We start from the raw sequence: 67,190 nt of genomic DNA on the forward strand, positions 1-67,190 counted from the left end.
CGCGGGGCTGGAAACTGTTCCAAGAGCAGAAGGAGAAGAGAGGCTTATGCTGGTGGGAGACTGTACAGGGTACCAGTTCTCTCCCTAAGACGTTCTCGAAGACGGTTGCCCAGCTTGGTGGCTAGGGAGATCAAGGAATCCAAGCTGTCGATGTCATCCCTTGCCACCAACTCGCCTTCACGATGTCGCTGAGGCCATTCTGGAACACCCCGTGGAATGCCTCATCATTCCACTCCAAGTCGGGCGCTAACGTCCGGAACTCCACAGAATACTTGGCGACACTGTGGGAGCCCTGCTGGTAGGTGAGTAGACGCTTAGCGGCATCTTTACCACGGATGGGGTGGTCAAAGATCTTTCTCATCTCTGTGATAAAGGCGGGGAATGAAGAGCAGATATCCGACTGATTGTCCCAAACAGCAGTAGCCCACGTTAAAGCACTTCCCCGCAACAACCCAATTATATAAGTTTCCTTTGACTTGTTCGTGGAGTACGTGGATGACTGCTGATCGAACACCAAGGAGCATTGCAGAAAAAAGGCCCTGCACTTCGCCAAATCCCCAGCGTTCTGGTTCAGGTATGTGCGGCTCTCTTGGCGGGGGTATGGCTGACACGTAGGGGGTTGCCACTACAGAATGTCTGGACTGGTTTGACAGAGTTCCAGGAGAGGATGGGGTCAGATTAGTGGATACACGGTCCACCGGTCACTGATCTTCGTTATGTTAGTGGACAGGGAACGGAGGTTGTCCACGACATCCCGGAGAAGTTGATCGTGCAGACCCAATAGGGAGCCCTGGCTGGTAAGGGCTTTTTCCAGGGTCTTCGTGTCCGCTGGGTCCATATTGGCCTGTTTGTTCTGTTGCAAGGAGTGACTGAACGAACTCAAGTTCAGGACACAGGCACAAGTATTCAGTTTAGATGCTTACACCTGCATAAACGCCTAACAGCAAGCAGGAGGGATCTTGACACAGAGCCCTGATATGGAGCCTTGACTTAGAGAGACGGAATCTCATAAGTAAACCTTGAAACTGGAGTTAAACTTAGAACAAACGGTTCTAAGTGGTCAGGAAACGTAGTTATCTCACAAGAAGAACGCCAACGAACTGGCGACTAGTGGTTGTGATGCCGAGGTTCTTATACTAGAGTTCAAGATGGAAACCAGGTGTGCTGTCATCAAAGCGAATTAGAAGTACATAATTGGGAAATAAACGGTCGGAACCGAGGCACAATCAACCGAAATTAGGAACAAGGTAGGGAATAAATGATCCAGACCGTGACAGTTCAGATGGGGTGGAGTTTGTTAGGTGTGTTCAGGAAGGTTTCCTGACACAATATGTAGATAAGTATACAAGAGTAGATGCTGTACTGAACTGGTATTAAGAAATTCACCTGGTCAGGTTTCGGAACTCTCAGTGGGAGAGCATTTTGGAAAGGTTTAATTAGAATAAGGGGAAATATGAAACTATCAGGCAGGAATTTGGAAGCATAAATTGGGAACAGATGATCTCAGGGAAATGTACTGCAGATACTTGACAAATGTTCAGGGGATACTTGCATGGTGTTCTGCCTTGGTACGTTCCAATGAAACAGGGGAAGCATGGTATGGTACAGGAACCATGTTGAACATGTTGAACAGGAACTCCGTTCTAAATGGCCTACCCCTTATTCTTAAACTGTGGCCTCTGGTTCTGGACTCTCCCAACATCGGGAACATGTTCCCTGCCTCTAGCGTGTCCAATCACTAAATAATCCTATATGTTTCAATCAGATCCCCTCTCATCCTTCTAAACGCTGTTGAAAATCCAGTCACTAAGAAAAGTCTACAAAAGGATAAAAAAACTAAGAGATCTAGAAAAGTATAATGCTAGCAGGAAGGAGCTTAAGAATGGATTTAGGAGATCCAGAACGTGCCATGAGAAGTCCTTGGTGAGCAGGATTAAAGAAAACCTCAAGGCATTTTACAAGTATGTGAAGAGCAACAGGATAAGATGTGTGAGAATAGGATCAATCAAGTGACAGTGGAAAAGTGTGCATGGAATTGGAGGAGATTGCAGATACTTAATGAGTACTTTATTTCAATAGGCAATAGACAATAGGTGCAGGAGTAGGCCATTCGGCCCTTCGAGCCAGCAGCGCCATCCAATGTGATCATGGCTGATCATCTTCAATCAGTACCCCTTTCCTGCCTTCTCCCCATATCCCTTGACTCTGTTATCTTTAAGAGCTCTATCTAACTCTTTCTTGAAAGCATTCGGAGAATTGGCCTCCACTGCCTTCTGAGGCAGAGCATTCCATTGATCCACAACTCTCTGGGTGAAAAAGTTTTACCTGAACTCCGTTCTAAATGGCCTACCCCTTATTCTTAAACTGTGGCCTCTGGTTCTGGACTCTCCCAACATCGGGAACATGTTCCCTGCCTCTAGCGTGTCCAATCCCTAAATAATCCTATATGTTTCAATCAGATCCCCTCTCATCCTTCTAAAGCCCAGTTGCTCGAATCTGTCAAAATATGATAGTCCCACCATTCCGGGAATCAACCTCGTGAACCTACACTGCACTCCCTCAAAAGCAAGAACGTCCTTCTTCAAATTTGGAGACCAAAACTGAAGATAATACTCCAAGTGTTATCTGACCAGGGCTCTGTACAACTGCAGAAGGTCCTCTTTGCTCCGATACTCAACCCCCCTTGTTATGAAGGCCAACATGCCACGAGCTTTCTTCACTGCCTGCTGTATCTGCATGTTTAATTTCAGTGACTGATGAACAAGGACACTTAGATCTAATTGCACTTCCCCCTTTTCTAACTTGACACCATCAGTATTCACTATGGAAAAGGACCTTGGCGATTATAATGATGACTTACAGCGGATTGAAAAGCTTGAGTATATAGACATGAAGGAAAAGGATGAGCTGGAGCTTTTGGAAAGCATCAAGTTGGATAAGTCTCTGGGACCGGATGAGATGTACCCCAGGCTACTGTGTGAGGTGAGAGAGGAGATTGCTGAGCCTCTAGTAATGATCTTTGCATCATCAGTGGGAACGGGAGAGGTTCCCGAGGATTGGAGGGTTGCAGATGTTGTTCCCTAATTCAAGAAAGGGAGTAGAGATAGCCCAGGAAATTATAGACCAGTAAATCTTAACTCAGTGGTTGGTAAGTTGATAGAAAAGATCCTGAGAGGCAGGATTTATGAATATTTTGAGAGCCATACTATGATTAGGAATAGTCAGCATGGTTTTGTCAAAGGAATGTCGTGCCTTACGAGCCTGATTGAATTTTTTGAGGATGTGACTAAACACATTGATGAAGGTTGAGAAGTAGATGTAGTGTATATGGATTTTAGCAAGGTCTTTGATAGGGTACCTCATGCAAGGCTAATTGAGAAAGTAAGGAGGCATGAAATGCAAGGGGGGGACCTTGCTTTGTGGATTCAGAATCGTCTTGTTCACAGAAGCAAAGATTGGTTGTAAACGGGTCATACTCGGCATGGAGATCGGCGACCAGTGGTGTGCCTCAGGGATTTGTTCTGGAACTCCTTCTCTTCATAAATTTTATAAATGATCTGGATGAGGAAGTGGAGGGATAGGTTAGTAAATTTGCTAATGACACAAAAGTTAGGGTGTTGTGGATAGTGTGGAGGGCTGTCAGAAGTTGCAGCGGGACATCGATAGGATGCAAAGCTGGGCTGAGAAGTGGCAGATATATAGGACCCTGATGAGGCCCCACTTGGAGTTCTGGTCACCTAACTACGGGAAAGATATGGAAACTATAGAAAGGGTGCAGAGGAGATTTACAAGGATGTTGTCTGGTTGGGTAGCATGCCTTATGAGATTAGATTGAGTGAACTCTGCCTTTTCTCCTTGGAGCGGTGGGGGATGAGTGGTGACCTGACAGAGGTGTATAAGATGATGAGAGGCATTCATCGTGTGGATAGTCAGAAGCTTTTTCCCAGGGCTGAAATGGCTGTCACGAGAGGGCCCAGTTTTAAGGTTCTTCGAAGTACTGTACTACGAAAGAGATGTCAGGGGTAAGTTTATTTTTACGCAGAGAGTAGTGAGTGAGTGGAATGGGCTGCCAGCAATGGTGGTGGAGGCGGCTATGATATGGTCTTTTAAGAGACTGTTGGACAGGTACATGGAGCTTAGAAAAATAGAGGGATATAGGTAATTTGTAAGTAAGTACATGTTCGGCACAGCATTGTGGGCCGAAGGGCCTGTATTGTGTTGTAGGATTTCTGTGTTTCTAACCTAACAGAGAAGCGAGTGGATATTGGGCTGCTGGAAAACAATGCCAGAGAGTTAGTAATGGGGGACAAGGAAATGGCGGATGAACTAAATAAGTACTTTACATCAGTCTTCACTGTGGAAGACATTAACAGCATTGTGAAAGTTTCAGGTGCCAGAGGGCATAAAGTGTGTTAAGTACCATAACTAGAGACTAAGGTCTTGGGATCAGAATGGTCTGAAGGCAGGTACGTCACTGGGACGAGATGGTATACACCAGTGTTCTGAAAGAGGTGGTTGAAGAGATTATGAATGCAGCAGTAATGATCTTTCAATTATCATTAGATTCTAAAATGGTTCCGGAATCTGGGAAATTGCAAATGTCACCACTCTCCAAAAAAGGAGAGCGGTAGAAGAAAGGAAATTATAGGCCAGTTAGTCTGACCTCAGTGGTTGAGAAGGTATTGTAGTGGATTGCTAAGGATGTGGTTTCGGGGTACCTGGGGAGGTACATGATAAAATAGCACTTAGCAGCTTCCTCGAGGTAAGAATCTTGGCTGGTATATCTGTTGGGAACATGTGAAGAAATAACAGCCTTAATGAAGGAAGTTTTTCTGATTGACTGCCAGTGACTAGTGTGTTCCACAGGGTCTGTGTTGGGACCGATTCCTTTTACGCCAAATGTGAACGATTTGGATGATAGAATTACCCGTACTAGTTTTGTTGCAAAGATTGCAGACAATACGAAGATAGATGGAGGGGAAGGTAGTTTTGACGAATTAGAGAGGTTACAGAAGGGGATAGAGATTAGGAGAATGGGAAAATGGCACGTGGTATATCGTGTCGGGAAGTGTACAGCCATGTACTTTGGTGGAAGAAATGAAAGTTTTGATTATTTTGTAAATGGAGAGAAAATACAAAATCAAACCTGAGACGCAATGGGACTTGGGAGACCCTGTGTAGGGACTCCTAAAGCTTAAACTGCACGTGGAGTCTGTGGTGAGGAGTGCAATCACGATGTTAGCATTCATTTCAAGAGAACTAGAATTTAAAAGCAAGGATGCAAAGTTGAGACTTTATAAAGCAAGTTCGAGGACTCACATAGAGTATTCCGAGCAGTCTGGATGTCAGTACCTTCAGTTGAACTGTCTTTTTATGTATTTCCCCTTAGCTGTCAGTCTGTGGTTTTGTATTGCCATGTGCTCCTGTCCCCGCTCCGCCCCCTGTATTATTGAGTACTCCGTCTCTCATCTGTTCCTTATTATTATCTGTATTGCTGCCACATTTGTCTCATCGTGTTCCATCTATCATCTGCCACTCTGTTTATTGTTCAGCGTATTTCTGTCCTGTGTTTTCACCTTTTTGCTGCCAGATTGTGCCAGTGAATTTTCCTGAGCCTGTCCAACCTTTGTATCCATACTCTATCCGTCTGAATCTCGACTCAGGCTTTTTCCCGATTCTGTATTTTTTTGGATTTCTCTGGATGTTTTGAACTGTGCCTGAGCTTTGACGCGGATTTTGTTTGCACCTCGGCATTTGTTACTCAACGAATATCACTGTGTGCACAGCACTGGGTCTGCGATTGGATTCCTGTTCCAGCGTTCTGACAGTACAAACCTTCCTCGGCTTTGCTAACTTCCATCGCCGCTTCATCAGAAGTTACAGTACACTGGCTGTACCACTTACCTCATCTGCTGTCAGATTCCTCTGGTCCCCTGTTGTTGAAATAGCATTCTCTGACCTGAAGGAATGTTTCTCTTCTGCCCCCATTCTGATTCAACCCGACACCGACCGGCAGTTCCTTGTGGAGGTGGATGCGTCTGACATTGGCGCAGGAGTTGTGGTCTCTCAGCTCTCGGCCAAGGATGAGAAGGTACACCCCTGCAGCGCCTTCTCTCACCGCCTCACTCACACGGAGTGGAATTACAATGTAGGAAACTGGGAGCTTCTTGCTGTGAAGCTAGCTCTGGGGGACTGGAGGCATTGGCTAGAGGGAGCCAAGGTTCCACTCTTAGTTTGGACTGATGACAAGAATTTGGAATATATCCGTACTGCCAATAGTCTCAACTCCCGTCAAGCTCGTTGGTTCCTGTTTTTCTCAAGATTCAATTTTACTCTGCCCTTCTGCCCCGGTTCCAAGAATGGAAAACCTGATGCCCTCTCCCGAAGATCCCCCCACCACCTCCCGAGACCCCTGAGATCCCCGATTTAATCCTCCCTGCTCACTGTTTCGTGTGTGCAGCGCAATGGGATATTGAATTCATTGTGCAAGCTGCTCAACAGAGCGAGGCAGCCCCTAGTCAATGCCTCACGAACTGTGTTTATGTTCCCGGCTCTGTCCGCTCACAGGTATTGCAGTGGGGTCATTCTTCCCCGTTATCCTGTCACCCTGGAACCAAGCGTACTGAGGCCTTCATCAGTCGGTGGTTCTGCTGGCCCTCCATTGGAGATGACATCCACAACTTCGTCACAGCCTGCTAGGTATGTGCTCGAGGCAGGAACTCTAAATGGTCACCGGGTAGACAGTTACAACTCCTGTCTATCCCCAAGAGACCCTGGTCCCATATTGCCCAGGATTTTGTCACCGGTCTTTCCCCATCAGATGGTAACACCACCATTCTCATGGTAGTTGATCGTTTCTCCAAGTCTGTACACTTCATTCCTTTACCTAAATTCCCTTCTGCCAAAGAAACAGCCAAATTACCAGTACTGTACTGGATGTTTTTAAATTACATGGTTTACCTATAGATGTTGCGTCAGACAGGGGCTCTCAAATCACATCCAGCTTCTGGAGGGCATTCTATAATCTTCAGGATTCCACCAACAGACCAATGGCCAGACCGAGCGGACCAACCAATAGCTAGAGACAGTTTTTCAGCGTCTCGTCTCCCAGAACCCCTCTGTATAGAGTAAGCAGCTATCCTGGGCCGAGTACACGATAAACTCTCATCCGTCCTCATCCATCGGTCTGTCCCCCTTCGAGTGCTGCTTTGGCTAGCAACCTCCACTATTTCCTGCCCAGGAGGAAGAAGTTGGTGTTCCATCTGCCGAGGCATTCATCCGCCGTTGTCAGCGGACGTGGAGGCTCACTCGCTCTGCTCTTCTCCGTGTCTCTGCTAGGATCAAGCGTCAAACTGACCGCCATTGCTCCAAGGCCCCACGTTACCGCCAGGGACAGCGTGTGTGGCTTTCAACCCGAGACCTACCCCTCAAGGTGGATTTGCTTAAGCTCTACCCACGCTTCATCGGCCCATTTCCATTGCTAAAGTCATCAGCCCAGCTGCTATCTCTTTCCACTCCACTCTCCGCCGCATTCATCTCCTCGTGGACACCTTCCTCGTGGACTGGGAGGGCTGCGGTCCTGAGAAGAGCTGCTGGGTCCTCGTCCGTAACATCCTGGACCTCTCTCTCATCAGGGACTTTTATCGCAGCACCCAGCTCTATCTGCCGTGATGCCAGGAGGCGTCCGTAGAGGCGTCAGTACCTCCAGTTGAACTGTCTTTTTGTGTGTTTTCCCCTAGCTGTCAGTCTGTGGTTTTGTATTGCCATGTGCTCCTGTCTCCGCTCCTGCTCTACTCTGGCCCCTGTGTTACTGAGTACTCCGTCTCTCATCTGCTTCTCATTATTACCTGTATTACAGCCACCTGTGTCTCATTGTGCTCCAGCTATCATCAGCCTTTCTGTTTATTGCTCAGTGTATTCCAGTCCTGTGTTTTCATCTGCTTGCTGCCTGATTGTGCCAATGAATTTTCCTGAGCCTTTCCAGCATTCGTATCTGTACTCTGAATCTCGACTCTGCCTGTTTCCCGATTCTGGTTTTTGGATTTCTCTGGATGTTTTGATCTCTGCCTTAAATTTGATGCCGTCTTTGTTTGCACCTTGGGATATGTTACTCAATTAATATCACTGTGTGCACAGTACTGGGTCTGCGATTGGATCCCTGCTCCAGCGTACTGACACTGTGCTCCCTATCTTTGACAGGGTCTGCTGACACTGGGGAGGGTACAAAGGAGGTTCACAAAGATGATTCCAGGTTTGAACGGCTTCTCGTATAAAGAGCGTCTGATGGCTCTGGACCTGTATTCGCTATAACTCAGAAGCAAGACGGGTGACTTAATTGGAAACTGTCGAATGGTAAACGGCCCTAACGGCTGACTATATATTTGCATTAACGAGCAGGTATACCTGCTCAGGTATAACTAATAAAGTGGCCGTTGAACTATGCCTGAATATCGCCTGGACTCTGGGTCTTGACTTACAAGAAGAGAATGTGTAGACGGGAACTTCATTACCTAGAGCGTAGGTAATATCAAAAGAGAGAGATTTAAGAGATATTAAAAGCGGATTCTTCACACAGAGTGCAGTGCACATTTGCCATAAACTACCAGAAATAGTGATTGAGGCGGGCACATTAGCAACATTTAAAAGCCATCTAGATAGGAGTATGACTTACTCGACTGACTTCCCTACGAATTGGCAAAGATTCAGCACAACATCTAAAACTTTGACAACCGTCTATAGTTCAAGTCAAGTCAAGTAAAGATTATTGCCATTTAACTATATACATGTTTTAAACCGTATAATGTATATAGCAACGAGAGACCATTTCTCCGAACCAGGGTGTGAAGCAAAGTAGTACGCATAACACACGGTAAGGTTAAAATCTACAGAAGAAACACACAAAATAAAAAACGAATTAAAGTACATTAATATTAAATCTTGTAAGGTATGGAACAGATTAGCCAGTGACAGTTAGAATGCGGTGCGCCAGGGAGGTTAGAAGCCTTATGGCTGCGGGGAAGAACCTGTTTCTCATCCTGACCGTTCTTGTTTCTCATGCATTGTAGTCTCCCACCTGATGATAGAAAGTCAAAGAGAATGTTGGATGTATGGGTGGGATCCGTAATAATACAAAGGGCCCTGCGTGCCCAATGCTCCTGATAAATGTCCCTGATGGATGGCAGGAGACCCCTATTACCCTCTCAGCTGTTCTCACTGTCCTTTGTATGAACTTTTCGTTCGATGTTCGACTGCTCCCATACCTGATGGAGATGCAATTTTTCAGGACACTGCTAATAGTGCTCCCGTAAAATGGAGTTAAGATCGGGCGGGGGTGGGGATGGCGGTTGCTTTCCTCAATCTTCTTAGGAAGTGGAGGCGCTGCTGACTGGATGTGTGGTGGAGAGTAGATTCACTAGAGTATATTGCATCACAGCCTGGTGTTGAAATACCAAATCCTTTGAACGGAAATCCAACATCAAATAGTGGATACCGTGCAGTCCATCGGGGGTAAAACCCTTCCCCACTATTGAATACATCTACACGAAACGCTGTCGCAGGAAAGCAACATCCGTCATCAGTGACCCCTACCATTCAGGCCATGCTCTCTTCTCGCTGTTGCCATAAAGAAGAATGTCCAAGAATCTCAGAACTCACAGCACCAGGTTCAGGAACAATTAGTACCCCTCAACCATAAGGCTTTTGAAGTAAAGGGGTTAACTTCAGTCAATACTGAAATGTTTCCACAACCTATGGACTCGCTTTCAAGGACTTCAGTTCATGTTGTCGATATCTATCGTTTATTTTTTATTATTATTGAATCTTTATTTTTGTATTTGCACTGTTTGTTGTCTATTGCACACTAGTTGAGCGCCCAGGTGGGTGTGATTCTGTCATGGTTATTATTCTATTATGGAATTATTGAGTATACCCATAAGAAAATGAATCTCAGGGCTATATATGATATTCAATACGTGTAATTTGAAAATACATTTGATATGAACTTTGAAATGCGAGGAGATGAGACCAGCTTGCTGGGTATCATAGTTGGTGTGGAAGAGTTGGGACGAAGGCCTATTTCTGTAAAACACTATGAACCATCTTTCTCGACCATGAATAAGCGATGCCGTAACAATAAAAAACAACGTTGTTTTATTTAATAGCACCAAGCTGCTATTAAATCAGTTGAGTATCAGTCTTGAAATATTATGTTTAGAACTCTGAGCAGGGACTTGAATCAATAACCTCTGACTCTAAGCTGAGAACACTGATTCAGAACGAATTGCATACGGACAATCTGGGCGGCAAACGTAACGCAGGCGTTAGCTTAATGCTGTTACAGCACGAGGAACAAGGGTTCAATTCTGCTGTTATCTTTATGGAATTTGTATGTCCTCCGCTTGGCCACATGCGTTTCCTACCGTCGTTTTTGTTTTTTGCCACATTCAAAAGAGCTACGGATAGGGTTAATGAGTTGTGGACATGGTACAGTGGCGTCGGAAGCGTGGTGGCACTTACAGGCTGCCCAGCACAATCCTCGCTTATTTGACAGAATTGAATATTGAGGCTTTATAAGTCATTGGAGAGACCACACATGGAGTATTGTGGGACGTTTTGGGCTAATTATCTGAGAGTTATCTGTTGGCTTTGGAGAGAACTCAGAGGAGGTTCACAAGAATGATACAGAGAATGAAATAGTTAATGATTAGTAACGTTTGAATGGTCAGGGTCTGTACTCACTGGAGTTTAGAAAAATAAGGGTAAATATCATAGAAACTGACCAAATGTTGAAGGGCCTAGATAGAGTGGACGTGGAGAGGATGCTTTCAATATTGGTGGAGTTTGGCACTCCGAATACAATGCCTTCCCTTTAGAACAGAGTTGAGGAGTAACTTCTCTGTTGGTGAGCCAGAGGTTGGTAAATCCGTGGGATTCATTAACACAGACTGTGGAGACCAAATCATTGAGTATCTTTAAAGTGGAGATTCATAGGTTCCTAACTAGTAAGTTTGTCAAATGTTACGGGGTGAAAGCTGTCCCCATTACCACACACGACTATAACAACCTCTGGGGTCGGGAGAGATAATGACTCAGAAATGATGTAACAGCGGAGTAGACTCGATGGGCCGAATGGCTTAATTCTTTGTCTTATTGTCTTCTGAGCTAAGTTCTTTCACGTTATTACAGCCAGGTGGGTAATGGGGACAAGTCCTACTACCTATTAAATGCTCCCAATGGTATGCGCCTCAAACGGCCGCTAACAACCAGTTCTAGTTCCTGACCTTCACGTTCGCTTAGCTACTGAGCCTGGCGGAATCATTTCTACCGACAGGAGATGGGGCAAAGACGGGTTACTGGCTCCTTAATATCCGTCGCTTTGAGCAGATATGGCTCGTCAGCCATAGTTGACAGTTCATCTAGGAGAAGGAAGACTCTGATAAACCTCCGCTGCGTTGCAGCGATACCCGCTCACGAGAAAGGATTCGGGAATAAACCTCGAAGGAAAAATCTGGAGCTGGATTACCTAAGGCGGTCCTATATTGAGTTCAATGGTGACTGGCAACTCCTCGGACGCTGCTGGTACCAAACTGCATCGGTCTCTGCCATTCCTTCAGGTACGTGGAGAGGGGGGAAACTTGCTACAATGGCAACAGCTTGCTGTCCATATCCTGCTGCTCAGGCTTGCGTATCTACACAGCTAGGACGCAATATCCATGGCCATAACTGACCAATGGTGACCCGCACCTCACTAAATACTGCTACTGCTTCATAGCTCAGAATGGTAATCCAACTGGTCTGATTTGCATAGATTGGATTCCTGAAATCATCCATGCAAACCCTATCTGAACCTTCTCATTGTCTACAGATGCTTTAAAAGATAGCTCGAAACATAGAAAACCTACATCACAATACTGACCCTTCACCCCACAATGCACAGGGGTATCCATAACCCTCTATTTTTCTATGCTCCATGTATTATTCATGAGTCTCTTAAAAGACCCTATTGTATTCACCTCCACCACCGCCGCCGGCAACACAGTCCACGCACTCTCTGCGTAAAAAAACTATCTCTGACATCTCCTCTGTACCTACTTCCAAGCACCGTAAAACTGTACCTTCTTGTGTTAGCCACTTCGGCCGTGGGAAAAAGCCTCCGACTATCCACACGATCAATGCCTTTCATCATCTTATACACCTCTATCAGGTCACATCTCATCCTCCGTCGCTCCAATAATTCAATAACATTCCTACGAGAAATGCATGCAGAACTCCAAGTATAGCTAAATCAATTTTCTACAACACTTAAGGGTGACTACAAATTTTTCAATAGACTCCTGGAGTTATGCAGCACGAAAATAGACCCCTTCAAAATTTATCAATGCTGACCAAATTACATATATACGAGTGGCAATTCTGCCTGCGTTTGTTCAATATCCCTGCAAACCTTCCTATCCACGCATCTGTCCGAAAGTATTTTAACTTTTGTAATTGGACCCGCTGGCAGCATGTTTATAAATCCACCACCCTGCGTGTGAGAAGATTGTCCTCCAGGTTCTCTTAAGTACCCCCATCTCTGCTTTAACCTAGTTTTAGACGAGAAAGACTGTCATCAGTATCAGTGAACGGAGAGTGAAACTGGATAGAAAAATACCCGTTGGCCCAAAATTTCTGTATCCCCTCTTCTTTCGACCAACCTTGCACGAACTGGTGCCGTTTGGACCATGTGGACACGAGCAAACTCGACTCTCCGGTCCGGATTAATGTAAAATATTGCTTCGCTGATTCGTCATTTTTTTTTTTGATGCTCACCTAGAAGTGAGTAGCCGTGAGGCATTTCAGATTACACTGGGGAAGACAGTTTGATTAGACCCAGGATGCTGCCCTTCATTACGGAACCCGGTGATGTAGAGCATACTAGGGATTGTTTTTACTCGCGACTTTCTTCTTTAAAAATTATCCCTCAGTCCCTCGAGGAAGAAATAAGTGGCGCCTCTGAACGTTTACTTTGTCACGAACTATCAGTATATAAAGACGAGGAAAGGAGCGGGGCATAAGCATGAGAATAGCTCCTTTAGGTGACGATGGGTTATCTGCATTGCTGTCTGCTGTTACTGTCTGGCCTTATTCCCGCCGGATTGACGGAGGACCCAAGTTGCAAGCGCTGGGGTGATTTTGGTTTGCTCGGGTTTTCTAAGGAAGCTGATATTGTCCTCGGCGGAGTTTTCAGTGTCCACGTCGACGTGGAAGATCAAATCATTTCCTTTAGAACGCAGCCTAAAGCGGAAAACTGCAAACTGTCAGTATAAGTTTGTGATTATCTTGTTGAGGGGTTTCTGATTTCTGTTGACGCAAAGTTGTGGTGATTCTGGATGAAGCTTTTTTTTTGAGATTATGAATGTTACATTCTAGCAATTAACAAAATATATCATGTAGAATTTATCGTCCTTTTGGTTTGAATCTCGAATTTTAACTCAAATAGGAATGTTCAGAAGGATCATGTGGCCATCAGTAAAGCACAACCACTAGCGAAAATGTATTGAAAAATAGTGTGAAAATTAAATGTGTGAAGTTACCTTAACTAGAGAGAAGGTTCTTGGGAAACTGAAAGGTCTGAAGATAGATAGGTCACCTGGACCAGATGGTGTACATGCCAAGGGGTTGAAAGAGGTGCCTGAAGAGATTGTGGAGACATTAGTAATGATGTCGCGAGAATCAATTGACTATGACATGATTCCGGAAACTGGAAAATGTTTCAAGAAGGGTGAGAGGCAGAAGAAAGGAAACTATAAGCCGTTAATCTGATCTCAGTGGTTGGGAAGTTGTTGCATTCGATTGTTAAGGATGCGGTTTTGGGGTACTTGGTGGCACATAATAGAATAGGCGTGGTTAGCATGGTCTCCTCAAGGGAAAAGATGACCGAAAAAATTGTTGGAATTATTTGAAGGAACTACAAACAGATTAGGCAAATGAAAATCAGTTGATGCGGTAGATTTGACAAGGTGGAATACGTGAAGCTGTTTACGAGCCCATAGTACTACAGGAAAGATTCTAGCATGGATAAAACAGCGTTTGCTTAGCGGGAGGGAAAGAATGGGAATAAAGCAGCCTTTTCCGGTTGACTGTATGTGATAAGTGGTATTTCACAGGGGTCTGTACTGTGACCGATTCTCTTTACTTTATGTGTTAATGATTTGGATGATGGAAGTGAAAGCTTTGTTGCAAAGTTAGCAGATGATATTTAGATAGTTGGAGGGGCAAGTAGTTTTGAGGAAGAAGAGAGGCTACAGGAGGACTTAGATGAGGTGAAAGGGCAAAAACTAGCAAATGGAATACAATGTTAGAAAGTATGGTCATGCACTTTGGTAGAAGAAATGAAAGCAGATAATTTTCTAAACGAGAAGAAAATACAAAAAAAAGGGAGGGACATAGGGAGTTGGGAGTCCTTGTGCAGGATCTCCTAAAGGCCAAATTGCAGAGTGAGTCGGTGATAAGGAAGGCAAATAAGATGTTCGTATTTATTTCAAGAGGACTAGAATATAAAAGCAAGGATGTGATCTTGAGACCTTAAAAACAATGGTTAGGCCTCATTTTGAGTATTGTGAGCCATTTTGGGCCTCTTAACTTAGAAAGGATGTGCTGAAATGGAGATGGTAAAAAGGAGGTTCACAAAAATGATTCCAAGATTGAACGGTTTGTCACATGAAGAACGTTTGATTGCTCTGGGCTTGCATTCTCTAGAATTCAGATGAACGAGGGGTGACCCTATACAAATCTATGGAATCGTGAAAGGTGATGACGGAGAGGATGTGGAGAGATTGTTTCCTATGGTGGAGAGTCTAAGACCTCAGGACAAAGTCTCAGAATAATGAAGCCAGAGAGTGGTGAATCTGTGGAATATTTTGCTACAAGCCACTGTGGTAGCCAGGTATTTATGTTTATTTAAGTTGGAGGTTGATAGATTCTTGATCAGTCAGGGCATGAAGGGATACAGGAAGAAGGCAGGAGATTGGGACGGAGCGAACATTGGATCGGCCATGATGCAATGGCGTGGCACACTAGATGGGCCAAATGGGCTAATTCTTCTCTGATATCCTTTGGTGTTATGGTCTTTTGCAGGCTGATTCGGAAAATCAGGTTGTTCGTGAGTTTAGATCCCAAGAGAGAGAATTCACCCTTCAATTTGAAAAAGAGAAGCTAAAATCAAATGTATCTATATTAAATTCAAATAAATGGAAATGCAGTCCTGAGAGATGCTGGCCAAAGTTGATTAAAAGAGTATAGCAGCAGGATTGACGGTAGAACAGTAATAACTGGAGTTTCTTGGAGCTATTCAGAAGGTGCAAGATAGATATTTCCCAATGAAGAACAAGTACTTTAAGGGCAGGATGAAGTATCCGTGACTGACGAGGGAAGTCAGAGCCAACATAGAGGCAAAAGAGAGGGCGTAATATCCAGCAAAATAGTTATTGGGCAGCTTTCCAAAACCAACAGAAGACAACTGAAAAGATGAAATATGATAAGCTAGCCAGTAAAGTCAAATGAAGAAACCAAAATATTTTTTTAAGATACAAAAGAATAAAAGAGAGGCGAGAGTAGATATTGGACTACTGGAAAATGATACTGTAGAGAAGGCAATGGGGTACAAAAATGGCGGACTAAGTTCATAAGAATTTTGCACCAGTCTTCACTGTGGAAGGCACGAGCAGTACGCTGAAGGTTCGAGAGTGTCAGAGTGCAGAAATGAGCGCGGGTGGTATTACTTGGGAGAAGTCGATTTGGAAATTGAAAGGTCAGAAAGTAGATAAGCCACCTGGACCAGATCGACTACACCCCATGTCCCTGAAAGAGGTAGCTGAAGACATTGTAGAGGCATTAGTAATGATCTTTTAAGACTCAGTAGATTCTGGCGTGACTCGAGAAGACTTGAATATTGTTAATATTACTCCATTTTTTGAGGAGGACGGGAAGCAGAAGTAGGAATTTATAGGCCAGCTTGCCTGAAGTCAATGGCTGAGAAGATGATGGAGTCGGTTGTTTAGGATGAGCTTTCGGGGTACTAGATGCACGTGATAAAATAGGCTAAAATCAGCATGCTTTGTGCAAGGGAAATTCTTGCCTGACTAATCTGATGGAATTCTTTGAAAAAGTAACAAGCAGAATGGACAAAGGTGAATCAGTGATTGTGGTGCACTTGGATTTTCAGAAGCCCTTTCGCAAGGTGCCGCCCATGAGGCTGATGAGCACGATAAGAGCCGATGATATTACAAGAAAGATGCCAGCATGGATAGTGCATCGGTCGATTGGTAGGAGGTAAATGGTGGGAATAAATGGACCCTTTACTGATTTGCTGCCGGTGACCAGTGGTCTTCTGTAGGGGCTGGTATTTTTTTTAGCTGCCAATTCTGTCAATGAATGGCATGACAGAATTAGTGTCTTTGAGGCCACGTTTGCGGAATATACAAAGGGGCATGTAGTGTTGCGGAAACTAGAGGGCTACTGAAGGAATTAGTGATATTAGAAGAATGGGCAAAGAAGTGGCAGATGGAATATAGCGCCAGGAAGCGTATGGTCATGTACTTTGGTAGAATAAATCAAAGTCTAGTCTATTTTTGAAACGGGGAGAAAATTCCAAAATCCGAGCTGCAAAAGGAATTGGGAGCCCTGTTGCCGGATTCCCTAAATGTTACCTTGCAGTTTGAGCCGGTGGTGAGGTAGGCAAATGTGATGTTACCATTGATTTGGAGAGGAGAAGAATGTGAAAACAAGGGCACAATACGGAGGTTTCTATGGCACTGGTGAGTCCTCGGTTGGAGTATCATGAGCAGTTTTGGACCCCTTATCTAAGAAAGGACGTTCTGACACTGGAGAAGAATCAGTAGATGCAGCTCTATAAAACTCTAGTTAGTTCCACACTTGGAGTACTGTGTCCAGTTCTGGTCGCCTCACTATAGGAAGGATGTTGAAGCATTGGAAAGGGTACAGAGGAGATTTACCAGGATGCTGCCTGGTTTAGAGAGAATGGATTATGATCAGAGATTAAGGGAGCTAGGGCTTTACTCTTTGGAGAAAAGGAGGATGAGAGGAGACATGATAGAGGTATACAAGATAGTAAGAGGAATAGACATAGTGGACAGCCAGCGCCTCTTCCCCAGGACACCACTGCTCAGTACAAGAGGACAAGGCTTTAAGGTAAGGGGAGAGAAGTTCAAGGGGGAGATTAGAGGAAGGTTTTTCCACTCAGAGGGTTATATGGGAGGCAGGGTTTGAGGGTCGGCACAACATTGTGGGCCGAAGGGCCTGTAATGTGTTGTACTATTCTATGTTCTATGTTCTAGAGGTTCACTACAATGATTCGGGGAATGAAAGACTTGTCGTTTAAGGAGCATTTAATGGTTCTGGGCCTATCTTCTCTGGAATTTAGAGCAATGAGGGGGATATTATTGAAACAAATCAAACTTTGAAAGGAATAGATAGGTTGGATGTGGCGAGGATGTTTCCGAGAGTGGGAGAATCTAAGACCAAATGGCAAAACTTCAGAATACAGCAACATTCATTTAGAATGGAGATGAGGAAGGTGCTGAATCTGTAGAATTCATTGCTAATGACGGCTGTGGCAGTCTGGTCTTTGTATTTATATAAGGCGGAGTTTGAAAGGTTCTTGATTGCTGAGGGTGTGAAAGGTTAGGTGGAGAAGGCAGGAGAATAGAATTGCGAGGGACAATAAATCAGCCACGATGGAATAGCGAAGTAGATTCGATGCGTCGACCCAATTAAGCTCCTATGTCTTCTGCTCTTATGGTGTCATGTCTGAAAAACTGAAATTTCAGGAAACACTCAACTGGTCAGGCACCATCCATGGGAACAGACACCTTTTGTGTATCAGGACGGATACCATCCTTAGCGACTGGAGGGCGGCTGAATGTCCAACCAGGATAGTAATGGAGACATTCGTTTAGGAGGCTCTTAGATAGGCACAGGAACCGTGCAGATAATTGGTGATGGTGGTGTGGAGGATATGATATTTTATAGGCAGAAGAGAATAGTTTAGAATATATGACTAAACACATTGAGATGTGTCTAAACACGTTGATGAAGGTAGAGCAGTAGCTGCAGTGTATAAGGATTCCAGCAAGGCATTTGATAAGGTACCCCCTTCAAGGCTTATTGAGAAAGTAGGGAGGCATGGGATCCAAGGGGACATTGCTTTGTGGATCCAGAACCGGCTCGCCCACAGAAGGCAAAGAGTGGTTGTAGACGGGTCATATTCTGCATGGAGGTCGGTGACAGGTGGTGTGCCTTAGGGTTCTGTTATGGGACCGTTACTCCTCGTGATTTTTATAAATGACCTAGATGAGGAAGTGGAGGAATGGGTTTGTAAGTATGCCGATGACACAAAGGTTGGAGGTGTTGTGGATAATGTGGAAGGCTATCAGAGGTTACCGCGGCACATTGATATAATGCAAAACTGGGCTGAGAATTGGCAGATGGAGTTCAACCCAGAGAAGTGTGAAGTGGTTCATTTTGGTAGGTCAAATATGATGGCAGAATAGAGTATTAATGGTAAGACTCTTGGCAGTGTGGAGGAACAGAGGGATCTTGGGGTACGAGTCCATAGGACGTTCAAAGCAGCTGCGCAGGTTGACTTTGTGGTTAAAAGGCATATTGTGTATTGGCCTTCATTAATCGTAGAATTGAAATTAGGAGCTGAGAGGTAATGTTGCAGCTATATAGGACCCTGGTCAGACCCCACATGGAGTACTGTGCTCATTTCTGGTCGCCTCACAACGGGAAGGATGTGGAAACCATAGAAAGGGTGCTGAGGAGAGTTACAAGGATGGTGCCTGGATTGGGGAGCATGCCTTATGAGAATAGGTTGAATGATCTCGGCTTTTTCTCATTGGAGCGAAGGAGGAAGAGAGGTGACCTGATAGAGTTGTATAAGATGATGAGAGGCATTGATCCTGTGGAAGTCAGAGGCTTTTTTCCAGGGCTGAAATGGTTGCCACAAGAAGACCCAGGTTTAAGGTGCTGGGGGGTAGCTACAGAGGAGATGTCAGGGGTAAGTTTTTACTCAGAGAGTGGTGAGTGCATGGAATGGGCTGTCAGCAACGGTGGTGGAGGCCGATATGACAGTGTCTTTTAAGAGACTTTTGGATAAGTACATGTAGCTTAGAAAGTAGAGGGCTATGGGTAATTTCTAAAGTAGGGACAAATAACCATATAACAATTACAGCACGGAAACAGGCCACCTTGGCCCTATCAGTACGTGCCAAACGCTTACTCTCACCTAGTCCCACCTACTTGCACTCAGCCCATAACCTTCTGTCCATATACCTATCCAATTTTTTTTAAAATGACAAAATGGAACCTGCCTCTACCACCTCTACTGGAAGCTCGTTCCACACAGTTACCACTCTCTGAGTAAAGAAGTTCTCTCTCGTGTTACACCTAAACTTTGCCACTTAAATCTCAACTCATGTCCTCTTGTTTGAATCTCCCCTACTCTCAATGGAAATAGCCTATCCACGTCAACTCTATCTATCCCCCTCATATTTTTAAATACCTCTATGAAGACACCCCTCAACCTTCTATGAGCCAAAGAATGAAGATCTAACTTGTTCAACCTTTCTCTGTAACTTAGGTGCTGAAACCCAGGTAACATTCTAATAAATCTCCTCTGTACTCTTTCTATCTTGTTGACATCTTTCCTATAATTCGATGACCAGAACTGTACACGATACTCCAAATCTGGCCTCACCAATGCCTTGTACAATTTTAACATTACATCCCAACTCCTATACTCAATGCTCTGATTTATAAAGGCCAGCATACGAAACTCATTATTCACCACCCTATCCACTTGAGATTCTACCTTCAGGGAACTATGCACCATTATTCCTAGATCACTCTGCTCTACTGCATTCCTACCACATTTACCACGTATGTCCTATTTTGATTATTTCTACCAAAATATAGAACCTCGCATTTATCAGCATTAAACTCCGTCTGCCATCTTTCTGCCCAATCTTCGAACTGGCCTAAATCTCTCTGCAAGCTTTGAAGATCTACTTCATTATCCACAACGGCACCTATCGTAGTATCATGTACATATTTACTAATCCAATTTACCACCCTATCATCCAGATCATTAATGTATATGACAAACAACATTGGGCCCAGTACAGATCCCTTAGACACACCACTAGTCACCGGCCTCCAACCTGACAAACAGTTATCCACCACTACTCTCTGGCATCTCCCATCCAGTCACTGTTGAATCCATTTTACTACTTCAATATTAAAATACCTAACGATTGAACCTTCCTAACTAACCTTCCGTGTGGAACCTTGTCAAAGGCCTTACTGAAGTCCATATAGACAACATCCACTGCTTTACCCTCGTCAACCTTCCTAGAAACCTCTTCAAAAAATGCAATATGATTTATTAAACATAACATTCCACGCACAAATCCATGTTGACTGCTCCTAATCAGACCCTGTGTATCCAGATAATTATATAAACCATCTGTAAGAATACATTCCATTAATGTACCCACCACTGCTGTCAAACTTACAGGCCAGTAATTGCTAGGTTTACTCTTAGAACCCTTTTTAAACAATGGAACCACATGAGCAATACGCCAATCCTCCGGCACCATCCACGTTTCTAATGACATTTGAAATATTTCTCTCAGAGTCCCTCCTATTTCTACACTAACTGCCCTCAAGGTCCTACGGAATATCCTGTCAGGACCCGGAGACTTAGCCACTTTTATATTCTTTAAAAGCGCCAGTTCTTCCGCTTCTTTAATCATCATAGTTTCCATAACTACTCGACGTGTTTCCCATACCTTACACAATTCAATATCCTTCTCCTTAGTGAATACCGAAGAAAAGAAATTGTTCAACATCTTCCTCATCTCTTTTGGCTCCGCACATGGCTGTCCACTCTGATTCTCTATGGAACCAATTTTATCCCTCACTATCCTTCTGCTATTAACATAACTGTAGAAAACCTTCGGATTGATTTTCACCTTATTTGCCAAAGCGACCTCATATCTTCTTTTAGGTTTTCTAATTTCTTTCTTAAGATTTTTTTTTACATTCCTTGTACTCATCAAGCACCTCATTTACTCCATGCTGCCTATATTTATAGTAAACTCTCTCTTTTCCCGAACCAATTTTCCAGTATTCCTTGAAAACCATGGCTCTCACAAACTTTTAATCTTTTCTTTCAACGTAACAGGAACATAAAGATTCTGTACCCTCAAAATTTCACCTTTAAATTACCTCAATTTCTCTATTACATCCTTCCCATAAAACAAATTTTCCCAATCCACTAAATCCTATCGCATCTTGTCAAAGTTAGGCTTTCTCCAGTCACAAATCTGAAAGCTGGGTCCAGTCCTATCCTTCTCCATAATCATATTGAAACTAATAGCATTGTGATCACGGGACCCGACATGCTCCCCAACAAATATCTCCGTAACATGACCTATCTCATTCCCTAACAGGAGATCCAACACTGCCCCTTCTCCAGTTGGTACCTGTATGTATTTCTACAAAACAAAAACTACCCTGCACACATTTTACAAACTCCAAACAATCCAGCCCTTTTACAGAATGGGTTTCCCAGTCAATGTGTGGAAAATTAAAATCTCCCACAATCACAACCTTGTGCCTACTGACAATATCTGTTATCTCCTTACAAATTTGCTTCTCCAATTCTCGCTCCCCATTAGGTGGTCTATAATACACCCCTATAAGTGTTACTACACCTTTTCCATTCCTCAATTCCACTCAAATAGCCTCCCTAGACGAGCCCTCTAATCTATCCTGCCAAAGCACTGCTCTAATATTTTCTCTGACAAGCAATGCAACACCTCCCCCTCTTGCCCCTCCGATTCTATCACACCTGAAGCAACGAAATCCAGGAATATTTAGTGTCAATCACACCCCTCCTGCAACCATGTTTCACTAATAGCTACAACATCATATTTCCAGGTATCAATCCATGCTCTAAGCTCATCCACCTTTCTTACAATGCTCCTAGCATTAAAATAGATGCATTTAAGAAACTCTCCACCTCTTATTCTCTGTTTATTCCTAATGGTGCAAACAACTTTATTATCTTTATCTTCATTTTCTCCTACGTCTTCGGGTTGAGCGCTCCCCTTCTCTGTCACATGTTTGGCAAAAATTTGTGGTCCGAAGTGCCGGCATTATGATGTAGGTTTTCTTTGTTTCTAGTAAGTATCAGTGTCATGTTTTGGGTAATACATTGTGGGCCGAATGGCCTGTTCATGCGCTGCACTGTTTTACATCCTATGTTCTGTCAGCATCAGGAAAGAGTTCAATGTTCAAATTTCAAAGGAAATTTGTTGTCCAAGTACGTATAGGTCACCATATAATACCCTGAGATCCATTTACTTGTGACATTTACAGAAGAACAAAAAGGACAATAGAATTGAACAAAGTACACGCTGAGATTGACAAACAACCAATGTGCAAATTTGCGCAGGTTGTAAAAAATACGATAACAATAATAATCAATAATAACTGTCGGATACTATAATAAGGATAAACAATGAAGAATAACTTATTTAATAGATATAGCCATTACAAACACACATGTGAAGATGTGAAAAACACCAGAAAAATGCTGAATTAAAAGGGGAAATTGAAAGACATTGGAACATGAATAAGGTATACATTGTCATGATAATATCTATAACTGGTGTCATCCCAAAGGCACAACACAACACAATAGGGGTATCTAAATCTTCTGCAATCCGGAATATTAAACCCTACTAGAATAGTCTGAAAGTTGATAAATGCACATGTTTATCAATGCCCATGTCTCAGGATTCACCAGATTGAGTCGAGAAACAATTAAATAATAATAATAATAATAGTAATATAACAACAATAATAATATTACTATAATGATGATTATGATGATGATGTTGATGATGATGATAATAATAATAATAGAATAATATTGAGTACACGAGTTGTTGAGTCCTTGAAAGTGAGTCCACAGGCTCTAGAATTAGTCTTGCGTTGAAGTGAATGAAGTTATCCATGCTGGTTCAGGACTGTCCCTGAACCAAATAGTTTAGGACCTAAGGCTCCAGTACCTCCTTCCCGACTGCAGCTGCGAGAAATGGGCATGGAGAGAAAACAATGCTACTCTACTTAGATATAGCCACTAATATTTGATCTGAGACATAAACTCAATTTCTCTTTTCATAAATTCTGAAATCCTGCGTTCTAAATTACAATTCTGGTCCATTTTATTGCTGAGCTTTAAATGGTTTGAAAACCTTCGTGCATTTTCGAGTGGCTTTAATTTCAATAAAACACGTTGTAAGTAATTTCGTCTTCATTTAGGATCAGTGCATGAAGATTTGATTTGTTTCCGTTGGTACATGAATGAAATATTATTCTTTATAGATACTGGGGTAACTTAATTTTAAGCAACAAACAATAGGCTGGAACATCTCAGGATCTGTGGGTGGAATAGATTATGTTCTTCAAACCACTGCTCTAGCTCCTGATGTAGGTTCTCCACCCGAAATGTTCACAATTCCTTTCCTCTCACAGATGCTGAGTTCCTCCAGCAGATTATTTGCTGCAACCTATTAGAATATGTGCAGTTTCTCGTGTGTCTATCTTGAAAGTAAGTCTGCTTGGTTTTGCTTTTATTCAGTGTCTTGTAAAAGTATTCAGCCCCAACTCTTTGTTCACACAAATGTGTATTGCAACCAGGATTTTTATCAAATTAACTGAGAAAGATTATTTGTTAATCACCTGCTGCTTTTTTCACCGTACAGCCCAAAAGGAGCAAAAATGCAAAGATGCATAAACGAAAAATACATAAACTGAAATTTCTACCTATCAAAAGTAATCCCGGTTTTGACCTGTACATAGCGGATCTTCCTCTCACGGCTAATATAGCCAGTAGTCTTTTTGAATATGTCTCTATAAGCCTTACACAACTTGCTGGAGAAACATTTTCCAATTCCCCCCTTGCCAAAATTGCTGAAGCTTGGGGAACTGTAGTGGACAGCAATCTTGAGGTCTTGCCGGAGATGGTGGACTGTAAGACCATGAGAGCATAAGACATAGAAGCAGAATGAGGCTATTTGTCCTATCGAGTCTGATCTGCCATTCAATCATGACTGATCCTTTTTTCCCTTCCTCATCCCTGCTCCCTGGTCTTTTCCCCGGAACCGTTGATGCCGGGGCCAATCAGAACCTGTCAATCTCTGCCTTAACTACACCCAACGACTTGGCCTTCATAGCTGCCTGTGGTAACAAATTATACAAATTCACCATCCTCTGGCCAAAGAAATGCCTCTGTATCTCAGTTTTAATTGGACAACCCTCAATACTGAGGCTGCGCCCTCTTGTCCTAGACTCCTCCATCATGGTAAACATCCTTTCCACATCGGCTCTGTCTAGGCCTTTCAACATTCAAAAGGATTCAGTGAGATCCGCCCTCATTCTTCCAAATTACAGAGAGTACAGACCCAGAGCCACCAAACGACCCTCATATATTAACCCTTTTATACCAACAATCATCGGAGTGAACCTTATCTGAACCCTCTCCAATGCGTCTACACCTTTTCTTAGTTAAGAAGGGCAAAACTGGGCTAATTCATGACATATAAAACCCCAGCATCACACTCCTGCTCTTAAACCCTAGACCTCTTGAAATGAATGCTAACATTGCACCTTCTTCACTACCAACTCAACCCGCAAGATAAGTTTAGGGTGTTCTGCACAAGGACTCCCAAGACATTTTGCATCTCAGATTTTTGAAATTTCTCCCAGTTTAGAAAAGAGCCTGCACATTTATTGCCTACCAAAATGCATGAACCGCTTTCTTGCCCATTCTTTCAATCTGTTTAACTCCTGCTGGAGCTTTCCTGCTTACCTGCTCGTCTGTGAATCTTCAAATCATCTGCAAACTTGGAAACAAAGGCATCTGTCCCTTCATTTAAACCATTAATATTCAGCATAAAAAGATGTATTCCGAACACTGACTCCTGCAGAACACCAGTAGCAACTGGCCATCAATTATAAATGATGCTTTTATACTTACTCGCTGCCTTCTACCAATCAGCCAATGCTCTGACCATGCTAGTAACTTTCCTGTAATACCATGGGCTCTTAACTTGGTGAACCGCCTCATGCATGACACCTATTAAAATGCTTTCTGAAAATCCAAATATACCCGAACCCATGCAATCCCTTTATCCATCCTTCTTGTAATCGCCTTCGTCAGGCAAAATTTACCCTTTAGGAAACGATGCTGACTTATTCTGTCTTCTCCTGTGTCATCAAATACTCCAAACCGCATCCTTAAGAATTGACTCCAACATCTTCCGTACCACCAAGATCTATAACTGGCCTGTAATTTCCTTTCTGCTGCCTTCTTCCTTTCTTAAAGAGGGGAGTGACATTTGCAATTTTCTAGTCTTCCGGAACCATGCCACAGACCAATGGTTCTTGAAAGATCATTACTAATGTCTTCGTAATGTCTACTGTTACCTCTTTCAAAATCCTAGGGTGCGGTTCATCTGGTCCTTTACCTGTTAGCTATGTAGCTTTACCTAGCTGAAAGCTTTTTGAACACATTCTCTGGCATCTCCTTATCCCCCGTTATTATTTTCTTGCCCCATTTTCCAGCGGTGCTATATCCACTCTCATCTCTCTTTAATTTTTTATGTATCCGAAAAAGCTTTTTCTATTCACCTTGATATTTATCGCTAGCTTGCTTTGATATTTTATTTTTCCCTCCTAATGATTATTTTGTTTGCTTTCTGCTGATTTCTAAAAGCTTCCTAAATCCGCTATCTTCTTGCTAATTTTTGCTTTGTGGCATTTCCTCTCTTTTGCTTTTACATTAGCTTTGACTTCCCTTGTCATCCATGGTTGTACTATTTTGCCATTTGAGTATTGCTTTGTTTTGGAATACATCTATCCTGCACCTTCCTCATTTCCCCCCAAAACCCAAGCTCTCTAATCGCTCCGGTTCATTAAGGAGCACCCAATCCATTATAGCTGATCCTTTTGTAGGCTCGACGACAAACTGCTCTAAAAAGTAATCTCACAGGCATTTAGCAATTTCACTCACTTGAAATCCACCGCCAACCCGATTTTCCCAATCTACCTTTTTTTCACCAACGGAGCCATGCCATCCCCTCTGTCTACCTGCCTATCCGTCCGATACGGTGTGTAACTTTGGACAGTCAGCTCCCAACTTCAACCATCCTCCAGCCACAATTCAGTGATGGCCACAGCATCTTACCGGACAGTCTGTAATAGTGCAAAAAGATCATCCATTTTATTTCTTATGCTCCATATATTGAGATGTAACACTTTGAGTACTGTATTTGCAATGCTTTTTGATTCTGCATCTGCAATGCAGTGATAGGCTGCAAATTTGTCCTATCATCTGCCTGTCCTTCCTGATAGGCTGATTGTACGCTACCGTTTTTTCTTCATCAACCGACTTATCCTGAGTCCCTTCACATTGATTCCCAATACCCCTGCCAAATTAGTTTCAACATTCCCCAACATCTCTAACAAACCTGCCCGAAAGATTATTGGGCCCAGTCTTGTTAAGGTGCAATCCGTCCCTTTTGTTCAGTTCATAGCTCCACCACAAAATATCCCTATATATCAAGAACCCGACGCCCTGCCGCCTGTATCGGCTTTTCAGCCACGCATGAAGTCATCCTGTTTCTACCCTTACTGTTGCGTGGCACAGACATCAATCCAGAAATTACTACCCTGAAGGTCATATCTCGCTGCCTTCTGCCGAACTGTCTAAGCTGTCTCTTCAAGACCTCTCTGCTTTTCTTTCTTATGGCATAAATACCAGTAAGTACAAAGCCACCTGGCTGTTCTAACCCGCTCTCTAAAATGCTGTGGACGCAATCAGAGATATCACTGACCCTGGCACCTGCGAGGCAACATACTATTCGCGTGTCCCGTACAAGTCGACAGGAATCTCCTGTCTGTTCATCTGACTATTAAGCCCCCTAATACTATCGCTCCCCTCTTCTGCCCCTTTCACTTTCGCACTTCGGACCCAAGCTCAGTGCCATTAACTCTGTCTCCATCGTATTCCCCTGGGAGGTCATCTTCTACAACAATATCCAAAATGGTATACTGATTAGTGAGGGGAACGACACAGGGGTGCTTTTCGCTAATTAACTGCTAGCTTTCCCATTCTTTCTCCTGACAGTCACACAGCTACCCGTCTCCGCAACCTGGGAGTGACTACTTCCCCATAAATTTGATCGATAATCTCCTCACTCCTCCGTACAATCCCAAGGCCATCCAGCTGCTGCATCAAATCCCTACACGGTCTTTAAGCAGCTGCCTCTGGTAACAATTCATGCAAAAGTAGCTCCATGAGAGACTCTGGGTCCTAGGACTCCAACATTTGGAGTGAAGAACACACAATGGTCATTTAAACTACACTAAGTACCCCTGACTCAGTAAGAAAAAAAGGGAAACTTAACTGAAACTTTACCGGACAACTTACCCAGAGCCAACGCTTCTTCTTAGCCAAAGCCCAACGCCTGAGACTCCCACTCTCATCATTAGTTCACTTCCAACAATGGCAGCTCCACTTGTCCCTTCTGTACTTTTGTTTACTCCTTTCTGTGCTGCTCCTGCTGCTGACTGGACCGTCAGAATGATATCCAACACCCGAGAAGCTCCCTTTACACGACCACCGCCGACCTGCAAGAAACCTCCTCCTTGTGCGGTGCTCCAGCCGCTGATTGAACCACTGGAATACTGCATCGGGTGAAGGCAAGAAGAGGTAACAAAATAAATAGATGAGGGTAGGGCGGTAGATGTGCTCTACATGGATTTTAGCAAGGCAGTCGACAAAGTCCACCACGAGAGACTCATCCAGAAAGTCTTGAGGCATGGGATCAGTGGATCGGCTGTTTGGATAAAAAATTGGTTTACAGGAAGAAAGTAGAGGGTAGTAGCGGAAGGAAAGTATTCTGCATGGAGGTCAGTGACTAGTGGAGTGCCGCAAGGATCTGTCCTGGGACTCCTGCTCTTTGTAACTTTTATAAATGACCTGGATGAAGAGGCAGAAGGATGAGTGAGTAAGTTTCCGGATGAAACGAAGATTGAAGGAACTGTGGATGGAGCTGTAGTTGTCGAAGGTTACAAGAGCATATAGACAGGATGCACAGTTGGGCAGAAAAGTGGCAGATGGAGTTCAATACGGATAAGTGTGAGGTGATGCATTTTAGAAGGACAAACCAGAAGGCTGAGTACAAGGTTAATGGATGGTTACTTTAGAGTATGGATGAACAGAGGGACCTTGGGGTTCAAATCCATACATCCCTCAAGTTCGCTGTGCAGGTTGTTAGGATAGTTAAGAAGGCCTAAGGGATGCCAGGCTTCATTAATCAGGGGGCTGATTTCAAGAGTAGTGAGGTAATGTTGCAATTCTACAAATCTCTGGTGAGACCACACTTACAGTATTGTGTTCAGTTCTGGTCACCTCATTATAGGAAGGATGTGGAAGCTATGGAGAGGGTGCAGAGGAGATATACCAGGATGTGGTCTGGAGTCGAAAACAAGTCTTATGAGGCAAGGTTAGCAGAGCTGGGACTTTTCTCTTTGGAGCATGGAAGGATGAGAGGGGACTTGATAGAGGTCTACAAGATTATGAAAGGCATGGATAGGGTAGATAGCCAGCACCTGTTTCCCAGGGCACGAAAAGCAAACACTAGAGGGCATATGTACAACATTAAGGGGGGGGGGGGGATGTTTAGGGAAGACAACAGGGGTAAGTTTTTTACACAGAGGGTTGTGGGTGCCTGGAATGACTTGCTAGGGATGGTGGTGGAGGCTAAAAAATTAAGGGTACATAAGAGCCTATTAGACATGAACATGGACGAGAAAAAAGAGGGTTACTTGGTAGTGTGGATTTAGTAATTTTGAAGGAATATATGGGTCGGCACAGCATCGAGGGCCGAAGGGTCTGTACTGTACAGTAGTTTTCTAGTGTCTACTGTCCAGTGATTCCGACTGGGTTACTGAAGGACTTCAATTTTCTTTATTTGAAGCCACTTGATGGTTGCTTTGGCAGTGGGCTTTGTGTCGTCCTGCTGAAAGACGAACTTCCTCCACAGCTTAAACTTTCTGGCAGAAGAGAGTAGATTTTATCCAGGATTTAGCATTCACCTCCCCATCAATCCTGCCCAGATTTCCAGTCCCTGCTGTGAAAAGCATTCCCCATAGCATACTTTACAGTAGAGACGGTGTTACCTGGTTGACGTGCAGTATTAGATTTAATACAGCATGGTCCGTTTAATGGTGAAGCCAAAAACTTCAATTTTAGCCTCATCCGACCATAAGAATTTCCACATGTTTACAGTATCTTCTAAATGAAACTTTGCAAAAAACCTTTACGGGCAAGGATATGCTTTTTTTTTGGACAGGGGTTCTTCCTTGCTACTCCTCCATAAATACCATTTTAATGAAACGTCTTAGACATTGCGGAGCCATGAACAGTATCTTCAGTTGCAGTCATTGACTTCTGCAGCTCGCACAGAGTGATTGATGGCGTCACAGTAGCCTTCCTTACAAGTACCATTCTTCTCATACGACTACGCTTAGTCGTATGAGAAGACCTATGCAGTATGGCCGTGGTTTCATATTTGTTCCACTTTCTTACAATGCACTGCACTGAGCTCCGAGGTATATTTAATGCCTTTGATACGATCTTGCACCCATTTCCAGATTTGTGCTTCTCTATTATAATTTTCTTGATTTGTCTTGAATACTCTTTTGCCTTCATTGGGGTCAGTTCAAAATCTGCCATACTGTTGGATCTTACAGTGAGAGCGTGTATCTATTCAGGTGAGACTCCAATTTTGCACTTCAATAAATTGGGTAAGTTGGTAAGGTAATACGTATCTTGCACCCTAGAAAAGTTAATGTAGTAATTAAAAAGGAGATGAATATTTTGTTTGCATCCCAATTTTAGCTTTTCATTTTTATTAAAATGTTAACAGGTTCTGGAATTTTCCTCTGTTTTGACACAATGCGCCATGTTTACAGATTACCTTAAAATCCTACTTTAATATCTTTCAAATATAGAAAATGAACCAGCAACCGGTGAACATAGTTGTGGGGGCTGAATTATTTTTCAAGGCACAGTATTTGTGGCGTTTTGTAATTGTCATATTTTGTTAAACCTTTTTCATAAATACACAATTGCATTTTGTGCAGCTTCCAGTTCAGACTTTTCCGTTTAGCAATAACGATGATCTTTGCAATAGAGGAAATTAATAAGCACCTGGAACTGCTTCCAAACGTTACGCTGGGTTACAGGATTTACGATTCTTGTGGCAGGCCTACTGTATCCTTAAAAGCAGCCTTTGAGTTTTTAAACAGCCTGGACGCTACAAATTCGACCTGTCGAAGAGCTCCGGTGGTTCCCGCTATCGTCGGGGATTCTGGATCATCACAGACTTTAGGATCGCGTCACTAATTGGTTCTTTTCGGATACCTATGGTAAGGCTGATACGCAACTTTATGAACCTGTGCCGTAAACCTGATCAGATTTTCAGAAATAATTACTTAAACGACTACTATATTGTTGCATTTGCATAGGTCTGGTAGGACATATAAATTAATTTGTTTTTTTTACTTCAGGTAGGCTGCTTTCTCATATTATTTGGTCAGAATGAGAATGAGAATCAGAATCAGTGTTATATCAGTGTTTTTTGTGATATACCAAATCTTCTCAACTGGATCATGGATGCAACCATAGCGTGGATCGCAGTGTTGATCATGACAGCTGATTCCTTTGGTTCCTGTTGGAACAACCTATTCCACTGCTGATCACTCGATGAGGACTTGTCTGTTGTCCCCAGACTTCTCTTTCTAAAGTCTGCCATCACCCCCTTGGTCTTACTGATGTTAAGTGCCATACTTATTTGTCTCATTCCTTTACACCGCCTTGTCACCATCTCAGATTCTGCCAACAAGAGATGTGGCATCGGCAACTGATGCATTGCGTTTAAGTTACGTCTAGTATAAAAAATTATTTAGACAATTGGACGGATTATTATTACAATGAGAACTTATATCTCTGTTGTCGTCTTTTACAAAGAATTATAAACGAGATGTGGGCCGGGTTCGGTGGTGGTTAAGTAAACTGAAGCAGATATTTGGTGCCTCTAGATATTACAATAGCAAATTTGTCGAAGAGTATTATCGCTATTTACAATGAGAATAATACCCATAGAAAATGACCCTTCGGCCGCACTCATCCATTCCACTCTACTGCCCGGTGAGCTAGTGGCAGGCTTTTGGCCTAGAGACCTCTACAGCTGTCCTCTCCGTGCACTTATACAGATAGGACCACTATTTCTGGTAGCTCATTTCAAATGCGTACCGCCCTTTGTGTGAAAAAGAACTTTCTGTGAATCTCTCACTTCTGATCTTAAACTTTTGTTTTATTTTGTTTTAGCACCGTACCTTGGAAAAATGACTGGGTGTTTTCCATCCTGTCTACGCCATTCATGATCTTATATGCCCCTATCAGTACAATGCAGAACAGAACAATTGACCTCAAATGTCTGTGTTTGGATGTCACACACAATGTCAGGCTTGAATTAAGATTCTTGTAATGCAGTTAAAATATTTTTCTGTTCAATATTTTCAACTTTTCCATTTAATATCAGAGAATATATACAGTATACAATCTAAAATTCCTGCTCTTCACAGACATCCACGAAAACAGAAGAGAACCCAAAGTCCCTTTCCCTTCAAAGCAAAAAACAGCAACAAAGCATCAGCCCTTCCCCTCCCCCACGCATTTCAGTAGGTAGCATCAACGCTCACCAGCCACCAAACAAGCAATAGCAAAGCCTACAGAGAGATCATGATCTGCAGTCCAGCAAAATCTAATTGTTGACCCGACAATTCGACATGCTACAGGCCCACCCTCTCTCCCTAACAACGGGCAAAATGGAGTCAGCGCAGCTAGAGAGGAGACCAGCAAAACCTTACATTTACATGAAAGCCAAAAAGCAAATCTTTAGATTTACCAAAGTCCTTTCAATCTTGAGCGGGCAGACATCCTAGCTCGCTGGGCAATACAGTTACAATGGAATACAGAAACTTCCAGAAAATCTCAGGATTTGAAGAGGCATCTGAAGGGAAGCTAACAACAGTCAACCCGTCGCATCCTTCAACCCGGTCTCCACTGGCATGATTTCCAAGTTACTGTCGCTTTGTCCACCTTCAACAACTCTCAGTCCCTTCTAGTCTTCCATAAAGTGTTGCTGAAGAGCTACAGACCCAGAACATTGACCGTTCCCATTTACACTCACCCAGCGTCTTTCACATCTCTGTCATGATTTACCAAAGTCCTTTCAATCTTGAGCGGGCAGACATCCTAGCTCGCTGGGCAATACAGTTACAATGGAATACACAGAAAATGCTGGAGGAAAGCTGACCTCGAATTTCCAGCATCTGGAGATTTTCTCTTGTTTGTGATTTGAATACAGTTACAATGTAGAGATTAAATAAACGATTGCAATATATCGATTATAAACTTCTCTCCCTCTAGGTTAGCTACGTCGCCACGTGTGCCTGTCTGAGCAACAGACGTGAATATCCCTCATTCTTTAGAACGATCCCAAGCCATTACTTTCAGGTGAGGGCGTTGGCTCAACTCATCAAGCATTTCGGATGGACCTGGGTCGGAACAGTTAGGAGTGACAATGACTATGGTAATTTTGGGATGCAGACGTTCAATGAAGCGATGGAAGAGATGGAAATTTGCATTGCTTTCTCTGAGGCTTTTCACAGAACGTACCCAAGGGAAAAATTACTTCGAACTATAGACATCATAAAGAAATCTTCCACAAAGGTAATATTAGCTTTCCTTGTGCAACCGGACATGGGCATATTACTGCAAGAAGTTGTACGACAGAATATCACCGGTATACAATGGATAGGAAGCGAGGCTTGGATCACCACGCCGGTTCTACCCCCGCAGGAGAGTAAACTGTTTGTTGTCGGTGCACTTGGAATCGCGATCAGAAAAGTGCGAATACCAGGGTTGAAAGAATTCCTAATGCACACTCACCCGTCACTTTATCCCGGAAACCCTTTAGTGCAAGAGTTTTGGGAAAGAGCCTTCAGTTGCAAGTTAAGGAATACAGGAAGTAACACAGTCAACTACAGATCCGATTCGGGGTTTCGAGAATGCACGGGGAATGAAACTCTACTTACAGCGCACAGCGAGTTTACTGATGTATCTGAGTACAGGTTGATCTACAACGTTTATAATTCTACCTATGCTATCGCTCACGCTCTCCATAATATGCTTAGCTGCCAAAATGGTAACGGACCATTTCCGAAACAGATTTGTGCCAATATTTCAATTTTCCGTGGCAGGTAAGCACAAATAAGACATTTCAATGGTCTCATAGCATGATAAGGCAGAATTTTGACCTCACAATCTAGTTCAGTATGGCCTTACACCTTGTTCTTGTGGGGTCACGGCAGTGTAGCGGTCAGCGCGACGCTATTGCAGCCGAAGGCTCGGAGTTCAGAGTTCAACTGGTGCCATCTGTAAGGAGTCTGTAGGTTCTCCCATGACTGTGCAGGATTTCTCCGGGTGTTCCGGTTCCCTTTCACAGTCCAAAGGCATATCGCTTAGTAAGTGAATCGGCCTTTGTAAATTGTCCTGTGCTCAGGCTAGTATTAAATAGGCTGGTGGCGTAGCTCGTTCGGCCGGAAGGGCCTGTTCCATGCCGTATCTCTAAATAAAATAAATGCAGCATCCTCTGCAGATGGTCTGCAACTTTAAAACCTTATTCTGCATTCTGTTACTGTTTTCAATGCAATGATAATTGTAATGAACCGCTTGGATAGCATGCAGGTTTTCACTGTACCTGTGAATGCAACAAACCAATTTACCAATTACCCTCGTGTGTAAAGTTTTATATCATTTTAATGGCACGTTGGAAGGTAAGCATTAAATTGATTTCTGAACAGGTTTGTGAAACAAATCCCTCCATTTATGGAACGATTTTGAAAAATTAGGACATATCCTGCTCCCCCTCATTAATATTCCAATTTTCCCCTTCCTGGATCCAATTATCCTCTGCTGGCTCTGCTCTTGTTCTGCACACCTCTTTATATTGTCTTTTGCTCCCCTAGCTTTCAATCCAGTTGAACAATCTTGTCCACAAACGTCAACTGTTCACTTCCTGCCGAGTTCTTCCAGCAGTAACTTCATTTATTTAACGTTTAGTGAACTTGGTCGAAACATTCTTGTTCATCGTAAACCTGGAGATGAGACATTACTTCTCGCCGCACTATGAATCTCTGATTTAGGTTCTACATTACATGAAAACAGTAAACTTCACGACAAAGACTGGAGAAAGGATCTATTTCGATGACAACGGTGATCCGATCCCAACATATGACATTGTAAACTGGCAGCCGACAGACACCAGCGCTGTCACTGTAACAGTGGGGCAGTATGATGGAGCGGCGCCCCATGGACAGAAATTGATATTAGCCGAGGAGTCAATCATATGGACGAGAGGACAACCCACGGTAAGGGGTGCGTGACAAGATCTTGGAAGTTACAGGTATATTTCTATTCAGTCCATCACTCTTACGTGAGTTTCGATTTTAAAAAGTGTGTAATCCCGAGAGCACCAGATTCAAAATGGAAAAGCCAATAGCTTTACGTTTCTTCCTTGGCAATAATAAGGAACAAGTCAGAGCTGGAGGTGTGGTGGCAGCAAATTTCCTCCCCACCCCCCCCCCCACCCCAAGGCTAATCCCTGGGCTGAGAGCATTAACCTGTCCAAAGGCAGACCGGTTTGAAGTTGAGAAAAATCGTCAGTCGGCGGCACAGTAGTGTATCTGTTAGCTCAACACTACTGCAACTCAGGATATTCTGGAGATCAAAGTTGAATTATGGCGCTGCCTGTAAGGAATTGCGTTGGTTTCCTCGAGTTTTCCAGTTTCCTGCACAGTCCAAAGACCTAACAGTTAGTAGGTTAATCGGTTTTTGTAATTTCTCCTGTGATTAAACGTGTGGCTCGTTTGCCAAGAAGGACTTGATGCACACTATAAATAAAAATAACTAAACAGCGAGGGAGGATCTTACAAGATATAAGCTCATAATGTGTCATTATAGCACTGAGGTACTTTCCCTGGTGGCTACTTTATTAGGTTACTTCCTGTAATTAATAAAGTCCGACAGTAGAGAAAGCAACCAACCCGGAATGAGGAAGGCTGTACAAGATGGACAACCTTTTTGTTGCTTTGCCTGTAAATCATGTGCTGCAGGTGAAATCAACAGGTGCAACAGGTTCGTGAATGACATTTCTCGGAAAGATCTTTGGAACCTACACTCAGTGCCCAGTTCATTAGTTACCTCATGCACCCAATAAAGTGTTCCTGTGTGTACGTTCGTAATCCTTTGCTGCTGAGGCCCATCCAGTTCAAGGTAAGGCATTTTGTGCGGTCAGGTGCTCATCTGCACACAGTTGTTGAAATGCGCGTTGCTTTGCGTTACTGGTACCTTCCTGTCAGCTTGAACCAGTCTGGCTATTCTTCTCTGAACTCTCTCATTATCATGGCATTTTGGCCCACAGAAGTACTGACGGCTGGATGTTTTTTCCCCCCCGATTTTCTTACCGTTCTCTGTAACTCTAAAAACTGTGCTTCATAAAAATCTCAGTATATGAGCAGTTTATGAGCCACAGAATCCACTCCGGCTGGCATCAACAATGAATTTATTGTCATTGATACTTCGATTTCATTTCTTCCCGATTGTGATATTTGCCTTAAATCGCTCAACCTTTCAAAGTTCAAAATAAATCTATTATCAAATACGCACATGCCACCATATAAAACCCTGAAATTGGTCTTCTTGCAGCCATTCACAGCAGAACAAATAAATACTGCAGAAGCGATAAAAGACCATACACGAAAATAACCCGCGCCAAAGAAGAACATTATACAATACAAAAAGAAAAAATGATACTGATAATAATTCAGAAAAAATAATACTAAGTGCTCCATTGCTCTTTCATGCGCCCAAGCTGAGCTCATCAACGTCACCAATTTTGCCTACAGCTTCTACTCTACTCTAAAATTCTCTCGATCCAGTTCTGACACCTCCCACCCCTTTCTCGCTTTCTTTGTGTCCATCTCGGAGAAAATCTGCGTACGGACAGCTTTTATAAAGTAACAATTCCCATGGTTATCTCGAATATACTCCTCTCACTATCTCTTGTACAAATGCTGTTCCATTTTCTCAGTTTCGGAGTCCCCGCCACATCTGTTCTCAGGACGAGTCTTTCCTTTCCAGGACATGTGAGGTGTCCTTCTTCAAAGACAGGAGTTTCCCTTCTTCCACCATTGATGCTACCCACACCCGCATCTCCTCCATTTTCCAGACATTCACACTCACCCTATCTTCCCGCCTCCTTACAGGGATAGAATTCGTTGTGTCCTCACATACTACCCTACGAACATCCGTATTTAACTGATCATTCTCTGCATCTTCAGCCACCTTCAACCGGATCCTATCGCCAACCACATCTTTACCTCACTACCACTCTCCGCTTTCTGCAAAAATCACTCTCTTTGTGATTCCCTTTACCGTTCGTCCCGCTTCGCTAATCCAACTCCTGGCACATATTTCTGCAAGCAATAGATACACTACATTTACCCGTTTATCTCCTCCTTTATATCCATTGTGAGCTCCAAACTATCCGTCCAGCTCAGTCAACACTTTACCTGAGAATCAGCTGGTGTCCTCTATTGTATCTGTTTCTCCCGATGCCACCTGCTCTACATTGGTGAGGATGATGTAAAACCGCAATTTCCCTGTGACTAGCTAGTTTAGTCCTATCCTCGCTGCTGTTCCAACATGTCGGTCAATGACCTCCTCTTTTGCCACCGTGCAGCTACTCCCATGTTTGAGGAGCATCACCTCATATTCCATTTAGATAGCCTGCAACCTGATGGCACGAACATCAATTTCTCCTTCTGATAATTTTTATCTCCCGTTCTCCCTTCTTCTATTCCCAATCCTAGCCTCTTATCTCTTCTTTTCACCTACCTGTCACCTCCCATGGTATCCTTCCTTCTTCCCCTTCTGCCATGCTCCACTCCCCTGTCGTATCACATTCCTTCTTCTCCAGTCCTTTACCTTTCCCACTCACCTGGTTTTACCTATCACTCTTTAGTTGGTCCTCCTTCCTCTCCACTTCTTTTATTTTGGCTTCTCCCCCTTCTTTTCCAGTTCTGAAGAGGCTCAAAACGTCGACTGTTTATACATTTCCATTAACGCTGCCTGACCTGTTGAGTTCCTCCTGTATTCTGTATGTTTTACTAAGAACATGAGATGTAGTCTTTGAAAGTGACCTCATGGGTTTTGGAATGAGTTCATAATTGGGGTGAGTGAAGCATTTGCTCCCATTTCTACTTCTTATGGCCAGATACCGTTTAATATCTCCATAGGTTCCCCGAGCGGCCTGTTCTAAAAGCTGTGATCCTGGAACACGGAAGGCTCCTAAAAAAGGACAACCCAAGTGTTGCTATGATTGCGTAATATGTCCAGAAGGAGAAATTAGCAATACCACTGGTGATATCCATGTGCAATTCCATTAATTAAATGCCAGTCCAGAATTATTTTTGAAACATAAACTTGTCCCTTTTCCTCCCCAATTCCCCAATATTTGTTTTCTTTTAGATTCAACTGGTTGCCTTAAATGCCACCAGAGTACAAGTCCAATGTGAAACGAGTGGAGTGCATACCAAAAGAAATCGAATTTCTGTCATTTAATGAAATCATGGGGATTATCCTGGTGACGCTGGGATTGGTTGGATTGTGCATGACAATGCTGGTATTTGCAACGTTCTATACTCATAGAGAGACGCCGATTGTTAAAACTAATAACTCAGAGCTCAGTTTCCTTCTCCTCGTTGCTTTAATGCTCTGCTTTCTCTGCTCAGTTACGTTCATCGGAGAATCGTCAACATGGTCTTGCATGCTTCGCCACACGTCATTCGGTATTATATTTGTTCTCTGTGTGTCTTGCGTTTTGGGTAAAACGATCGTTGTTGTCTTGGCGTTCAAAGCGACTCTGCCTAATAATAACATAAAGAAGTGGTTTGGCCCAACCCAGCAGCGACTGACCGTCTTAAGCCTGACTGCGCTGCAGTGCTTAATATGTACCGTCTGGCTCGCCACATCCCCGCCATACCCTCGGAGGAGTACGGAATATTTTACCGAGAAAATAGTTTTTGAATGCAACGTTGGGTTTGACCTTGCTTTTTATTGCGTGCTGGGTTACATTGGATTCCTGTCCTGTGTATGTTTTGTGGTCGCCTTTTTAGTTCGACGACTTCCTGACAACTTCAACGAAGCCGAACATATCACATTTAGTATGCTGATCTTTTGCGCATTTTGGATTACCTTCATCCCAGCCTACGTGAGTTCTCCTGGGAAGTACGCAGTGGCTGTGGAGGTGTTTGCCATTTTAGCGTCCAGTTATGCATTGTTGTTCTGTATTTTTGCTCCCAAATGTTACATTATACTCTTTAAGCGAGATTAGAACACAAAGAGGCATGTCATGGGCAAAATGCCACCCAGCAAGCTTTAAGAATAAATAAAGAAGTAACTTTTTATGATTGTGTCTTCCCTTTCTTAATTTTTTTTCAGCGTGCACTGTTTGCTTTAACTTTGTAGGTCTCCCGTTATATCAAAGCAACATTGGTTGGGTTAAGCATATAGAACGTAGCACAGTATAACTCAGGAATGGGTCCTTCGGCCCACGATGTTGTGCCGAATCAATTAAGTTCGTTATCACATGGCCAACTAAACTAATCTGTTCTGCCTGCACACTGCCCTTACCCTTCCATTCTCTTCACATGCATGTGCCTATCTAAACATCTCTTAAAGTTTTCTCATATTTCTGCCCCTGTCATCAACGCAGGCAACGCAGTCTAGGCACACAACAACCTGTGTAAAAAGCTTGACCCTCACATTTCCTTTGGAATGATCCCCTCTCATCTTAACTATGTGCCCTCTGACATTTCGACACTTGTAAAAAGATACTGTCTGTCCACTTAATCATGTCTCTCATAAACTTATAAACATCGAACACCTCTCTGCTCAGCCTCCACAGCTCTGGAGAAAGAACACAATGTTGTCCAAACCCTCATTATAGAACGACCTCTAACCCAAGCAACATCCTGGTAAAACTCTTCTGCACACTATCTAAATTTTCCACATCCTTTCTATAATATGGTGACCAGAGCGGTATGCAACACTCCTGATGCAGCCTAACTAAAGTTTTATAAAGCTGCAAATAGTTGGCACATTTTGCAGTTCTGTTAGTATTTTACTTTTGTGTGGTTAACGTTCGCATGACAATTGATTCATAGAACAGTGGAACATATAAATTGGCCCTTTGGCCCGCGAAGGCTGTGCCAAATGTCATGACAAATTAAACGAATTAAACTCAACTATCTGCCTGCATATGATCCATACCCTTCCATCATATGAACGTTCCCGTGCCTGTTTAAATGTCTCTTAAACGGCACTATCATTACTGCTTCCAGGACCACCTCTTCTGGCACATTGTATGAATCATATCACCCCGTGTGAAAAAAAAACTGTCCCAAACAGCTTGAAATTTCGTCCCTCTCACCTTAAAGCAATGCCGTTTAAACTTTGCCGTTTGTACTCTGGAGGGTTGGCGACGGGGTGAAATCCATCAGCGGCTGACGCTCCACAGGAAACAATCCATTTTTAATTACTTTACAGTCCACATGAGTTACAGTTCTAATGAACCTAGATGAGATTCCTGTGCCCTCAGGTCAAGTCTGTGCTGCGCATAGAGGAAGAGTTTCTGTCTTACCGTGAATGCTAATTTTAACGCAAAATGTCTTCGGAGTCTTGTTAATTTTCAAAAGGGGTTTTGCTAAACTAAGTTCAGCATGACTAAATACCCGAGAGAAATGGGCACAGAATCGCCATGTTAGAACAAGGATGCTGTAACTGTCCTAAACAATGTATTATTTCCATCTGTTCCTGCGTCAATCTGCTTTGATTAATCTCATAGGTTGGCTCAAATTTGTTAAAAAATGCTAATATTATCAATAGGATTTGCATGTACAAAAGGGACGGATTACACTTTAACCCGAGGGGCCGGACCTTGCGGGGCAGTTTGCTAGAGTTGCTCTGGAGGTTTTAAACTGATTTGGCAGCTGGGTGGGAACTGGAGTGATAGTGCTGAGGATGAGATAGTTGGCTTACAAACAAAGTCATTCCGTAGTGAGACTTCTAGTAAGGAGAAGCCGATGATCGGGCAAAACTGTTGTCAACAAGATGCAATGTAAAAGGCAGACAAAACCGAAAAGGAGAAACAGATGTCCTGAGTATTTGTAGGCTGCCTCCAGATATGGGGCTGACTAGATTTACATCATTCTGCAGCTTTTTTCGGTTCTGTTCAGTAGCCCCTCTAGACCAGACATTGATATAGCCTGCCAGAGTGCACTCCAAGGTACAACTACAGAAGTTTTTGAGTGTATTTGTTGACATGCCAGATCTCCTAATATATCTCGTCAGGATAGATCTATAGAGTATCTCAAAAGCAGAGGTTGAGGAGTATGCCTGATGATCAACTCTTCTTGGTGCAAGAATATATCAGTGCTGTCCCAATTCTGCTCACCAGACCTAGAATAACTAACAGTAAAGTGTCGTCCTTTTTACTTACCACGGGAGTTCTCTGGAGTGATTCTCGTAGCAGTTTACATTCCACCTCAGGCCAATATCAATCAGGCTTTATATGATCTGAGCAATGGGATTAAACTGCACGAAATAGGGCACCCTAACGCCTTCACCATTGCTTTGGGTGTCATAAGGTGGGCGTTGAGAGAGGACCCAAATGCAAGACACATTCACTGAATAACTAGGGAAAGGACTAGTTGTTTCAAGAAAGCAAGGGAACTGGGGAAGAAACGACACTGGGAAAGACACAGGTCCAGGACGAGATTAGGATACAGGGCCTGGGATAGCTAGACTAAGAAAGCGGGAACCGGATGAGGAACTAGTAACTTGGAACTTGAACAAGGACACCGAGCCGGAGACTAGACAGGGACCCAGAACCTGGGTCTAGACTTGGGCTCGGACTCCGGATCTAGGCGAGGACAAGCCATGACAAGGCAACAGGACTGGAAGTGCGGGCAGGACGCGGGACTGCTGGGCTGGATGAGGACATGAAGGACTTGGACGAAGGAGAACAGGAACGCAGACACAGAGCCGGGATCCCTCCTTGGGAGCAGGACGTAGGGCCGGGACTCATACACAGAAAGCTGAACACGACGAGATAGTTCCCAATACTAGGTAGTGGAAAACAGCTGGGCCTACCTAGCAAAGGCGTGGACACAAAGAGACAGTTCCAAACAAAGAAAGACTGTTCCTTATCTGGACACAGCAAAGCTCAGGTAATGCTCCGATGGTAGGACCTGACAGCGAGAATAGGCGAGGACTCAGGCGAGGCTCCAGGCGAGGACTACAGAAAGAAGGGGAAGGGAAGGGTACAGTCCTGCCTCAGGGTAATGGCAAAGGTGGGCTGGCTTACCCCACAGAGGCGAGGACAGGATACTGACGAGATGAACCAGCACCCACACTCGAACCCAGGGCCACTTAGATTCCAGCCTCAATATGAGAATCCGGTGCCTGTGATTAAGCCCAACTGAAACAAAGGACAACCAGAAGACCCCGAGTCCTGAGTCCATGGACTGGACCGTGAACTGGAATGTGGACCTTATGGATTGGACCATGACATTGGGAGATTTTAACGTCCAGTCTGAAAAAAAAATCACAAAGCAATTACCATCAGCAGATCGCTTGTAATACCAGAGGAAATAACACACTGGGCCATTGTTACACCACCATCAAGGACGCCTACCGTCCTATTCCACGCCCTCACTTCGTGAAGTCTGATCACATAGCTGTACTTCTACTCCCTGAGTATAGGTAGAGACTGAAGATTGCAGTACCAGTGGTGAGGACCAAGAATGCTTGGACACCAGAGCGCCTACAGGACTGCTTTGAATCGGTGGATTGGACTGTATTCAGGGATGCCTACTGGTTGTTGATGGAGTAACAGCTTTTTGTAGCTGCTCCTATATTACTTACTTTGCTGTTTCCAACCTCTTCTTAAATCTTGCTTTTAAACGTAATATTGTTTATTGTGAGCGGTGCCAAAGTTACTAAGAAAGAAGAGGACCCTGCTGTAACGTTGGAATCTGTTATGGAGATGCTTCGGAAACATAAAAAAGAAATTTCTGAGGAATTCCAGCAGAGGTTCCAAGAACTCAGCTCTTAAATTAAACAAATTGATGTAAAATTTGATTTTATTGAAAAAACATTGCGAACGTGATAAACAATCGCAAGAGAATGAAGATATTCTGACGATTTTGGATGTGAACATTGAAGACCTGCAAAAGCTTTGTGAAAAACTGTCAAATTCTAATGAAAAATTAAGACAGAAGATTATCGACTTGGAAAACAGAAGTAGAAGAGATTCATCTTCGAATCTGGATGAGCATGCTGCTGTTGTTACTGACTTCATTATAAAACCTGTGTGGACGAGTGTGTGCCCACAAAGACTTACTGTGTATTCCCAAACCAAAAGCCGTGGATGAACCAGGAGGTACGTCGTCTGCTGAAGGCTAGATCTGTGGCATTAAAGTCTTGTGGCCCAGGCCTGTACCAGAAAACCAGGTATGATTTACGCAGGGCTATTTCAAGGGCGAAGGGACAATTCCTAACGAAGTTGGAGGCGATATCAGATGCACAACAACTCTGGGAGGGCTGCAAGAGATTAATTCCTATAAAGCGAAACCCAATACTGTAGTATGAATAACAATGATGCTTCACTACCAGATGAACTCAACACCTTCTATACATGCTTTGAAAGGGAGAACATAACTACGGCTGTGAAGATCCCTACTGCAACTGATGACTCTGTGATCTCTGTCTCAGAGGCTGAAGTCAGACTATCTTTAAAGAGAGTGAACTCTTGCAAGGCAGAAGGTCCTGATGAAGTACCTAGTAAGGCTTTGATAACCTGTGCCAACCAACTAGTGGGAGGATTCAAGAACATTTTCAACCTCTCACTGCTTCGGGCAGAAGTTCCGGTTGCTTCGAAAAGGAAACAATTATACCATACCAAAGAATGATAATGTGGGTTGCCTTAATGACTATCACCCGGTAGCACACACATCGACAGTGATGAAATGCTTTGAGAGGTTGTTTGTGACTGGACTGAACTCCTCCCTGAGCAAGGAGCTGGACCTATTGCAACTTGCTTATCGCCACAATAGGTCAGCGGCAGACGCAAATGTCAATCGCTCTCCACACGTCTTTAGACCACGCAGACAGCACAAACTCTTACGTCAGGATGCTGTTCATCGACAATAACTCCGCATCTAATACCATCATTCCCATAATCCTGATTAAGAAGTTGCAGAACCTGAGCCGCTGTACCTTTCTCTGTAATTGGATCCTCGACTTCCTAACCGGATGTCCGCAGTCTGTGCAGAGTGGTGATAACGTATCGTCCTCGCTGACGATCAACTCTGGCACACCTCAGGAGTGTGTGCTTATCCCACTGCTCTACTCTGTATACACATAACCGTGTGGCTAGGCATAGCTCAAATATCATCTAAAACATTGCTGACGATACAGCCATTGTTGGTAGAATCTCAGGTGGTGATGAGAGGACGTACAGGAGTGAGATGTTCCAAACAATGGTGCCGCAACAACAACCTGGCACTCAACGTTAGTAAGACGAAAGAGTTAATTGTGGACTTCAGGAAGGGTCAGACAAAGGAACACATACCAATCGTAATAGAAGGATCAACAGTGGAGAGTGCGAGCAGCTTCAAAGTTCCTGGGTGTCAAGATCTCTGAGCATCAATCTGGTCCCAATATATTGATGTGGTCATAAATAAGGCAGGAGGCAAAGAGTGGGAATAAAGAGAGCTCTTTTCTGGTTGGCTGACGGTGACTAGTGGTGTTGCACAGGGGTTTGTGTGTGGAACACTTCTTTTTATGTTATGTGTTAAATGTCTGGATAATGGAATTGATGGACTTAAGCAGAAGGATTTCGATAGACGAGGAGAATGGGTAAAAGTGTGGCAGATGGAATACAGTGTCGGAAAGTGTATGGCCATGCACTTTGGTAGAAGAAATAAACGCTTAGTCTCTGGTGTCCTTGTGCAGGATTCTCGAAGTGTTTATTTGCCGGTTGACTCTGTGGCGAGGAAGGCAAGCGTGATGTTAGCATTCATTTCAAGAGTACTGCACTAGAATACGAAAACAAGGAGACAACGTTGACCTTTAAAAAACTCTGGTGTTACTTCATGTGGAGTGTTGTGAATAGTGGATCAGCCATGATGAAATCGCGGAAAAGACTAGGTGGACTAAATTGTCTAATTCTGCTCCTTTGTATATTGGCCTCAAAAGCTTTCAAAGGTACATTAATGTCAGAGAAATGTATACAATATACATCCTGAATTTCTTTTTTCTTCGCAGACATCCACGAAAGCAGAGGAGTCATCCCAAAGAATGAATGACTGTATATGTTAGAACCCCAAAGACCCACCCCCCCCCCAGGTACAACTCCCACGCGTAAGTAGTAGCAATGCAACAATCCCCTCTCCCCCACCAGCAATAAAAAGTGCATCAGCACCCAGCACCGAGCACTCAAGAGTGCAGCAAATAATCAGGAATGACACAGACTTGCAGTAGCCTAAAGACTACTCCTTCAACCGGTATTCCACATACCCCAGACACTCACTCTCCCTAATAATATCCTGGACCCCAGGATAGAGAGTTTGTGGAGTGTCTAAGTGATGTATTTTTGGAACAGCTTTTGCTTGAGCCAACCAGGAACGAGGCTATTTTGGACTTGGTGATGTGTAAAGAACAGGAATTGATAAGTGATCTTGAAGTAAAGGAGCCATTAGGAAGTAGTGATCATAACATGATAAGTTTTTATCTACAATTTGAGAGGGATAAGGGCAGATCAGAGGTGTCAGTGTTGCAATTAAATAAAGGAGACTACGGAGCCATGAGGGAAGAGCTGGCCAAAGTTAAATGGGCGGATGCCCTGGCAGGAAAGACAGTGGATCAGCAGTGGCAGATATTCTTGGGGATAATACAAAAGATGCAAAAGCAGTTCATTCCAATGAGAAGGAAGGATTCAAAGAGGGGGAAGGGGCCACAGTAGTTGACAAAGGAAGTCAGAGATTGTATAGCATTAAAGAAAAAGAAGTATGACAGGGCTAAGATGAGTGGGAATACAGATGATTGGGAAAGTTTTAACGAACAGCAGATCTTAACTAAAAAAGCAGTACGGAGAGAAAAAATCAGGTATGAGCTCAGTCTAGCCAGGAATATAAAAGGGGATAGCAAAAGCATTTTTAGCTATGTGAAGAGAAAGAAGATATTTAAGAACAATGTTGGCCCCTTGAAGAATGAATTGGGAGAAATTGTTATGGGAAACAGGGAAATGGCAACAGAATTTAATGCGTACTTTAGATCTGTCTTCACCAGGGAGGACACAAGCAATCTCCCAGATGTATGGATGGGGCAGGGTCATAAGATATAGGAGGAATTGAAACAGATTGACATTAGGAAAGAAACTGTGATGAGTAGACTGATAGGACTGAAGGCTAATAAATTGCTGGGTCCAGATGGTCTGCATCCGAGGGTTCTAAAAGAGGTGGCTCAGGAAATTGCGGATGCATTGGTAATCATTTTCCAATGTTCCTTAGATTCAGGATCAGTTCCTGAAGATTGGAGAGTGGCTAATGTTATCCCACTTTTCAAGAAGGGAGGGAAGGAGAAAATGGAGAACAATCGCCCTGTTAGCCTAACGTCAGTCGTGGGGAAGATGCTTGAGTCCATTATTAAGGACGAAATAGTGGCATATCTTGATGGCAGTAATAGGATTAGGCCGAGCCAGCATGGATTTAGCAAGGGCAAATCATGCTTGACTAATCTGTTGGAGTTTTTTGAGGGTGTAATAAGGATGTTGGACGAGGGTAAGCCAGTGGATGTAGTGTACCTAGATTTTCAGAAGGCATTCGATAAGGTGCCACATAGGAGATTGGTGAGTAAAATCAGAGCTAATGGCATTGGGGGCAGGGTTTCAACATGGATAGAAAACTGGTTGGCAGATACAAACCAAAGGGTAGAAGTGAATGGGTGTTTCTCGGACTGGCTGGAGGTGACTAGTGGGGTACCACATGGCTCTGTGTTGGGACCACAGCTCTTTACGATTTATGTCATCTATTTAGATGAGGGCATTGAAAACTATATCAGCAAGTTTGCTGACGATACTAAACTGGTTGGCAGTGTGACATGCGAAGAGGACGTTAGGAGAATACAGGGAGACTTGGATAGGCTGGGTGAGTGGGCAGATACTTGGCAGATGTCATTCAATGTGAATAAATGTGAAGTTATCCACTTTGGAAGCAGGAACAAGAGGGCAGAGTATTGTCTGAACGGTTTCGAGTTAGGTAAGGGAGAAATGCAAAGAGACCTTGGAGTCCTAGTTCATCAGTCAATGAAGGTGAATGAGCAAGTGCAACAGGCAGTGAAGAGGGCAAATGGAATGTTGGCCTTTATTACAAGGGGAATTGAGTACAAGAGCAAGCATGTCCTTTTGCATTTGTACAGGGCCCTTGTGAGACCACACCTGGAATATTGTGTACAGTTTTGGTCTCCAGGTTTAAGGAAGGACATTCTGGCAATTGAGGAAGTGCAGCGTAGATTCCCGGGATGGCAGGGCTGTCTTACGCAGAGAGATTGGAGAGATTGGGTTGTACACACTGGAATTGAGGAAATTGAGAGGGGATCTGATTGAAACGTTTAAGATAATTAAAGGATTTGATAGGATTGAGGTAGGAAATATGTTCCAGATGTTGGGAGAGTCCAGTACCAGAGGGCATGGATTGACAATAAGAGGTCAGTTATTTAAAACAGAGTTGAGGAAAAACTTATTCTCCCAGAGAGTTGTGGAGGTGTGGAATGCACTGCCTCGGAAGACAGTGGAGGCCAATTCTCTGGATGCTTTCAAGAAGGAGCTAGATAGATATCTGATGGATAGGGGAATCAAGGGATATGGGCCAAGGCAGGGACTGGGTATTGATAGTGAATGATCAGCCATGATCTCAGAATGGCGGTGCAGACTCGTGGGGCCGAATGGTCTACTTCTGTACCTATTGTCTATTGTCTAATAAGGAAGAAAGAGGTATCTCCGTCTTAACCACATTGCCTTCTCAGATCTGTACTGTACATAATAATGTGGCCATGTCATGTACATACACGTTCTTCAGCTGCTGCAGCCCATTCACCTCAAGGCTCGACGTATTGTACGTTCATAGATGCTCTTTTCCACACCACTGTTGTAACACGTGGCTGCTTGAATTACTGTCGCCTTCCTGTCAGCTTGAACCAGTCTCCATTGACCTCACTTAGGTCACAGCCGGCTGGTAATTTCTTCATTTTTGACTTCTCAGAATGAGAACCAGAATCATAAACAGTTTTATTACCAGTGGCACGTGACGTGAAATTTGTTAAACTTGCAGCAACAATAGTTCAATGCAATACGTAATATAAAAGAAAAAAGTATAATAAATAGGTAAATACGTTATAGTATATGCATATTAAATAGATTAAAATGATGGAAAAATTAATATATATTAAAAAAGTAAGGTCGTGTTCACAGGTTCAATGTCCATTTAAGAATTAGATGACAGAGGGGAAGAAGCTGTTCCTGAATAGCCTTCATGGTTCTGTACCTCCTACCTGATCGTAACAATGAGTAAAGGGGATGCTCTGGGTGCTGGGAGCCCTTAATAATGGACGTTACCTTTCTGAGATACCGCTGTTGAATATTTCCTGAGTTCTTTGTAGGCTAGTGTTTAAGATAGAGCCGACTAAATTTGCGACTCTCTGCAGGTTCTTCTGGTCCTGTGCAGTAGATGCACACCCCTGTCTCCCCCATAGCAGACAGTAATGCAGCCTGTCGGAATGCTCTCCACAGTACACCTATAGAAGTTTTTGAGTTTTTTGTTAACTCCTTCGTACATTTCTTAGGGAAGGTATAAGCAGAGGGTCTAGAAATCTCACAGGCAAGATCACAATCCAAAAGAAACATTAATTAGTGCTTCAGAAACTGAAGATTGCCAGAAACAAAAGCAAGACTGCACAAAGGATAACTCACAGGCTGAGCAAAGAAACAAGGGACAAGGAACTCTTAGTGGCTGCAAACAAAGCACGGATGAGAACAATTAACTAATAACATGCCTAACCGGCATTGAACAAGAGGCCTTGTTATCTCTTGCTCTTTCTGGTGGCGAGGTTCGAGTGTGACAACTGATTTCCTTTTGTTCTCTCCACCATTCTCTGTAAACTTACATACTATTTAAAAGAGCATATGGTTGAGATCTAACTATGCAATATTTCCTGAATGAGTTTGCGTAATGATTGGAACTGGAAGGACTACCTATATATCAATGTCACATGACAAGACTATCAAACATTATCTGTACGAAGAATAAATCTACTGATGCAAACTTCTCTTAAATGTTGCAATTGAAACATTCATGCTGACTACTCATTCTACACTCTCACCACCCTCGGAGTGAATATTTCACCTTTCACCCTTAACCTATGACCTTTCTCTATGCTCACTGAACTTCCGTGGGAAGTTTTACTCTGTACGCTTTCAAGCTAATGAATATATTTCCTGTAATAGGTGACAAGTACTCCATATTTGACCTCACCAATGGCACAAAATGACAACTGCTTATTCCGCTACGTAGCTGCCATCACACTCTTGAATCAAAGGGGATAACTTCACTTAACCCATCATTGAAATGTTTCCACAACCAACCGACTCTCTTTTAAGGACACGTGTTCTTGTGTTCTGGATACCTACTGCTTATAATATTATAATTAATATATAATATAATATAATATGCTTATCATATTATTATTTCTTTCTTTTCGTTTTTGCACAATTTGTTGTTTTGTGTACTCTGGTTGAACGCCCAAGTTGTTGTTGGTGGTTGTGGGGGGATCTTTCTTTCATTGATTCTGTTATGGTTAATAATCTGTAGATTTATTGAGTATGCCCGCAAGACAATAAATCCCAAGGATGTATATGGTGACATGTATATACCTTGATAATAAATATGCTTTTAACTTATAACTTCTCTGACTGACTGCTGAGTTCCTCCAGCATTTTGTATGTGTGTTGCTCTGCATTTTCAGCATTTGCAGAATCTCTTGTGTTTATGATTAATAAGAGGAAAAGGTGTTTTGCAAAGGTCTTTCAATCGAGCTGTTGCATGTAGAGGCTGGGACCTTAATTTGGTTTTAGGATGGAGGAGAGAAGAGGTAAGAGTTGAGATACTGGAAATAAAACTGACGCCGACCCTGTCTCTGTCAACTGGTGGAAGAGCATCAAGAACAGCAGCACGGAAGAGAGCATAGTCAGAATGTATTCTGAAGAAAATGGGATTATTCTGATTCAGATTTATTTATCACATGTACACTGAAACATAAAAAGAACCGCTGCAAACAGTTCTCCAAATTTGGCCTCACCAATGGCCCAAAATGTCGACTGTAATTCCACTCCGTAGCTGCTGGGTAGTGGCCCTCCATACGACACCTCAACTATAATGTTCTTGAGGAAAGATGACACAATCGTGCCCAAATGAAAGAAGTCAAAGCCAACATAACAGCTAAAGAGAAGGTATATAATAGAGCAAAATTTAGTGGGGGTTAGAGGTTTGGGAAGCTTTTAATAGCCAACAGAAAGCAACTAAAATGTATTAAGAAGATATAGATGGAATACAAAGATAAGCTAGCCAATTGTAATAACGAGGATACCAAACGTTTCTTCAGATACATAAAGTGTAAACGAAAGGTGAGAATTGATAGTTGACTGCTGGAAAACAATCCTAGAGAGATAGTTATGGGATACAATGAGATTGCGGACGAACTGAAAAAAAGTATTTCGCACCAGTCTTCACCGAGGATGACACTAGCAGTATGGTGGAAGTTGCAGGTGTCACGGTTCATGAAGTTACGATAATTACAGAGGACGTTCTGGGGTAAACTGAAAGGCCTGAAGGTAGATAAGTCACCTGGACTGTATGGTGTACATCCCAGCGTTTTGAAAGAGGTGACTGAAGAAATCCTGGAGGAATTAGTGACGATCTTTCAATAATAACTAGATCCTGGAAGACTGGAAAATTGCAAGTTTCACTCCAGTCTCCAAAAAGGGAGAAAAACAGAAAAAAGGAAACTATAGGGCAGATAGTCTGATCTTTGTGTCTGGGAAGATGGTGAAATCGATGATTAAGAATAAGGTCTCAGGGTACTTGGAGAACCTTGAAAAATAGGCCGTAGACGTCATATTTTCTTCAAGTTAAAATTTTGCCTGAAGGATCTGTTGGAATTCTTTGAAGAAACAACAGACAGGACGGACGAAGGAGAATCGATTGATGTCGTATATTTGGATTTTCACCCGGCCTTTTTCAAGGACTCACACATGAGACTGCTTAACAATCTACGAGGCTATGGAATTACATGAAAGATTCTAGCATGGATAAATATTTGGCTGATTGGCAGCAGGGAAAGAGCAGGGATAAAGGGAACATTTTCTGACTGCCTGCTGGTGACTACTGGCATTCCACAGGGGCCTGTGTTGGAATCGCTCCTTTAACGTTATTTGTCAATGATTTGGGTGATGGAATTGATGGCTTTGTTACAAGGTTTACAGACGAAATTGAAGATAGGTGGAGGTATAAGTTGTGTTGAAGAAGTTAAGACACTATTAAAGAACAGACAGACGAGGAGAATGGACTAAGAAATGGGAGATTCCTTACACTTGCAAGTGTCACCACTTAGCATGCCCACAGTGTTCAGCAGGATAACACGAGCAGTGACAACATCAACAAAACAAAACAAGATAACACATTTCCCATCCACCCTCCGATACACAGTCTGCATCCCGGCCTCCAGTCTTCGGTGGCAGTCTCCCAGGCATCAGGCCTCCAATCTCACTATCTTGCTCAGGGTTCATAAACATTGTTACTCTGACCTTGGGGCAATTCGACCCAAGGATTTCGGCATGCAGAGTGGGGGGATTTATAGTGAAAATAATTGTGGTGTTAACAAGAAAATTAGTTCCTGCCCCTGAACTAGAATGCAAAGCAAGGAGAGATTGGGAGATAGACCACACGGAGGTGAGGAAAGCTGGAATATGACAGCGGTTTTGAAAGGATTTTCAAATTACAGTCACCTGTGTAAATCAATAGCAGATTAGGCTCTGGACTCATGTAAAACTGAAAAAAAGAATACTTCACATATTTCAGAGACTGGTATAACTCGAAACATATCGGTTCCCAAAGTAACATCTTCGAGGATATGTGTGGGGTTGTATTATGTGAGAACTCTTCAGCTGGGTGGAGGATGACTAATATTTGTTCAAGGAAGAAACTAAAGGGAACTGAGGCATTCGGTAACTGTATTACCCTAATGGACGGAGTGTATGTTCCTCAATGTGGTCACCCAGTTTACGTTTGGTTTCTCAAATGTAGAGTAAACCACGTGTGGGAACCAAATGCAATACATTTAGAAGAAATGCAGGTAATTCACCTGGTAAGGATTCTTTGCCGTCCTGGATGGCGGGGCGGGACAAGATTAGTGTGCAGTTACTACATCTCCCGAAATTAAATGGGAAAGTGGATAAAAAGGCGACGAGTTGAGGATGATGAGAAACAGAGACATGAAATACGCTAATGGAGGATGTTATTGGAATGCTGGGACGGCAGGAGAAGATCTGTCAGGTTCTGCAATCTAGCTGAAGGTGGCGGAAATTACTGAAGATGAAGCGTTGAATGTAGAACTTGATGCAGTAGAATATCAGGACCGGGGACTCCCATCCTTTCTCTGTTATGGGACTTGAGCAGACATATAAAAATAGATGATAAACACAAAAGATTCTGTGGATGCCAGAGATCCAAAGCGACACACACAAAATGCTGGAAGAAATTAGCAGTTCAGGCAGCACCTATGAAGATGAATAGAGTCAAAAGAGATGAAACTTGGCGAAGAGTTCTGCCTTCATCATGGGAGAGGGGAAGCCATGGGTCAGGAGAAACAAAGGTATATTGATGGAAAGTCTCATCCTCACAGCAGATATGATGCTGCAGAGGATGCTGGGAGAATAAAATGTTCTTGCAAGCAGCAGGGTGGGGAGGAAGTATTGTCAATCTGACAAAATGCCGGAGGAATTCAATAAAATTCAACTTTTATTTATTGATAAATGTGCAACAGACGTTTTGGGCCATTTCCAGCATCTGCAGATTTTCTCTTGTTTGGAAGTGTCGTCAAGCTAGCTGAGAGAGCATGGGCTTGTAATGGGTACTAGATCCTCACCTGTTCCCTTAGATTGCTCCAAAGAAGTCTAAATGGAGAAGATTTGGAGGTGAACAATATGAAATACAGAACAAGATGGAACCTGAATGCAAAAGTAATGTACAGTGAATTCTGGTTAATTGGGTGGGGCAGCCGACTATTCATAAAAACATAGAAAACCTACAGCACAATACAGGCCCTTCGGCCCACAGAGCTGTGCCGAACATATCCCTACCTTAGAACTAACTATGCTTTACCATTTAATACAATTCTTAAAGGACCAGAAGTAATCAACAAAATAGCGGGATTCCCTTTGTTTATTTGGGAGACTCTGCTGTGTAGTTGGTACAGAAGATTGATGGCGAACAGTTTCTAATTATCATCAGTTGCATGCAGTCGTGCAGCCGTTAAATATTACACCGTGCTCAGAGCGAACATTTTTTTTAAATGGCGTCTTTTTTGTATCCACTCGGGCCCATAGATGCTTATACAGAACGCAGTGATTCTTGATACACACACAAAATGCTGGTGGAACGCAACAGTCCAGGCAGCATCTATAGGAAGAAGGACAGTCGACGTTTCGGGCTGAGACCCTTCGTCACGACTAACTGAAAGAAGAAATAGTAAAAGAATTGAAAGTGGGAGGTGGAGGGATGAAGCTAAGAGCTGGAAAGTTGAATGGCAAAAGGGATACGCAGCTGGAGAAGGGAAAGGATCATGGGACGGGAGGCCTAGCGAGAAAGAAAGGAGGAGAGATGCAGAGCAGGCAAGGAGTGATTGTGAGAGGGACACAGCGAGAAAAAAGACAAAAAAGGGAAATAATAAATAGATAGATAGATAGATAGATAGATAGATAGACAAATAAATAGATAGATAAATAAATAAATAAATAAATAAGGGATGGGGTAAGAAGGGGAGGAGGCGCATTTTCGGAAGTTAGAGAAATCAATGGTCATGCTCCCGGTGTGGCTTTCTATATATTGGTGACAACCGACGCAGACTGTGAGATCGTTTCGTTCTCTGTCCGCCAGAGAAAGCAGGATCTCCCAGTGGCCACACATTTTAATTTTACGTCCCATTCCCATTCTGATATGTCTCTCCATGGCCTCCTCTGCTGTCAAGATGAAGCCACCCTTAGTTTGGAGGAACAACACTTTATATTCCATCTGGGTAGCCTCTAACGATGGAGTTCTGGTGTTGCAAGCTGAGACCAGATGTGAATGGACTGTCCTTGTGTGTTTCTGTCTCTTCGTTGTCCAAGCCCTTCCAGTTGAGTAGGTCCAGCCGTTTGCCGCTACTCCGAGTTGGGTAGTGTTCTCTTCGTTGTCCAAGTCCTTCAAGTCCAGCTCGTGGTCCAGGTTCCAAGCCGTGTTCCGGTTCGTGGCTCCAAGCTGTGTTCCAGTTCCAAGTTCCGCGCTCCAGTTCAAGGCTTTGTGTTCCAATTCTAGGCTCCGAGTCCAGTTCCGAGTTCAGGCTGAGTCTCAGCTAAGTTCCGAGTCCAGTTCCGAGTCCAGGCTGAGTCTCAGTTAAGTTCCGAGTCCACATCAAGATCCAGTTTTGAGTCCGAATCAAGATCCCAGTCCCGAGTCGGAGTCAAGATCCAGGCTCCGAGTCTGAGTCGAGTTCAAGTCCGAGTCCGAGTCTAAGTCAAGACTGAGTTCAAGTCGTAGTCCAGGTTTTATCGGTTTGATATCCTACATTTACGTCCAGGTTGTCATTTTTGTCCTCGATCTCTGACCATCCTAGTAACTATCAATAAACACTGTTCTGTTTATACTCGCCCCGTGTCTGTGTTCCGCACTTGAGTCCGCTCCCAACGCCCACATGTAACAGAACGGACCAGCCAAACACAGCGACCCAGACGCGGACATCAGACTTCCGCTAGCCAGACTCCCACCCCCCGACTCCCTCCCAGGTCGTCGATAATCTGGGAAAGCCTGTTGGATCCCTCGGAGGCTCCCATGTGGGGTCGGGTGATGGGGCACTGTCATGGTTCAGACCGTTGACTCCTCATTCCAGTTATTCCCTTTTCCCCGTGTTCCGTTGGGGGCCTTGATTAAAGCACTTGATCTTCATTTTGAACCAGCAACATAAAAGGCTCCGGTTACAGCTACTCATGGCTCGACCATCACCAGAAGCTCATCAGAAGCTAGTCACCGGAAGCCAGTCCGGCGATTTACGTTCTGGGCTGCAGAGAAGTCTGTACCATCACTGGAACCACCGAAAATCGTCGACTCTAAGTTGCTTTGGTGCCTGTGGCTGCTTAGTGAATTCAGTCGTTTTCGTATCCAGCTGAGTTGCCGGCCATTTTGCTGCAACTCCGAGTCGGGATGCGAGTCCTGTCGTTTTCACGTCCGGCTGAGAATTGCTCACCGTAGCCGTGCAGTTTGCATGTTCCGAGCCACTGGGAATAAGGGACCGTCTTCTGACCCCGAATCAAGTTAAGTTCCTAGTTCGAGTCCAGTTCCTGGGGTCGAGTTGACAGCCTGCCGTCCAGCTGAGTGTTGCAGGTCGTTTGGCCGCCACTCCGAGCCTAGATATGAAACAACTGACGTTGTGTGGTTCTGTCTCTTCGTTGTCCAAGTCCTTTAAGTTCATGCTCGTGGTCCGTATCCAGGTCCAGGTTTGAAGCCGTGTTCCAGTTCATAGATACAAGCCGTTTTCCAGTTCCAGGCTCCGTGTTCCAATTCCTAGTTTTCCGTTCGAATTTAGGCTCCGAGTCCAGTTCTGAGTCCAGGATGAGTCCCATCTAAGTTCCAAGTCCACGGCAAGATCCAGTTTCGAGTCCGAGTAAAGATCCAAGTTCCGAGCCCGAATTAAGAAGCAAGTTCCGTGTCCGAGTCAAGATCAATTGCGTAACAATTTACTATAATTGAGAAGAATTTCTTCAGCGGTTTGAACGGGGTACGACTGCTCAAGTGAGTTTAGGTCGGCCAGTGAGAATAGAGGGAGGAGTTTAAAAAGAAGACATTTACAGAACTGGCGACGGAGTAGAGGGAGACAGAGTAGGAAGGCTTTGGCTCAACGGGGCTTAGGCGATAAAGGGAGGAGGCGAGGTAGGTTATCTGTTTAGAATACAGACAAAGTATGTGTTTGAGGCCGGTTTTCTGCGCTCGGTGTCAGATGTGGGAGGAACTGGAGACTCCCAGCCTCCTGGACGAGCACATCTGCACCAGGTGCTCGAGCTGCTGTTCCTGGGAGATCGTGTTAGGGAACTGGAGCAGCAGCTCCATGACCTTTGTCTGGTCGGGGGCATGAGGAGGTGATAGAGTGGAGCTACAGGCAGGTAGTTACCCCAGGACCCATGGAGACTGAGAAGTGCGTAACAGTTAGGAGAGGAAAGGGGAAGAGGCAGATTCTAGAGTTCCCCAGTGGTTGTCCCCCTTAAAAAGTACTCCTGTTTGAGTACAGTTGGGGGTGTTGGCCTTGCAGGGGAAGTAACAGTGGTCGTAGCTCTGGCACAGAGTCTGACCGTGTGGCTCAGAAGGGAAGGGAAAGGAAGAGGATGGCAGCAGTGACAGGGGACTCGATAGTTAGGGGGTCAGAAAGTCGATTCTGTGGACGCAGGAAAGAAACACCGATGGTAGTTTGCCTCCCAGCTGCCAGGGTCCGTGATTTTTCTAATCGCGTCCACGGTATCTTGAAGTGGGAAGGAGAACAGTCAGAGGTCGTGGTACATATTGCTACCAGCGACATGGGTAGGAAAAAGGAGGAAGTCCTGAAAACAGACTACAGTGAGTTAGGAAAGAGGTTGAGGAGCAATACCTCAAAGGTAGTAATCACGGGATTACTGCCTATGCCATGTGACAATGAGTATCAGAATAGAATGAGGTAGATGATAAATGCGTTGCTGAGGGATTGAAGCAAAGCACAGGTAGTCAGATTTCTGGATCTTTAGGGCCTCTTCTGGGGCAGGTGTGACCTGTACAAAAAAGGACGGGCTGCACTTGAATCCGAGGGGAATCAATACCCTGGCGGGGAGGTTTACTAAGGCTACTGGGGAGAGTTTAAACGAGAATTTCTGGGGGGGAGGGACCGAACTGAAGTGACGGAGGAAAAGCAGGTTGGCTCAGAAATAGAGAAAGCTTGGAGACAGTGAGAAAGAGATACGGTCAGACTGATGGTTTGAGATATGTCTATTTTAATGCGAGGAGTGTAATGAATAGAGTGATGAGCTTAGAGCGTGGATCAGCACTTGGAGCGATGACGTTATGGCTATTACAGAGACTTGGATGGTGCAGGGGCAGGAATGGCTACTTCCAGTGCCAGGCTTTAGATGTTTGAAAAAGGAAAGGGAGAGAGGCAAAATAGGTGAGGGCGTGGTACTGCTGATCAGAGAGCGTCACAGATGCAGAAAAGGAGGATGTCATGGAGGGGTTGTCCATGGAGTCTCTGTGGGTAGAAGCTAGGAATAGGAAGGGGTCAATAACTATACTGGGTGTTTTTTTTATATACCACCCAATAGTAACAGGGACATAGAGGATCAGATAGGAAAACAGCTTCTGGAGAGGAGTACCAATAACAGGGTTGTTGTGGAGGGAGATTTTAATTTCCCAAATATTAACTGGCATCTCCAAAGACAGAAGAGTTTAGATGTGTTCAGGAAGCTTTCTTGACACAATATGCAGATAAGCCTACAAGAGGAGAGGATGTACTTGATCTGATATTAGGAAATGAACCCGGCCAGGTGTCAGGTCTTTGTATCAGATGACACAAAGGTTGGGGGTGCTGTGGATAGGGCGTGGAAGGCTGTCAGAGGTTACAACAGGACATTGATAGGATGCAAAACTGGGCGGAGAAGTGGCAGATGGAGTTCAATCCAGATAAGGACGAGGTGGTTCACTTTGGTAGGTCAAATATGATGGCAGAATATAGCAATAATGGCAAGACTCTTGGCAGTGTGGATGATCAGAGGGATCTTTGGGCACGAGTCCATAGGACACTCAAAGTTACTACGCAGGTTGACTCTGTGGTTGAGAAGGCATACAGTGCATTGGCCTTCATCAACCGTGGGACTGAGTTTAAGAGCCGAGACGTAATGTTGCAGCTGTATCGGCCCCGGTCAGACTCTACTTGGAGTAATGTGCTCAGTTGTGGTGGCCTCTATACAGCAAGGTAGTGGAAACCATAGAAACAGCACAGGGGAGATTTACAAGGACGTTGCCTGGATTAGGGAAAATGCCTTATGAAAACAGGTTGAGTGAACTCGGATTTTTCTCCTTGGAGCAACGGATGCGACGTGACAGATGTGTACAAGACAATGAGAAGCATTGATCATGGGGATAGTCAGAGGCTTTCCCCTAGGGCTGAATTAGCTAGCACGAGAGGGCATAGTTTTAAGGTGCTTGCAAGTAGGTACACAGTTAACTTTTTGACGCAGGGACTGCTGAGTGCGTGGAATTGTCTTTATCGATTGGATATGCAGAGGATATTTCCTACGGTGGAAGAAACAGCTTGGGAATAGAGGGCCGTCCTCTTGGACCGAAGATATGGAAGAGTTTCTTTAGCCAGAGAAGGGTGAAGCTGTGGAACTCTTCACACTGGCAGATGTGGAGGCCAAGTCTTTATGAATATTTAAGCCAGTGGTTGACAGATTGGTGAGTGGACAAAGCATGAAGGTATTCGTGGTGAAGGCAGGGTATTGGGGCTAAGGAGAATGGAGTATAGGCAGCATGGAGTAAATGAGGTGCTCGAGGAATATAAAGAATATAAGAAGAATCTTAAGAAAGAAATTAGAAAAGCTAAAAGAATATACGAGGTTGCTTTGGCAACTAAGGTGAAAATAAATCCGAAGGGTTTTTACAGTTTTATTAATAGCAAAAGGATAGTGAGGGATAAAATTGGTCCCTTAGAGAATCAAAGTGGACAGCTATGTGTGGAACCAAAAGAGATGGTGGAGATTTTGAACAATTTCTTTTCTTCGGTATTCACTAAGGAGAAGAATATTGAATTGTATAAGGTAAGGGAAACAAGTAGGGAAGTTATGAAAACTATGACGATTAAAGAGGACTGGCGCTTTTAAGGAATATAAAAGTGGATAAATCTCCGGACCCTGACAGGATGTTCCTATGAGCTTGAGGGAAGTTAGTGTAGAAATAGCAGGAGCTCTGACAGAAATATTCCAAATGTCATTAGAAAAGGCGATGGTGCCGGAGGATTGGCGTATTGTTCATGTGGTTCCATTGTTTAAAAAGGGTTCTAAGAGCAAACCGAGCAGTTATCGGCCTGTCAGTTTGACGTCAGTGGTGGGTAAATTAATGAAAAGTATTCTTAGGGATGGTATATATAATTATCTGGATAGACAAGGCCTGATTAGGAAGTCAGCATGGATTTGTGCATGGAAGGTCATTTTTGACAAATCTTATTGAATTCTTTGAAGAGGTTACGAGGAAAGTTGGCGAGGGTAAAGCAGTGGATGTCGTCTATATGAACCAGTAAGGTCTCTGACAAGGTTCCGCACGGAAGGTCAGTTAGGAAGGTTTAATTGTTAGGTATTAGCAGTGAAGTGGTAAAATGGATTCAACAGTGGCTGGATGGGAGATGCCAGAGAGTAGTGGTGGATAACTGTTTGTCAGGTTGGAGGCCGGTGACTAGTGGTGTGCCTCAGTGATCTGTACTGGGTCCAATGTTGTTTGTCATATACATTAATGATCTGGATGATGGGGTGGTAAATTGGATCAGTAAGCATGCAGATGATACTAAGGTGGGTGGCGTTGTGGATAATGAAGTAGGTTTTCAAAGCTTGCAGAGAGATTTAGGCCAGTTAGAAGAGCAGGCTGAAAGATGGTAGTTGGAGTTTAATGCTGATAAGTGTGAGGTGCTACATTTTTGTAGGAATAATCCAAATAGGACATACATGGTAAATGGTAGGGGACTGAAGAATGCAGTAGAACAGAGTGATCTAGGAATAATGGTGCATAGTCCCCTGAAGGTGGAATCTCACGTGGATAGGGTGGTGAAGAAAGCTTTTGGCATGCTGGCTTTTATAAATCAGAGCATTGAGTTGGGATGTAATGTTAAAAGTGTACAAGGCTTTGGTCAGGCCGAATTTGGAGTATTGTGTAAAGTTCTGGTCACCGAATTATAGGAAAGATGTCAACAAAATAGAGGGAGTACAGAGATGATTTATTGAAATGTTACCTGGGTTTCAGCACCTAAGTTACAGAGAAAGGTTGAACAAATTAGGCCTTTATTCTTTGGAGCGTAGAAGGTTGAAGGGGGACTTGATAGAGGTATTTAAAATTATGAGGGCAATAGATAGAGTTGACGTGGATAGGCTTTTTCCATTGAGAGTAGGGGAGATTCAAACAAGAGGACATGAGTTGAGATTTCGGTGGCCATCTCTATCAGTTCACCTCTCATCCACAACACCTCCAACCGTTGTGTCATTAGCAAACTTACTAACCCATCCCTCCACTTCATCATCCAGGACATTGATAACAATCACGAGAATAAGTGTCCCAGAACAGATCCTTGAGGCACACCACTGGTCACAGACCTCCATGCAGAATATGACCCATCTACAAACACTCTTTGCCATCCGTGGGCAAGCCAATTCCGGATCCACAAAGCAATGTCCCCTTGGATCCCATGCCTCCTTTCTTTATTAATAAATCTTGCATGGGGTATCTTATCAAATGCCTTGCGGAAATCCATATACAGTACATCTACTGCTCTTTGATCAATGTGTTTAGTCAAATCCTCAAAAAATTCAATCAGGCTCGTAAGGCACGACCTGCCCTTGACAAAGCCATGCTGACTGTTCCTAATCATGTTATACCTCAACAAATGTTCATAAATCCTGCTTCTCAGGATGTTCTCTATCAACTTACAAACCACTGAGATAAGACTCGCTGGTCTATAATTTACTGGGTTATCTCTATTTCCTTTCTTGAATAAAGGAACAACATCTGCAACCCTCCAATCACCTGGAATCTTTCCTGTTCCCATTGATAATGCAAAGATCATCAGCAGAGGCTCAGCAATCTCCTTCCTCGTCTCCCACAGTAGCCTGGGGTACACTTCACCCGGTCCCGGCGACTTACCTAACTTGATACTTTCCAAAAGCTCCAGCATATCTCCTTTCTTAATATCTACATGCTCAAACTTTTCAGTCTGCTGCAAGCCATCACTACAATCACCAAGATCCTTTTCCATAGTGAAGACTGAAGTAAGGTATTCATTAAGTACCTCTGCTATTTCCTCCGGTTCCATACACACGTTCTCACTGTCACACTTGATAGGTCCTATACTTTCACATCTTATCCTCTTGCTCTTCACATACTTGTAGAATGCTTTGGGGTTTTCCTTAATCCTTCCCGCCAAGGCCTTCTCATAGCCCCTTCTGGCTCTCCTAATTTCCTTCTTAAGTTCCTTCCTGTTAGCCTTATAATCTTCCAGATCTATAACATTACCTGTCTCTCTGAACCTTTTGTAAACTTTTCTCTTCTTCTTGACTGGAATTATTACAGTCTTTGCATACCACGGTTCCTGTATCCTACCATAAGTTCCCTGTCTTATTGGAACGTACATTCCAATGCAGAACTCCACACAAATATCCCCTGAATATTTGCCACATTTCCTGCGTACTTTTCCCTGAGAACACCTGTTTCCAATTTAAGCTTTCAATTTCCTTCCTGATAGTCTCATAGTTTCCCTTACTCCAATTAAACGCTCTCCTAACCGTTCCTACCTCTCTCCAATGTTATCGAAAAGGAGATAGAACTATGATCACTATTTCCAAAATGCTCTCCCACTAAGAGATCTGACACCTGACCAGGTTCATTTCCCAATACCAAATTAAGTACAGCCTCTCCTCTTGTAGGCTTATCTACATATTGTGTCAAGAAACCTTCCTGAACATACCCAACAAACTCCACCCCATCTAAACCCCTTGCTTTTGGGAGATAAAAATCGATATTTGGGAAAATAAAATCTCCCGTCACGACAATTCTGTTATTATTACACCTTTCCAGGATCTGTTTCCATATCTGCTCCTGGATATCCCTGTTACTATTAGGCAGCCTATAAAAACACGCAGTAAAGCTATTGACCCTTTCCTGTTCCCAACCTTCAGCCACAGAGACTCCGTAGACAATCTCTCCATAGCGTCCACCTTTTCTGTAGCCGTGACACTATCGCTGATTGACAGTGCCACGCCGCACCTCTTTTGCCTCCCTCTCTCTTCTTTTGGAAACCTCTAAAACCCGGCACTTGAAGTTCCTGTCCCTGAGCCATCCGAGTCTCTATAATGGCCACCACGTCATATCTCCAAGTACTGATCCACGCTACAAGCTCATCTATTTGTTCCCAATACTCCTTGCATTAAATAGACAAATTCCAAACCTCTGGTCTTAAGAGAGAGCCTGAAGGGAGTGAGAGAACTTGTGGTTTGTTGAATGCCGGATGAAATGCGATAGTCTTTGGGTTAAATGCAAGGCCTGCGTCCTTGCTATCGCCTAGCTCACACTTGTGGTCGGTAGCGGCTGCGCTTTTTTTTTGCTGGGGAGGCGGGAGGGCGATTGTTGCTTTCTGCCGCTTACGCGCGGGATGTGGGAGCTGGGGCGACTTTGGGGTTCTCACGTTCAACTGTCCTTCATTCTTTGGGGCTCTTCTCTGTTTTCGTTGACATTTGCGAAGAAAAAGCTTTTCAGGATGTATATTGTATACATTTCTCTGACAATAAATTGGACCTTTGAACCTTTGAAACACAAATTTTAGTGGTAACCACAAATAGAACCAAATATAGCAGAAGTGTGTAGCAGTGGAAAGCTGTCAAGTTGCCATAGAGTTCCTGAACTGGACTAATTAGGATGATATCTGTTGGTGTAAAACCGAACGGACCTGGTAATATGGGACTTCAGTCCCGATGGCAGCTGCGAGCAGTTGGCGTGGTCGTGGCTGGTCATTCAGTATTGAGATAAAAAGCTATTTCTTCATTTCGGATGCTGCTGAGGCTTCCGCAGATGAGTGTACCACTTACCTCTGCTTGCTTTCTTCATATTCTCCTTCACCAGACTGACATAACATTAAATGGTACTTTTATAGAAAACGTCTTTGTAATCCATGATATTTTAATGTTTCAGACAGAGATCGATGTGCTTATAATGCAATTCTATATCTGAAGCAGAGAAACATAGAAAACCTACAGCACAATACAAACCAATTGGTCCTCCATCTGAACTTACTTTAGAAATTAACCCGGGTTTCCCATAGCCCTCTATATTTCTAAGCTCCATGTAGCTCTCCAGGAGTCTCTTAAAAGACAGGACTGTTGCCGGCAGCCCATTCCACGCACTTACCACTCTCTGCTTAAGAAATTTTCCCCTTACATCTCCTCTGTACCTAATTCCGGGCATATTGGTGAAGCCAATCTGCATTGCTCACTGAACAATGAAACAATTACTTAATGAACTATAAACTAAAGAATGGGACGGATTTTTAATAAAAGAATTGAACAAATGAAAGCTGTTTACTCCCATTGTCTGCCCTTTGAAATAACGATCCATTTGGTCGAACTTTTACAAAACCTTGCAGTTCTTTTCCGTATAATTAAAAATCTATTTCAAAAGCTGCTATTCAACATACATCCATCGGGCTTTCAATCAGTGCATTACATTCTCAATGTTTGATTTTCTGCATTTATCCCTCAATAAGAAAATCGATGATTCCTTTGGTCTGGAATCGAATTACAATATATTTATTGTACAGTGCACCATGAATGTATACAAAGTACATAATCAGTACTCCAATATTGTAATCCACGAGACCATTAACCGATGAAGGATAGCACAATAATTGCAATGCGGAATTTCAATATGTTCGGGTGTTAGGAAAATTACATTGGTGTCGGATCGCAAGAGAAGGAATTTGCTGAATGCCCCAAAAAAGTCTTTTTAGGGCAGCTTATGCTTGAGCCCACGTGGGAAAGGCTATGTTAGATTGGGTGCAATGTCATAACCCAGATCTCATTGGAGAGCTTAATGTAAAGAAACACTTGGGAATCAGAGAGCATAATCTGATTTAATTCATACTACAATTTGAGAGGGAGAAGCATAGCTCACATGTATCTGTAGCGCAATTGAATAAACGATTTACCGAAGCATAAGAGAGGGGCTTTCACAAATGGATTGAGGAGGATGCTGGTGGGGATAACAGCAGAGCAAAGATGGCTGAAGTTTCCAGGAATTGCTCACAAGGCGCAGGATAGATATGTCCCGCAGAGGAGAAAGTTCCCAAATGGCAGGGGTGGGCAACCATGGCTGAAAAAGCAAGTTACGGACTGCATAAAAGCCATGACGATGGCAAAAGTTAATGGGAAGTTGGGTGAAATAAAAGGCAACTCAAAAGACGTAAGAAGGGAAAAGATGAAACATGAGGATACTCTGGCCAACAATATAAAGCAGGATACTAAAAGTTTTCTTTCAGTTATATAAACAGTAAAAGGGAGATGAGAGTTGATATTGGACTACTGGAAAATGATGCTGGTGAGGTAATAAAATGGGAGATAAAGAAATGGCAGATTAGCCTAACGGGTAGTTCGCATCTGTCTACTCTGTGGAAGACACCGGTAGTGTGCCAGAGGTTCGTGAGGGTCAGGGACATGAGTGAGTGACATTGCTATTAGAAAGGAAAACGTGTGAGGCAAACTCAAAGCTCTTAAGTTGGATAAGTCACCTGGGTCAGACGGACTACGTTCCAAAGTTCTGAGAGACGGCGCTGAAGAGATAACAAATGCATTGGTCATGACCTTTCAAGAAACACTTGACTGTGGCATTCCCGGAGGACTGGAAAATTGAAAATTTAACTCCACTCTTTATGAAGGGAGGAAGGGAAAAGAAAGGAAATTATAGGCTATTTTAACTTAAGAGTGGTTGGAAAAGTGTTCGAGTCTAAAAGTGTTAGGATGAGGTTTCGAGGTATTTGGAGACTAATGATAAAAAAAGTCAAAGTCAACATGGTTTCTATGAAAGGAGGTCTTGCCTGACAAACCTGTTAGTATTATTTGAGGAAGTAACAAGTAGGATAACGCAAGGGAGATGCAGTGGATGTCATTTACTTGGATTTTCAGAATGCGTTTGATAAGATACCACACATGAGGATGCTTCATTAGATAAAATCCTGCGCGTTACAGGAAAGATACTGGAATTGATAGTGGAAAGGCTGACAGGCAGAAAGCAGCGACTGGGAACAAATGGGGCCTTTTCTGGTTGGCTGCCGGTGACTAGTGTTCCCCAGGGGTCAGTATTGGGACTGCTAGTTTTAACATTGTTTGCCAATGATTTAGATAATGGAATTGATAACTTTATTGCAAATTTTGCGGATGATACGAAGATAAGTGGAGGCGAAACAATGCTGAACTCAGACAAATTGGAAGAATGGGCAAAAACAGTGGCAAATACAATAAGGTGTTGGGAAATGTATGATAATGCACTCAGGTGCAAGGAACAATAGTGCGGACTGTTATCTAAATGGGGAAATAGTTCAGACATTAGAGGCGCAGAGGGACTTAGGAGTTCTCGTGCAAGTCTCCCGGAAGGTTAATTTTCAGGTTAAGCCTGTAGTAAAGAAGGCAAATTGAATGTTGGCATTTATTTGAAACGGAAGAGAATATAAAAGCAAGTAGATAACGCTGAGACCTTATAAGACAATAGTTCTGCACTTGGAGTATTGTCAGCAGATTTGGATACATATCTCAGAAAGGTTGTGTTGTCGTTGGAGAGAGACTAGAGGAGGTTCACAAAGATGATTCCAGGAATGAAAGAGTTAGCACATGGAGCGTTTGACTACTTTGGGCCCGTTCTCACTGAAATTTATAAGAATGCAGGGTTATCTAATTAAAACCTACCGAATATTGAACGGACTACATACGGTGGATGTGGAGAGGATGTTTCCGACGGTGGGCTATCAGAACTAATTAGAGGGGACAGCCTGAAAATTGAGGCACGACCTCTTCGAACAGTGGTAAGAAGGAATATTTTTAGCCAGCGAATGATGGATCTATGGAATGCGGTGTGCCAAAGAATGCGGTGGAGTCCAAGTCCGTGGGCATATTTAAGGCGGAAATTGATCGTTTCCTGAACAGTCAGGGCATCAAATAATATGGCCAGAAGGCAGGCAAATGGGGTTGAGTGGGATCTGGGATCAGCCATGATAGAACGGCGGAGCAGAGTCGATTGGCTGAGTAACTTAATTCTGCTTCTATGTCTTATGGTCTGAAATTTTATGATTTTCAATCTGAAGTACAAGCTTTACAATCTAACTCTGTTCTGATCTTACACTTTACTGCTTATCTGCACTGCAGTTTCTCTGTAGCTTTACTATTTCTCCTTGCTCCATCTTCGATGCACTCTGTAATCATATGAACAATATGCAAAATGTTTTCAGCTGCTATCTCAGTTCAGGTGACAATCATATATCAATATCAATAAACCATAACAAATTCTACTTAAGGCTTTTAGGAAGACAATTTCCCCATCAAATATTTCTTTGTATTTCTCTCCGGCTTTAACAATATGATGTAACATTTAGGAGCAAAGATACAGAAAAGTAAGCCGAAACTGGAAGCCAAAATGGCAAACACTTCCACTGCCACAGTGAATTTCCCGGGAGAACTGACATAAGCTGGAATGAAAGATATCCAAACAGCGCAGAATAACAGCATACTAAATGTTATGTATTTTGCCTCATTGAAATTGTCCGGTAAGTTTCGTGCCAAAAAGGCAACGGCAAAGCAAACCAATGACAGGCAGCCAATATAACCCAGGACGCAGTAAAATGCTAATTCTGATCCCACATCACATTCCAGAAGGACCACCTCATTCGAATAGGCCATGTTTTTGACGGGGAGGGGTGGGGATTTGATGAGCCAGACGGTACATATTAAGCACTGTAGCAGTGTGAGAAGAAAGACGATCAGGCGTTGTTGTCGGGGACCAAACCTCTTGGCCACATTATTGCTGGGTAGTTTTGCCTGAAATGCCATCACCACAACAACAGTTTTGCCCAAAACACAGGAGACGCAGAGAACAAAAGTAACGCCAAACATTGTGTGGCGTAACATACAGGACCACGCCGACGGCTGGCCAATGAATGTGATTGAACAGAGGAAGCAAAGACTCAATGCGAGGAGAAGAAGGAAGCTGAGCTCCGCATTGTTTGCCTTCACGATCGGAGTGTCTTTGTGAAACAAGAAAATGCCACCAATTGTGGCAGTGAAGCAAGTTCCGATCAACGCCAGCGTGGTCAGAACAATCCCCATCACCTCGGTAAATGAGAGAAAGTCAAAACGCTTGTTTATGCATTGGTCTTGTCGGTCGTTGGACCAGGAATCGCTGGGGCACCTCATACACTCAATTGAATCTTGAAGGTAAAGGGAAAATCGATTCATCAGCTGGTCTGGAGACACCCGTGAACACTTTAACATTGAAAGTATTAGTGGTCCATACCTGTGATGTTACTGATCGCCCCTTGGGCACATGGGATGCAATCAAAGCAACAAATAGGCTGTCCCTTTCGAGCTGCTTTTCTTGTCCCAGGAATACAGCTGTTGGAACAAACTGCGCGGGGGATCTCGTGACAAACAAAGATAATGTGTTAATTTCTTATTTTTATATAAGACATATCA

At 43.5% G+C, this 67,190-nt stretch overlaps 1 protein-coding gene and 1 pseudogene across 1 annotated transcript in view; one reads left to right on the forward strand and one right to left on the reverse strand.

The window, feature by feature from the left end:
* Nucleotides 1-495: 495 nt before the first annotated feature.
* Nucleotides 496-38,708, forward strand: LOC132403221 (extracellular calcium-sensing receptor-like; annotated as a pseudogene).
* Nucleotides 38,709-66,020: 27,312 nt separating this feature from the next.
* LOC132403228 (extracellular calcium-sensing receptor-like) overlaps nucleotides 66,021-67,190 on the reverse strand; it is a 26,275-nt gene continuing 25,105 nt past the window's right edge. Inside the window, exons 5-6 of the mRNA XM_059986641.1 lie at nucleotides 67,012-67,122; nucleotides 66,021-66,925 (exon numbers count right to left, since the gene is read on the reverse strand). Of these exons, the coding sequence (XP_059842624.1) occupies nucleotides 66,021-66,925; nucleotides 67,012-67,122 (1,016 nt within the window). The remainder of the gene's footprint in view (nucleotides 66,926-67,011; nucleotides 67,123-67,190) is intronic.

The sequence above is a fragment of the Hypanus sabinus genome, chromosome 2 (genome assembly GCF_030144855.1).
Source record: "Hypanus sabinus isolate sHypSab1 chromosome 2, sHypSab1.hap1, whole genome shotgun sequence".
Classification (NCBI taxonomy): domain Eukaryota; kingdom Metazoa; phylum Chordata; class Chondrichthyes; order Myliobatiformes; family Dasyatidae; genus Hypanus; species Hypanus sabinus.